This window comes from Vitis vinifera, chromosome 11 (genome assembly GCF_030704535.1).
Source record: "Vitis vinifera cultivar Pinot Noir 40024 chromosome 11, ASM3070453v1".
Classification (NCBI taxonomy): Eukaryota; Viridiplantae; Streptophyta; class Magnoliopsida; order Vitales; family Vitaceae; genus Vitis; species Vitis vinifera.
Window position 1 is genome coordinate 10,202,753 of NC_081815.1, and position 64,657 is coordinate 10,267,409.

Sequence of the window (64,657 nt, forward strand, 5' to 3'; positions counted from 1 at the left end):
ATTAATAATAGGAACTTATGAACAAAAATTAGTTTAGAATTACTTTATTATTTCTTTTCTACGTAGAATCATTATTTTCTAATTTTTTTTTACTATGCAAATGAATTTCAAATTAAACAAAATTTAATGTGTTTGATTCATTAATAAGTTTAGTAATTTTGAAAATGGTTTAAAAACTCAAATAATGAACTAGTTAATACAAAAAATTTATGTATAAAAATTAGTCTAAAAAAACTTTATTGTTTATCTTCTACATAGAATAAATATTTTTCAATTTTTTAGGCAAATGAACCCCAAATAAAACAAGATTTAGCGAGTTGGATTCATTAATGGGTCTAATAATTTTTAAAAATAATATAAAACTCAAATAATGATATAATCAATACTAGAAATTTATGAACAAAAATTGATTTAGAATGACTCTATTATTTACATTCTACATAAATCATTATTTTCTATTTTTTTTCACTCGAAAAATGAACTTCAAATTAGAAGTTTAGTAACTTTTTAAAAATAATTTGAAATTCAAATAGTAAACTTATTAATACAAAAAATTTATGGATAGAAATTGATTTATAATTACTCTATTATTTTTTTTCTGTATGTAATTATATTTTTATAAAAATTTTCACTATAAAAATGAACTTCAAATCAAGTGACACTTTGTATTAAATTTATTAATGAGTTTAACAAAAGTTTAAAATAATTTAGAATAAAAAAAAATAAATCTAATCATAAAAAATGATCAAAATTGATACATTAAGAGTCATGAATTTATTATTTATTTTATACATACAATCATATATTTTTGAATTTAGGTAAATAAATTAAAAATTAAGTAAGATGTAATTAATAATTTAAATTCTTTAATATTTTTTTAATTTTTAAGAATAATTTTAAATTCAAAAATTGATCTAATTAATTAGAAATTAAATCAAAACATTTTAGAATATTATGTTTATAATTCAATACTAAATGTGTACATAAAATAAAAAACTTGACTCATATTAAAAAAAAAGTTAAACTTTATTCATCATTCATTTTAAGTAAAATATTATTAAAAATTATTATTATTCATTTTTAACAAAAAAAAAATGTATGAAAATGTCAATATCTTATCTTCCAACATATATTAAAATAGTATATTTTTTAGAAAAAAATATAATTTATTATTTTATTATAATATTATTATTCAAGTTTTACTAAGAATTATTTATTTATTTTAATTTATTTATAATTATAAAAGTATTTTCATTTCTAATAAAACCTAAATTAAATTAAATTTATATTTATAATGTTTTCATAAAATAAAAAAAAATTTTTTTAAAAACAACTTTTCCAAATAAATGTTCTATTTTTATTTTTAAAATAATTATTTATATAAATACTAAAAAACTTTTTTTTTTATTAATTTGAAATCAGTTTTTAAAAATAAGTTTTAGTAAACATGGTCAGAACGCGTTAAGTTTTAACTTTTAAGTTGAAGGAAGAAAGAAGAAATTATTGATCCACCGTAGTCAATGCAGCGAGCCGAAAGTGACGGTCAGATGGGCCCCCATATCAGTTTGTAGGGAGGAGATCTGTCCACAGCAGCATATACGGAATCTTGCATTTCAATGTGCCAACAAGGTTACTAAAAATGCGGAAGGGAAAAAAAAAAAAACTAAAAAAAGAAAAAGAAAAATGAGTGGGAGCAGCCGAGTGTTCTTGGGCGTACCCACACTCGCTTCATCTCAGCTCAGATTCAACTCTTTCCGTACGATAACAATAACATCAACCCCGAGTTCAAGGGTTTTTGGTATGGCTTCAGAAGCTTCTTCTTCTGCCAATGGGGATGGAGTCTCTGCTTCTTCTGCAATCGATTTTCTCACTCTCTGCCACCGCCTCAAGGTACTTTATTCTACTTTCTCTCGTTTGGTTGTTTTTTTCCCCTCTTTGGATTCGTCTTTGGGTTGTGTTTTTTAATTGTAAGTGTTGATTAGACGACGAAGAGAGCTGGATGGGTGAAACGAGAGGTGAATAATCCGGAGTCTGTGGCTGATCACATGTTCCGAATGGGATTGATGGCTCTCATTGCTTCGGATATGACTGGTGTTGATCGAAACAAGTTAGGGTTTATTTTTATTTATTTTTAATTTTTAAGCTTCTTGTGTTCTATTGAAGTGCGTAGCTAGCTGGGTATTGAGATTTTTTTTTTTGAATTTTTAGGTGCGTAAAAATGGCGATTGTTCATGATATTGCAGAAGGTGAGAAATTTTTGTTTTAATTTCTTGTTGTTATTCCTTCTATTTTATTGGAAAATGCTATGTTATTGTGAAACGAGCTGATATTGTAGTGACATTCTAGAATTAGCGGGAAACTGATGGCTATTGGATTTGAAATGAAGCGTTGATCCATGTCATGGGAGTTTTTCAAAATGGAGATTTTCATGCACAATTGGCTTTGCTTTATATAAGTTTTGCCTCAGCTGTGGATTTGGCTATTGTGATTTTCGTGGCATTTTTAATAATTCCATTGATTTAAAGTTTAGTATTTGTCTTTTGATAATGCCATTACTAATAAAGGTAATAAGCTAATTTTCCCCGCAAACATGTGTGCCTTGCCTACTTGTATGGTAAAAAGGAACTGAATTTGTGCACCTCTTTTTGGAGGCCCAGATGCTAAAAACCCAATAAAATCACAATTCACAAAGATGTTTATAGTGCTTTTCTTACAGATTAATGTTGAGAAGGATGAAACAAAAATTTAAGATGTTGATACCAGTGACTAGTAGACGCTATATGAAGCAACTATATGATCTAGCTATGGACCAGACCATCCACCTCCTAGTCACACCCTCCATAACCACATTTGCTATGAATTAGTGACGGGTGGTATCATCTACCTCCTAGTCATACCCTCTATAATCACACATCCACCTTAGTATCGTGCCCTCTTTAACCATGATTGCTACAAATTAGTGATGGTCGACGTCCTAGTCATACCCTTTATAACCACACTTACACTAAAGACTGGTGCAACTCTTGAAGCCAACCATACCGCCACCTAAAGGCACTTCAAACTAGCGATTGCTTATACCATCCACATTCTAGTCATGCCATGTATCATCACACTTAAACTAAAGATTATAGAGTAGCTTACTTTTTGAGGGGAAAACGAATCAAAGCCTGCAAAAAGGTACTAATCCAACCAAACTTGTTGGTAAGTGTTTCAAATTCCTATTTGATCTATATTCCTTTTGGTAAAAGAATATTTTGTAAATAAGGATATAAAGAAAGTTGCTAGGACTTTAAATATTTTAGGTTATGAGGAGGAAAGAGTTTTGGGATTGAGATGGACATTTAAAGACTATACGTGGTAAATAGAGATATAAGGAAGAGTGAAAAGCACCCGATGGAGTGAGACCTCACAGTTCAAGATGTAGATACAAGAAGCAAGGAAATAAGGGATGATTTGGTGTTAAATAGTTTTATCTGTTTTATTGTTTCTCTTCTATAATTTTCTTTATCATACAATGGAATGATTCTCCCAGATTCATAGATGTAAATATGGTTGGCCAAACCACATTAAAGCATCATGTTTTTCTTTTAATGATTTTGCTTTATCTTCACATTTTGCATTAACCCATGGTATTGAAGCTTTCTCTAGCACAAGTGGTATCAGAGCTTTTTCCAACACAACAAAACTTAAATACATAGCTTCGATTTGTAAGAACTAAATCTCTCCAACATTTTATCTCAATACTTAATTTGATTCTATCCTACCTATGGTGGGAAATTTTCAATTTCTAATCGAGGAGCAGCATATGTATTCTAATGCAAGCTCACTAGTTCACGCATCAACCAACCTCTTAAAGTTGGATGATGGACTTGAAAATTTACATACCATATTACCATATTACCATATGATAAATGAATACATTATTTTTAGATCTGCTACTTAATCTACATGAATTCAATCATGATGAATTTCAAAAGTTATCTCACAAGATTCAAAAAAGAAAATTCTCAAAAGATCAAATGCATTGATTAGTTTACTGTATCCTTATTTTTTTAAACTTTACCTTCAAATAACCAACCTTGAAATATGTTATCTCATTCACATTTTTAGGTTGCCAATATAAATTTTAGGAAATAAGAAAATGAGAAAATCACATCTCCGTATAACTCGTTATCTACAATTTATATAATTTCTATATAGTGAAACCTAAGGACAAAACATGTCATTTGACATAATATCAATCTCCCTATAAATAAAAAAAAAAGAAGAGAAAATCACATCTCCCTATAAATCGTTAACCATAATAGCATGGATGTAGGAAGAAAACCAATTTTATAAAAAATGTACCATGATCCATTAGTTTTGTAGGATATAAAATTTCTATGACAATCAACCTACCTAAGTTAAAATTATTGAGCTTTGTTCTTTGACCCTAGGGTATGAATATTGAGGTTATAGGACCCGAAGTCATGAACTAAAGACCATACATAGTAGCAGGTCTTTGGGATGTACTTTATTCTTCATTTCATCATTGGAAGACAATGAACTAGAGGATTCGCTATTACTTCAATGTCTCCAACTCCTTTACCAACTATCTAATCAGCTTCTAGTATCAACAGTTAAATCCTTTTGAATTCAAGGAGCTAGTTAAAATTCCTTACGATGTGCAAAAAGCCCACAATGTTTCCCATATGCAGCCGTAAAACCCTCTCCAAAACCAGCTCCACTATCAAGCTTAGAATGTGAGAATTCTACCAAATTTTCCACTCCAATTTTCAAACTTGATCTTTGTTTATTTGTTTGTTGTTGTTGTCTTTTTCTTCCTAAAAATGAATTGTGCCAGACTAGGTTGAGGACAAAATTAACTTTAGAGGATCCTGATCTCACATATACTAATAAGCAGCAAATATGCAGATAAATTTTTGGCAATTGCACTCCCCATAATTGTAACATAAATAAAAGCAAGCAGAAAGCCCCAAATAATTTTGAATTTAAAAACCCTAGCTACAATAATTGCTGCAGTGTCTATGAAACGGTACTTGCTACTAGAATGATAAGTAGTAATGCATTCTCTTTTGATGTTGTGGCGTGGAATTTGTAGATGACCATGTCTTGTCTGTAATTAATCCTCAATGGATTGATAGATGATTTTCACAAAATCAATTCAGAATGATTTGACAGTGCACTTTTCTGCAATCTATGAGGCCAGAGTATTCCCTATGCATGTTATTGTCCCCTTGTGCTTTTAGAGTTTGAGTTGTTTTCTCACCTTCACATTTGCTTGAATGGAATAGCCATTGTTGGGGACATAACCCCTTCAGATGGGATTCCAAAGATGGAGAAGAGCCGACGAGAGCGGGAAGCATTAGACCACATGTGCAACTTACTTGGTGAAGGATCAAGAGGTACTTCATGCACACCAACATGCATATTCTCTCTCTCTGCCACCCTCTCTCTATCTCTCTATTTTAGTGATTAGAGACTGAATGTTAATGTTAAGAGAGAGAGAAGAAAACCTTGATTCTCATTCATGTAGTGTCTACTTACAATTGAGAAAATATATATATACAAGGCTAGGAGTCCTAACTACCATACATGTGACCTATATTAAAAAAAGGAAAGATTGTACACTATAAATTCATTATATTCAACACTCTCCCTCAAGCTGGAGCATATACGTCATATGCACCAAGCTTGTTACAAATGTATTTAATCCTAGGACCTCTGAGAGATTTAGTGAAGATGTCTGCTAGTTGATCATTTGAATTAACAAAACTTGTAGCAACACATCCTGATGCGATCTTCTCTCTAATGAAGTGACAGTCAACTTCAATATGTTTGGTCCTTTCATGAAAGATTGGATTGAATGCAATATGTAATGCGGCCTGGTTATCACAGATGAGTTTCATCTGTTCATCCTTTCCAAATCTCAACTCTCGAAGAAGATGTCTCAACCATATGAGTTCACATGTTGCCAAAGCCATAGCTCGATACTCAGCTTCAGCACTAGATCTGGCCACTACATCTTGTTTCTTACTTTTCCAAGATATTAGATTACCTCCAATAAAAACACAGTACCCTGAAGTGGAACGTCTATTTGTGGGTGAGCCAACCCAATCTGCATCTATGTAACCAACAACCTGAGTATGACCTCTGTTCTCGTACAACACACCTTGGCCTGGTGTACTTTTGATATATCGAAGAATGCGGATTACGACATCCCAATGGCTATCACATGGTGACTGTAGGAATTGACTAACAACACTCACAGGAAAAGAAATGTCTGGACGAGTAATGGTGAGATAGTTCAATTTACCTACGAGCCGTCGATATCTCCCAGGGTCTCCTAAAGGCTCCCCCTGTCCTGGTACAAGTTTGACATTCGGATCCATAGGTGTGTGTCTATCGGTTTACAGTCTAACATACCAGTTTCTTTCAGGATGTCTAAAGCATACTTCCTTTGGGAAAAGACCACACCGGAACTGGATTGAGCTATCTCAATTCCCAAGAAATACTTGAGTTTCCCCAAGTCTTTGGTCTGAAAGTGGGTAAAAAGATGTTGCTTTAGTTTCTGAATACCATCCTGATCACTGCCTGTAATGACAATGTCGTCCACATAAACAACCAGATAAATACACTGCCCCAAGGAGTTGTGATGATAGAAAACTGAATGGTCTGCTGTATTGTGAAGCATGCCAAACTCTTGAACAACAGAACTAAAATGGCCAAATCATGCTCGAGGAGATTGTTTCAAGCCATATAGAGAACGGCATAACCTGCACACTAAACCAGACTCCCCTTGAGCAACAAAACCAGGAGGTTGCTCCATATAAACTTCCTCGGCAAGATCACCATGAAGGAAGACATTTTTAATATCCAATTGATAAAGAGGCCAAGAACACATAACAGCCATGGAGAGAAGCAATCTTGGCAACAGGGGAGAATGTGTCACCATAATCAGAACCATAAACCTGAGTATAGCCTTTAGCAACTAAGCGGGCCTTAAGGCGATCAACCTGACTATCAGGACCAACCTTAACTGCATAGACCCAACGACAGCTAACTGTAGATTTACCAGAGGGTAAACAACAAGATCCCAAGTGCCATTAGAGTGCAGAGGAGCCATTTCATCCACCATTGCTTGTCGCCAGCCTAGATGGGAAAGAGCTTCATGGGTGCTCTTTGGAAGAGAAACAGAGGATATAACAGAAACAAAAGCAGAATAGGGTGAAGATAATCGATGATAACTCAAAAAATTGTAAATTGGATGAGGATTACGAGTAGAGCGAGTACTTTTCCGAATGGCAATGGGTAAATCATCAGGAGAAGGCAGAGCCGGGGCAAGAGAAGCCGAAGGGATAGGAAGTGAGTCAGCAGGTGCCTCAGCAAAAGGGAGAGGAGCAGCTACACGAGGGTGACGATGATAAACCTGAAATGGTCGAGGAGGCACAACATCAGATGGGGAGACAATGGGAAGGGGCAAGACTTCAGAAACAGGAAGAGACTCAGAAGTGGTGGAAAAGAATGGTGAGTCCTCAAAGAAAGTGACATCAGCGGAGATAAAGTATCGATGAGTTTCAAGAGAATAACAACGATAACCCTTCTGAAGTCTGGAATATCCCAAGAAGAGGCACTTCATGGCTTTGGCGGAAAGCTTGTCCTGTCTAGGAGTGAGAATATGAATAAAGCAAGTACAACCAAAGACACGAGGAGGAAGGAAATAAAGTGGTTGGTCAGGGAAGAGAAGGAAATGAGGAATCTGATCATGTAAAACAGAGGAGGGCATACGATTAATCAAATAACAAGTGGTAAGAATAACGTCCCCCCAAAAACGAAAAGGAACATTACTATGGAGGAAGATAGTATGAGCTGTCTCAACAAGATGTCGATTCTTGCGTTCAGCTACCCCATTTTGTTGAGGAGTATGAGCACAAGAAGACTGATGAAGAATCCCATGACGAGACATAAATGAAGTAAATGGGGCTGAAAAATATTCCCGGGCATTATCATTGTGTAACACACGAATAGAAATATTGATCTGGGTTTGGATTTCAGCATAAAATTTCTGGAAAATAGAGAATAACTCAGCTCAATTTTTCATTAAAAATAACCAAGTACATCGAGAATAGTCATCAATGAAAGTGACAAAATATTGAAATCCTAAAGTAGACGCAGTCCGACAAGGACCCCAAACATCAGTGTGAATAAGCTCAAAAGGAGATTTTGCCCGATTATTCAAACGCTTTGGGAACGAGACACGAGTATGTTTCCCAAGCTGACATGACTCACACGAAAGCGGGGACAAAGTGGAAAAACGAGGGACCATCTTCTGGAACTTGGAGAGACTAGGGTGGCCCAAACGACTGTGAATGAGGAGAGGAGCATCGGTGGAAGTGCAAACTGCAGGAGATGAATCCGAGGTGAGGTGATAGAGGCCTTGAGACTCACGTCCTATGCCAATCGTCTTCCCCTTACTCCGGTCCTGCAAGGTCACAAATTTATCAGAAAAGGTAATAGAGCAATTAAAAGTACGAGTGATTTTGCTGATGGAAATAAGATTAAAAGGACATTTAGGAGTATAAAGGACAGAAGTGAGAGGTAGAGAAGGAAGAGGAAGGGCCAAACCAATACCTTTAGCTATAGTTTGAGAACTATTAGCTAAGGTAACAGTAGGTAAAGCAGAGGTAGTAGTAATAGAGGAGAAAAGATCCTTATTACCAGGTATGTGATCAGAAGCTCCAGAATCTAGAATCCAGGGTCCAAGAGAAGATGTGTGGGTAAGGCAGGCAGAAGTATTACTAGGCTGGGCAGTAGAGGCAACAGAAGCCTGAGATGCCTGAGATGCGGAGGAGCTCGGAGGTTGAGGCAGCTGAGAATCAAAGGACTGAGCCACATGGGCAGTGCGAGGAGGCCGTCCATGTAACTGATAGCAACGATCGCAAGTGTGACCAAGTTTATTGCAATAGGTGCAATGAGGACGTTGACCTCTACCTCGGTTACCACTGCGTCCTCCTCGAGAGGTAGTGTGAGAAACTAACACAGAAGAATCTGAAATGCTATCAGATGGCAAAGTCTGAGTGGACGAGATAAGAAGGAGGCGAGCAAACACATCATCCAAGGATGGAACTGATGAACTACCAAGAATTTGATCGCGGACAGGCTCAAGATCTGGACGGAGGCCAATAAGAGTAAGGACCATGAAGAATTTATCAAGCTATGTTTGTTGAGCCCCAACATCAGGAGTAAGAGGCATCACAGTCAAGAACTCCTCCTTAAGAGAGGCAATCTGGCCAATATAAGTAGATAGATCCAAGTCCTGTTGGCTGATATGGACAATAGCAGAAACCACCTTATAAAGACGCTGGATATCATTCGTGTATAATCCTTTGGCCTGAGTCCAAAATTTAAAACAAGTTTTGTAGGCCCGAAGATGAAGAAGGATCTTGGGATCAACTGATTGCCATAATACACTACATAACTGGGCATCTATCTTTCTCCACTGTACGCGCTCAACCTCAAGGATATCTGCCTCCTGTGTAACCTAGTAATCCTCATATCCTTATCCCATAAACCAAAGTTCAACAGGGGCAGACCAAGAAAGATAATTTTCACTGCCAACTAATTTCTCCGAAGTAATCATAGGAGATCCAGATATGACAGAGGAAAAAATGGAAGTTTTAGTAGCCATATTCACTTATCTGGAGAATGAAGTATATTTGGATCGAAGAGAGCCCTAATACAGCTTCAGATGCGGCTGAAGAAGGAAAAACTGAAGAATCGCTCGTGTGAGAGACCAAATAGAAAAGAAAAACAACCGTGGCTCCACCGGAAAGGTAGAAGAACACTTCCCAAGGCATGTGCAGGGATTGGGGTTGAGAAAAAATAGCCGGAGGATGCCAGAAAAACTGTTTGGAGGGCCGACGGAGGCAAAAGAACCCCAAAAGAGGCACGTGCAGGTCACGGATGGCAGAAACAGGTATGAAGGGTGGCTAGTCGGCGTCAGGCGAGGCTAGAGGAGGAAGCGCGTCGCCGGAAAGTGGCTCACGCGCCCTCACGCGCCGGCGCGTGAGATGCAGTCGTCGGCTGGAAAAACGCGCGTGGCCGGCGCATGGGTGGTTTTCTGGCTCCGGTGCTTTGGGAAAAATTGGAGATCTCCTCCAAGCGCTCCTTGTGGTGTTAGAAAAAGACGTCGTCGGAAAAGTTCGCCAGAAAAGTCGTCGGCGGTGAATGTTTTCTGACGACGATTCGACCGACCGGAAAGCTTTGGGGGCTGGGGAAGGTGACCGGAATGAAACACGGTCATAGGAAGGTTTCTCGGAATTGATGACACGGGGAAACTGGAAAGAATTAGGTTTTCTCCCTTGGCTCTAATACCATGTTAAGAGAGAGAGAAGAAAACCTTGATTCTCATTCATCTAGTGTCTACTTACAATTGAGAAAATATATATATACAAGGCTAGGAGTCCTAACTACCATACATGCGACCTATATTAAAAAAAGGAAAGATTGTACACTATAAATTCATTATATTCAACAGTTAAAATTGTTTTTCATTTCTTAATTTTAGCTTTTTAATCCAAGTTATCTTGCAGCCAAGGAAATAGCTGAGTTGTGGACAGAGTACGAGGAGAATTCTTCATTAGAGGCAAAGGTTGTGAAGGATTTTGACAAGGTATAGAGTGTTTAAAGCCTATCAAAATTTTGAAAAAAAATAAAATGGTATAGTGTGCGTGAAGATATCTATTTGAGTATAGTGAATATATTATGCATGTTTACATTTTCTACCTCCAAATTTCATTAATTATTACAAGAAATTTTTTTTCATTTATACTATCATAGTTGTCAAATACTTACAATACCAGTGCATTTTTCATGTAAAATTGATTTACTAGTACCATCACATTTGATGGTATCTTATAGTACATATATGGCACATGATACATTTTACAAAAAAACACATTATTTAATGATTTACAATAAGTTTAAGAATGTCAAATTAAATTTTTTTTTTTAAAAAGATTATTATACTATTAGTTAAAAGGTACTTAAGATTAAGAATAGATGGCAAAAAGGAAAGGAGGAGAGAGAATGTTTCTACACAAAACATTGCCCCCTTGTTGTTCAAGGCTCACATAGGAGATTGGAGTTTGGTTGTTTTCTTTTCCTCTTTTGGCCGTTTTGATGGTGGGTGTATAGGTATTGTATACCTTTGGCGCTTCTTTTTAATAGATCTTTTTCTTTACCTGTCAAAAAAAAAAAAAAAAAAAGGTTCTGATGAAAATGCATAAAGTTAAGTTCAAATAGTACCTTTATTATTCAAATTATTGGAATATCATCTTGAGGATAATGTTAGTTTTTTTTTTCTTCCCTTTATTGTGTCTATCTTAGGACTGCAACGCAACAAGCCACAAATCTTATTACAACTTGAATTAAAAAACTCTCAACCCAAACCCAATTGAACCTAAACAGAATCCATCTTTCTAGAGAAATGAAATAGTGCATCATTTTTTTTTTTATATATGCAAAGAGAATGAATATGATTTTAGAAGTGCCTAGCAAAGAAAGGGGGCACAGCCGAGTACACCAAGAGTATAAAGAGCGTCAAAGGTAAACAAAAACAGTCTTGATCAAAAAAAGAAAAAAAAAAGAAAAAAAAAAGGAAAAGAAAACAACAAAGAACTAAACCCTTAGCATTGACCTAAAATCATCTATAAATCCAATAAAGAAAACAAAAAACAAAATCCAATGATCCTAGACCAGTTATAAATCGATCTTAGCAAAAATGCTTTGAGCACTTAATCTAAGTCTTTTTTTTTCTTTCAAATCCTGCTATTGTATTCCATCTATAAGTATCAACACAAACAAATGAAGACCATCCTCTCTTCTTTGTCATCTTCTCACTTCCTTATGATGCCAACAAATGAAACCGAACTAACCAACTAGAAGGTTCCAAAGCATATACAGGCTTTGGCACACTAAATTATGATATGATTTGTTGAGTCCTTAGCATTATACAAAGAAGATCTATTCAGTAAAGTGTAGTCCCTCTTCCCACTTCATAAGTTGATTGATCATTAATATCTTCTCCTAAGTAGCTTCCCAATTGAATAAACACACCTTAAGAGGGGCCTTCAATACTGGAACATCTTTGGGATGGAACTTCATAAAAACAACTGAAGCTAATGATGAACAAAAGGACTTGACAGAAAGTCTTCTATTCTTCCCAACTTTCCCCACTAAGCTATCCTCTTCATTGCTTGCTATGGGTACTGTATGAATTGTGCTCGAGGAACCTGTTCACCATCTCCATTTCCCAATGATGGCCTTCAGGAACCAGGACTCCAATGAGCTGCCCCTTTACCCTAACCAGAACTCGCCAGTTTTCACCATTTTGTTATAGGCAATGCAGAACAAGGTAGTAATCTTTCAGCAGATACTCTCTACACTATTTGCCTACTCATAATTGAGATACCAATCTAAGGCCAAAACTCACTCTAACCACATCTAATGGTCTTCTAAAGGCCCACATTACTAGCTTCTCGTACCTATTTGGAAGTCCAACCATCATCAATTTCCCTAACTTGCAATCTCCCTAAAATGTAATATTACATAATCTACTTATAATTTGATGTCCATTTGTTTAAAATTATTTGCAATCATACAAACGGAATATAATTACATATGATCATATAAATTATAAATATTTTAGAAATATTAAATTGTTTTCAAGTTAGGCTTGGGTTTGCCCAAACCCGTTTCCTAAGTCCAACCCTGATTTGAGTTTAGGTTAAAAAAATTCAACCCAAGTCCAACTCAAGAAAATAATTGTCGAAGCCCACCTAAGGGTTGGGTTAGGCCAATCCATTTCTATTCCCTTTTAGGGGGATGAAGATGAACTTAGAAAGTGAATGCTTCAAAAAAAGTACATAGACACATATTCATTTATTGTCTATACTAGTGTGTAATTGTACTTGTCTATGATAATAGGTTTTTTCTGTTTTAGTATATTGGTTGAGAACTTGTGAAGCTAGGAACTTTTGGAATAATAACATTTGTTGGGGGTCAGAATTGGGAACCCTTTTTTTTTTTTTTTTTTTGTTGAGGTTATGCAGAATCTATACATTAAAATGCCAGATTTTTAAAACTTGATTCTACCAAAAGTCTACTATTGGATTTTTTGTATATTTGTGACTTTAATGGGTGTGTGTTTCTACCTCTTTTAATCACATTCTTTTTGTGTGTGCATGTGTGCACATTATTACTTTATGCTTTATTCTTGCAATATATATGTTTTTCATTCATATATTGGTATTTTTTCTACTTTTCTTTCAATTCAGAAAAACTTACATTTGGTACAAATCCTAGATGCATACCATTGGAAAATCTTCCTTTGACCAACTAGGTTGGTCAAGAAAAGCAATATAACCTGCTATAGGAGCTGAATATGCAACAGCAGTTCAATGAGCATACAGGACAACCCTAAAGATGAGCCTTCCTTCCATCTTCCAAAAGTGCCATAACATCTGCCTATATAACTTGCAATCCCCTTCAGCTGGGGGGAGACCCAAGCGATGCTCCTGTATGACCCTAATGATGCTCCCTAAGATTAATGATGGAGCTTGCATGAGAATGGAATTTGAACTTTCTGATGTTGCAAGGGCAGAATTGTGAAGCACAAGAGCACCTTTTTGCAGCTATGGAAAAATTAAAGATTTTGAATCATTAATGATGATACTTAGAGGCACCCATTCAAACATTTTGGTTACAATGACCTAAAAAGGTATATAAGGAAGTCCTATCCATAAAGATGGCACTGGAGAATCCTATTCCAGGTCAGGCTGGTCAGATTTTCCGTTTCTTGCTGAAATTTACCTAACAAGCAAAAAGGCATGTATGGGCAAGTAGTGAGTAACATAATATTTAACATTGCTTCTAATGGTTACTGCAATTGAAGAGCTGTTGGCCAGTTTCTGTAATGATTGTTTACAAATCATTTTTTATGCATTAAGTTGCATCTTACTTCCATCTAAGTTTTTGCTTCTAAAGGTTGGTTTATACTCTGGATAAGCTGATATTGATAATTCTCAGTTCAATTCAGGTGGAAATGATACTTCAAGCCTTAGAATATGAAAATGGTAAGACTTAGTGCTCGTACTTTTCCTAATTTGTCCTGTTCTGTGCAGGAATGCATGAAATAAACTATTTGCTTTTAACATGTTATATTGGTCTTTATGTTGGAATAATTATGGTATGAGGTGATGATTAGACGTTTTGAGGCATAACTTCTGAATGAATGAAATGAACTATTAGTTGTTAACATGTTCATATTGGTCTTTATGTTGGAATAATTATGGTATGGTGTGATTAGACATTTTGAGCTATAACTTCTTAAAATAACAGAAAAAGAGTAAGGTAAGTAATATGTGGGATAGCCATAACCAAAAAAGATTTATTTCACTTTAATGCATGCAACTGAACAAAATCAAAACAGAATGTAAAATCAAGAAAAGTGATTTATTGTAAGGCTTTCTGTAATTGCATGCATATAACATATGGAGGTCCTCAGGTGTACAAGTAAAAGAGGGTTGGATTGTTTTTCATTGTCCATACAGTAGCTCCTTAGTCATGATTTCTCTGGTTTTCCCAGGCCTTTGTTTTTTTTTTTTTTTTTTTTTTAATCTTTTCTTTTGGTGGGGAATCTCTGTGGGGACCTATGCTTTTTGTGGGTGCCTTTTTAAACAGATGCACACATACACACAAATGACACACATACACTTCGAACAAACTTAACTGCGTCTTGCTCTATTTTCCAGTGATGATAATTTGTCATGGAAAGTGAAGTTGTTTTTGGTTTTATGCAGAGCAAGGGAAGGATTTGGATGAGTTTTTCACCTCAACTGCTGGTATGAACTTTAGACCCATCTAATTGACTTATGCTTGTCTTTTCAGTTTGTGGATGACATAAAACATCTTCTAGGAACTAAAATAAAAATATGCAGAACATAATTCCTCAATATTTGGGAGTTCAGGCTCTTTGGTTTCAATAAAATAACAGAAGTTTTCTGTAATGATCAAATGAGAAGATTGTTGTCTTTTATCATCACTCAGTGTATAAACAGCCTAATAAAAATATGAATTTGTGAAAAAATATCTGAAAAACTGATCCATTCATATTACATGACTCTATAGAGTATAATGGTTGACCTAAAGAGCTCTAAACTAGGAAAATATCCTAACCTCCCATACATAGAATAATTGACTATTCTAACACTTCCCCTCAAGTTGATGCAAAGACATTTGCATCCAAAGCTTGCTAATTATTTGTTGAAAGCTTGCATTAGATAATTTTTTTTTTTTTTTTTGATAAGTTTGCATTAAATAATCCTTTTCTGAGCACATCTGCTAGTTGGTTGGCGGATGAAAAATATGGAGTGCAAACTTGTTCAAAGTCCCAACTTTTCTTTTATAAAATGTCTACCAAACTCCACATGCTTGGTTTGATCATGTTGAACTAGATTGGTGATATGTATTTATTGTCACAATAAAGCATTATTGGACTTTTTACTGTCACTTTCGAATTTGAGAGTATTATCTTCTAGAGTGGTTTGCATATCCCTTTTGCCTTTGTCTTAAAGTCTGCCTCTACCCTAGAATGAGCAACATATTGTTTCTTATTTCTCCAAGTAATCAAATTCTCTCTTAAGAAAGTGCAATACCCGGTAGTTGATCTTCTGTCTGTCATGGAGTTAGTTTAGTTAGCATTTGTATAAGCTTCTAACTTAAGCTCCCTACCTTTTTGAATCAAGTGGCCTTTCCTTGGAGTTCCTTTAAAGTATCTAGTAATTGTGTAGAAAACTTTGAGATGTGGTCTAAGAGGAGGTAGCATGAATTGACTCACTATACTTGTAGCATAAGCTATATATTGTCTTGTGTGTGATTAGTGGATAAGCTTCCCAACCATTCTCTGATACATTCCTTGATCAATTGATTCTTCCTCTTGTTTTCCTCTTAGCTGATGATTGACCTCTATTAGAGTGTCAATGAGTTTGCGATTAGCCATACCCATTTCTTAAAGGAGATCTTGAGTGTATTTTTGTTAGGAGATAAAAAAATCCCTATCGAGATTTGGCCATTTCAATTCCCAGAAAGTGTCTTAGACTTCCAAGGTCTTGATTTCAAATTCTTTTACCAGAGCCTTAATCCTAACATCTGCTCCTTATCATCACCAACAACAATAATATCATCTAAATACACAATGAGGGTAGTAACTCTCCTAATTGAAGATAGTTTTATGAATAAGGTGTGATCTCATTGACTTTAAAATTAGCCTTTATCAAGCATAAAATTAGTAAACCTCCCAAACCATACTTGTGATTGTTTCGATCCATGGAGAGATTTTTTAGTCTATATACCTTGTTCTTTTGTACTCTCTCCATTCTTTTTGTACTAGCTTATTTGGTGTATGACATATGAGAAAGGATTCCATCACTTAAACAACTCTATTTGGTATGCCCTTTAGCATATCCTGATGGTATGTCCATATAAACCTCTTCTTCTAAATATTTGGTGGTATGTCCTAAACCGTTTTGCAAAGAAGAATCTGGTCCAAACTGGTTTTGTGGGCTGAAACTAAGCATTGAAACTCTTCTCCACTTTTCCAATCGGTCTCCAATTAATAAAATCTATTTTCCAACTTACCATGCCCAATCATATTCCTCAAATGATCTTGAAAATAATAACTAATAGGGGTGAACTCATTAGAATAATTCAAAGCATTTGTGATTTTTCCAATAGACAATAGATTATAATTTAAATTTGAGACATGAGTGGATGACAAAAGTATTGGCCAATAGGCTGAAGAAAGTAATGGGAAGGGTGATTTCTGGCTTTCAAAATGCCTTTGTGGAGGGAATACAAAATTTGGATGCAGTGTTGATAGCAAATGAGGCAATTGATTCAGTGCTAAAGAAGAAAGGTAGTGGTTTAATATGCAAACTTGACATTGAAAAGACTTACGACCATGTAAATTGGGATTTCTTGGTAGCAATCCTTGCTAAAATGGGGTTTGGGCACAAATGGATAAAGTGGATAAAGTGGTGTATTTCTTCTCCATGCTTTTCTATTCTAATAAATGGAACCCCCTCCGGTTTTTGTCAAAGCTCTAGGGGTTTGAGATTAGGGGACCCAATTTCTCTCTACTTGTTTGTGATCACTATAGAAGCCCTTAGTAGGTTGCTTTTGAAAGCTCAAGAGGGTGGTTTCATTTCGGAATTTACGGTTGGGGGAAGAGGGGGTGATGGAGAGGAAATCTCTCATCTCCTTTTTGCGGATGATACTATTATTTTTTGTAAGGCCTCTCAAGAGCAAGTTAGCCACTTGTGTTGGTTGCTTATGTCGTTCGAAGCCATGTCGGGGTTGAAAATCAATTTGGAGAAGAGTGAGGTGATCCCAGTAGGGGAGGTGGACCTGTTGGAAGAGTTAGCCTATGAAATTGGATGTAAGGTGGGTAAGCTACCCTCTTCTTACTAGGGCTCCCCTTGGGGGCCTCTCATAAGTCTATGGGTGTGGGATGGTGTGGAAGAACATTTTCAGACGAGGCTTTCGTTATGGAAGAGACACTATCTTTCAAAAGGGGGAGGACTCACTCTACTTTAGAGCACTCTAGCCAACTTGCAAATCTATTTTATGTCCTTGTTCACTATTCTTAGATTGGTAAAATTAAGATTGGAGAAGATTTAGAGGGATTTTCTTATGGGAAGGAGGGGTTTTAGAGAAGAAAGTACACCTAATCAAGTGGTCAACTGTTTGTAAGGCAAAGTTGTTGAAATAATGCCAAAGTTAGGACTTTAATTTAGGAATAAAAAAAAGGAGAGATCATTTAGGATATTTCCTTATGATTTAGTTTCCTAATTTTAGGAGAGAATTAAGCTAGATTGATTGTTTCTTATTCAGTCATTTGTGTATATATATGTGTATGGTGTGTACCGATTCATTATCAATAAAGGAGTTCAGAAATTCTTCATGGTATCAGAGCCAGTTTTCTGAAACCCTAATCCCTTCTGGCCACCTCTTATTCAGGCCATCACTCATTCCGGCCAAATCTTTCTGGCCATATCTCAATCCGATCATCTCTCTCTCTCTCTCTCTCTCTCTCATTCCGGCCATCAGTCCCTGTTCTCAGAGCCAAGGGAGAAAACACTTTCCAGTCAGTCGAATAGTCGTCAGAAAACACTCACCGCCGGCAACTTTTCCGGCGAACTTTTCCGGCGAACTTTTCCGGCGAACTTTCCGGCGACGGTTTTTTTCTACACCGCAAGGAGCGCCTGGAGGAGATCTCCAATTTGTCCCAAAGCACCGGAACCAGAAACCCATCCACGCGCCGCCCACGCGCGTTTTTCCGGCCGGCGACTGCATCTCACGCGCCGGCGCGTGAGGGCGCGTGAGCCACTTTCCGGCGACGCGCTTCCTCCTCCAGGCTCGCCTGACGCCGACCAGCCACCCTTCCTACCTGTTTGTGCAATCCGAGCCCTGCACGTGCCTCTTTTGGGGTTCTTTTGCTTCCGCGGGCCCTCTGATCAGATTTTCCGGCGTCCTTCGGCTATTTTTTCTCAACTCCAGTCCCTGCACGTGCCTTGAAAAGTGTTCTTCTACCTTTCCGGTCCATGACAAAATACGGAATGGCATCATCACAAGTATCCAGCGTCACGTCACCAGAATCAGGGGGCAGATCTGAAATTCCAAACCTTGGTGGCAATGATTCCTCTCCTATTCTCATCACAGGACACAAATTAAATGGCCATAACTATTTACAGTGGTCACAATCTGTGTTGCTGTTCATTTGCGGTAAAGGAAAGGATGAGTACCTCACTGGAGAAGCAGTCATGCCAGAAACTACAGAACCGGGTTTCAGGAAGTGGAAGATTGAAAACAGCATGATCATGTCATGGCTTATCAATTCCATGAACAATGACATAGGCGAAAATTTTTTGCTGTTTGGGACTGCAAAGGACATATGGGATGCAGCCAAAGAAACTTACTCAAGTTCTGAAAATACTTCAGAACTGTTTCAGGTTGAATCAGCTCTACATGACTTCCGCCAAGGAGAGCAGTCAGTTACTCAGTATTACAACACACTCACAAGGTATTGGCAGCAACTTGACTTATTTGAGACTCACTCATGGAAATGTTCGGATGATGCAGCAACATACAGGCAAATTGTGGAACAAAAGAGACTGTTCAAGTTCTTCCTAGGACTAAACAGGGAATTGGATGATGTTAGAGGCCGAATCATGGGCATTAAACCCCTGCCAAGTCTCAGGGAGGCTTTTTCAGAGGTTAGACGTGAAGAAAGTAGAAAGAAAGTGATGATGGGATCAAAAGAGCAACCTGCCCCAACTTTGGATGCCTCTGCCCTTGCGGCTCGGTCATTTAATAGTAGTGGTGGAGATCGTCAGAAACGGGATAGGCCTTGGTGTGATTATTGTAAGAAACCAGGCCATTATAAGGAGACTTGCTGGAAGCTTCATGGCAAACCTGCTGATTGGAAACCAAAGCCACGGTTTGACAGAGATGGCAGAGCACACGTGGCTGCCAACTCTGAGAGCACCTCTGTTCCCGAGCCGAGTCCATTCAACAAAGAGCAGATGGAGATGCTACAGAAATTATTAAGCCAAGTTGGCAGTGGCAGTACTACCGGTGTAGCCTTCACTGCTAATCGAGGAGGAATGAGGCCGTGGATAGTAGACACAGGTGCTTCTGATCACATGACAGGAGATGCTGCCATTCTTCAAAATTACAAGCCAAGTAATGGTCATTCATCCGTCCATATTGCTGATGGTTCAAAGTCAAAAATTGCCGGGATAGGTTCTATAAAACTTACTAAAGACTTATATCTTGACTCTGTCCTCCATGTTCCAAACTTGGATTGCAATCTTTTGTCCATTAGCAAATTGGCTCATGATCTCCAATGTGTTACTAAATTCTATCCAAACTTGTGTGTTTTTCAGGACTTGAAATCGGGGAAGATGATTGGCAGTGCTGAACTGTGTTCCGGGCTCTACCTCCTTTCATGTGGCCAATTCTCCAACCAAGTCTCTCAAGCAAGTTGCGTACAGTCTCAGAGTATGTCAGAGTCTTTCAATTCTGTGTCAAATTCTAAGGTCAATAAAGATAGTGAGATTATAATGTTACACTATCGCCTTGGTCATCCTAGCTTTGTTTACCTTGCAAAATTGTTTCCCAGATTATTTATCAATAAAAATCCGGCATCTTATCACTGTGAAATTTGTCAGTTTGCAAAGCATACTCGAACAGTATATCCTCAAATCCCATACAAACCTTCGACTGTTTTCTCTCTAGTACATAGTGATGTGTGGGGTCCCTCCCGGATAAAAAATATTTCTGGCACTCGATGGTTTGTGACATTCGTTGATGATCATACTCGGGTAACATGGGTTTTCCTTATGAAAGAAAAGTCAGAGGTCGGGCACATTTTTCAAACCTTCAATCGTATGGTTCAAAATCAATTCAATTCCAAAATACAAGTCCTCAAGTCAGATAATGCAAAGGAATACTTTACTAGTAGTCTCAGTACTTATCTTCAAAATCATGGCATTATCCACATAAGTTCTTGCGTTGACACCCCACAACAAAATGGGGTGGCCGAACGCAAGAATAGACATCTCTTGGAGGTTGCCCGGTGCCTTATGTTTTCCTCTAATGTTCCAAACTATTTCTGGGGGGAAGCTATTCTCACAGCTACCTATTTGATTAACCGTATGCCATCCAGAGTGCTTACCTTTCAATCCCCACGTCAACTTTTCTTAAAACAGTTTCCTCACACCCATGCCGCCTCTTTTGATTTACCACTCAAAGTATTTGGTTGTACGGCATTCGTTCATGTGTATCCTCAAAATCGTAGCAAATTTGCTCCTCGAGCAAATAAGTGCATTTTTCTAGGGTATTCTCCAACCCAAAAAGGGTACAAATGCTATTCTCCAACCAACAAAAGATTTTACACCACCATGGACGTCTCTTTCTTTGAACATGTCTTCTTCTATCCCAAATCTCATGTTCAGGGGGAGAGCATGAATGAACATCAAGTTTGGGAGTCTTTTCTTGATGGTGTACCTTCTTTTCACTCAGAGTCACCAAATCCTTCCCAATTCGCGCCCACTGAGTTGTCCACACCCATGCCGCCATCAGTTCAGCCAGCCCAGCACACAAATGTTCCTTCTCCCGTGACCATCCAGTCTCCCATGCCTATTCAACCTATAGCCCCACAACTTGCTAATGAGAACTTACAAGTTTACATCAGGAGGAGGAAAAGACAGGAATTAGAGCACGGATCACAGTCAACATGTGGCCAATATATTGACTCCAATTCAAGTCTTCCTGAAGAGAACATAGGTGAGGATAGGGCTGGAGAGGTGTTAATTCCCAGCATTGATGATTCTACTTTGCCAATTGCATTGAGGAAGGGTGTTAGGAGATGTACAGATCATCCAATTGGGAATTATGTTACGTATGAAGGGTTATCACCATCTTACAGAGCATTTGCTACTTCTCTTGATGATACTCAGGTTCCCAACACAATACAAGAGGCATTAAAAATTTCAGAATGGAAGAAGGCAGTACAAGATGAGATTGATGCACTTGAGAAGAATGGGACGTGGACTATCACAGATTTGCCGGTTGGGAAGAGGCCTGTGGGGTGCAAGTGGATTTTCACCATAAAATACAAAGCAGATGGATCAGTCGAAAGATTCAAGGCTCGTTTGGTAGCTAGAGGGTTTACACAATCCTATGGGATAGACTATCAGGAGACTTTTGCTCCTGTTGCAAAACTGAACACTATCAGGATCCTTCTCTCATTGGCTGTCAATCAAGATTGGTGCTTGCAACAACTGGACATAAAAAATGCGTTTCTAAATGGGGACCTAGAAGAGGAAGTCTACATGGAAATACCACCTGGTTTCGAAGAAAGTATGTCAAAGAATCAGGTTTGCAAACTCCAAAAATCATTGTACGACCTTAAACAATCTCCTCGAGCCTGGTTTGATAGATTCACAAAAGCAGTCCTGAAGCTGGGCTACAAACAAGGTCAGGCTGATCATACTCTATTTGTCAAGAAATCTCATGCCGGGAAATTGGCCATATTGATAGTCTATGTCGATGATATTATTCTATCTGGAAATGATATGGGGGAGTTACAGAATTTGAAGAAGTATTTGTCAGAAGAGTTTGAAGTTAAAGACCTTGGAAATTTGAAATATTTCCTTGGTATGGAAGTGGCTAGATCAAGGAAAGGAATCGTAGTCTCTCAAAGAAAATACATACTCGATCTTCTTAAGGAGACCGGTATGCTTGGATGCAAACCAATTGATACTCCTATGGATAGTCAGAAGAAACTTGGTATCGAGAAAGAAAGTACACCGGTAGACAGGGGGAGATATCAGCGGCTTGTCGGGCGCTTGATTTATCTCTCACACACTCGGCCAGATATTGGCTTTGCAGTGAGTGCTGTAAGTCAATTCATGCACAGCCCCACTGAGGAACACATGGAAGCAGTCTACAGGATTCTTAGATATTTAAAAATGACACCAGGGAAAGGCCTATTCTTCAGAAAGACAGAGAACCGTGACACTGAAGTATACTCAGATGCGGATTGGGCAGGAAACATCATTGACAGGCGGTCCACTTCCGGATATTGTTCTTTTGTCTGGGGAAATCTTGTTACCTGGAGGAGTAAGAAGCAATCAGTTGTAGCCAGAAGTAGTGCAGAAGCTGAGTATAGAGCTCTTGCACAGGGAATCTGTGAAGGGATTTGGATAAAAAGGGTTCTTAGTGAACTGGGACAAACGAGTTCATCTCCAATTCTGATGATGTGTGATAATCAGGCAGCTATAAGCATAGCAAAGAACCCCGTGCATCATGACAGGACCAAGCATGTTGAGATTGACAGACACTTTATCACAGAGAAGGTGACTAGTGAGACGGTCAAATTAAACTATGTTCCTACCAAGCACCAAACCGCAGACATCCTCACCAAAGCTTTACCTAGGCCTAACTTCGAAGACTTAACTTGCAAGCTGGGATTATATGATATATATTCTCCAGCTTGAGGGGGAGTGTTGAAATAATGCCAAAGTTAGGACTTTAATTTAGGAATAAAAAAAAGGAGAGATCATTTAGGATATTTCCTTATGATTTAGTTTCCTAATTTTAGGAGAGAATTAAGCTAGATTGATTGTTTCTTATTCAGTCATTTGTGTATATATATGTGTATGGTGTGTACCGATTCATTATCAATAAAGGAGTTCAGAAATTCTTCAAAAGTCAAAAGGAGGACTTGGGGTTTGGTCTCTTTTGTTGTTCAACAAGGCTCTCCTTTGTAAGTGGTGTTGGCATTTTGCAAGTGAAGGGGATTCTTTATGGAAGAAAATCATAAAGGGAAAGTTTGGGGAGGAGAAAGGCAGGTGGAGGTCAGGAGTGGTGAGAGATTCCTTTGGTGTTGGGGTATGGAAAGAGATTGAGAAGCATTGGGAGCTTTTTAAGTCTATGATTTCCTTTGCAATGGGTAATAGGAAGAGGGTAAAGTTTTGGAAAGATAGGTGGTGTAGTGAGGAACCTTTATGTGAGATTTTTCCATCCTTGTTTGCCTTATTTGATTCCAAAGAAGCTTGGGTAATTGATCTATGGGAGCATAGAGGAGAAGGTGGCAATTGGAATTTCCGTTTTGTTAGGAACCTAAATGATTGGGAGTTGGGTGCCATGGAGCGTTTTCTTTCTTTACTTCAAGGACATTTAGTGAAAAGGGAACAAAAGGATAGAGTGGGTTGGAAGGGTGGGAACAAAGGGTTTTTCTCTGTTAAGGGGCTTTATTTTGTGTTAGAGGCTGATGGTACAACCCCTTTCCCTTTAAAAATAGTGTGGAACCCTTGGATTCCTTGAAAGGTGAGTTTCTTCACTTAGGAGGCTTGTTGGGGAAAGGTTTTGACTTTGGATTAGCTTCAAAGAAGGGGGTGGACCTTGGTCAACAGATGTGCTTTATACAAAGTGGAGTTAGAGACCATAGATCATTTCCTTCTTCATTGTGTCAAGGCGAGATTATTTTGGCAGCTGGTGTTCTCCATTTTAGGTGTTTGGTGGGTTATTTATGAGACAGTTAGGGAAACCCTCCTAAGGTGGAATGTGACTTTTATTGAAAAAAGGCGCATTAAGGCTTGGAGAGCAGCCCCTACTTGCATTTTCTGGACACTTTGGAAGGAAAGAAATAGGAGATTTTTTGATAGTGAGAAATTGTCGGATCAAAGGCTAAAAAGTTTATTCCTAAACAATTTCTCTATGTGGTTTAGGCACCATACAAGGATGAAAATATCGGTAATCACGGATATATTGGTACTTCGATTTTATGGATATATCGGAGATATATCGCGGATATTTTGGAAAAAAAAATCGATAAGCTTAAAATTGATCAAAATTTATAAAAATATAAGAAAAATTTGATAAAAATGTAATTAGAAGTATAATGATATTTTTGAGTTGTTTTATTAAATAATTTGATATATGTATAATATGATTTATCATATTTGATAATAATATCGTATGCAGCGATAAAAATATGAATTTTATAAGTGTACATTTATTATTAAATTACATCTAATATTCTGATATTTGATTGTAATATGTCTAATTTTAAAATATATATTAATATTAAAATTATGATCCATTTAATTCAATTGTATTAAAGAAGAGAAAAGAGTTGGATGAATGTGATGTTGGGCAAGAAGGGACCTGGAGTTGCTATTGAAGGTTCAACCTTGGTTACCACGGGTGGAGGCTATAGTAAAGCTACTGCGTTTCAGAGCAAATCAGATGAAAGACCACGGGTTTGGTGTGATTTTTGCAACAAACCTCGCCATACTCGTGAGAATTGTTGGAAAATCCATGAGAAACCTGCAAATTGGAAAGGAAAAACAGGTGACAAACCAAGTCAAGCCATTATTCCTACTGCTAATGAAGATAATTGTGAGAATTTTCTTCTATATAATTTACACTACAGAAATTACATTTATAGGGAAATAGGAGATTACCAACAGCCTGGTAATTCCTTAAAAAGCTCTATCAGATCCCACAATAGAGGAAACTATCTCCTATCTATAGAAAATAATCTACAACTATTTACAGCTAGCAAATCTCTAATTACAGCCTGTAATATCTTCTAATTTCATCCTACAATCATCCATAAATCCGGAATTCCACACTCCCCCTCAAGCTGGGCAATGAATATTAATCATTCCCAGCTTGGAGAGAAGTATGTCAAATTGGGTTCTAGGAACAACCTTTGTCATTATATCTGCAATCTGTTGCCGTGTAGGGATGTAGTCCACTTCTATGATCTTTTGCTCTATCTTCTCTTTGATGAAGTGACGATCAATCTCAACATGTTTGGTTCGATCGTGATGGACTGGATTTTTTGCGATGCTGATTGCTGCTTGATTGTCACACATCAACTTCATAGGTCCGTGAGGAGCGAGCTGGAGTTCTTCAAGCAGCCTTTTTAACCATATCCCTTCACAAATTCCATGGGCCATGGCACGAACTTCCGCTTCTGCACTGCTGCGTGCCACAACCGATTGCTTCTTACTCCTCCAAGTAACTAGATTGCCCCAGACATAGGTACAATAACCTGAAGTAGACCTTCTATCTGTTAAGGAACCAGCCCAGTCTGCATCTGAGAAGATCTCCACGTCACGGCTTGCCACTCTTTTGAAGAATAATCCTTTACTTGGAGTCATCTTTAAGTAGCGTAGTATCCTATATACGGCTTCTTGATGTTCTTCGGTGGGATTGTTCATAAATTGACTAACCATACTCACTGCAAAGCTGATGTCAGGTCTTGTGTGTGATAAGTAGATTAACCTTCCAACTAGTCTTTGATATCTTCCCTTGTCAACAGCAACCATATCTTCTTTTGAGCCTATCTTGTTGAATGGATCCATAGGAGTATTAGAGGGTTTGCATCCAAGCATTCCTGTTTCCTTTAACAAGTCTAGAGTATACTTTCGTTGTGATACAAAGATACCCTTGCTTGACCTTGCTACCTCCATGCCAAGAAAATACCTCAAAGTTCCTAGATCTTTAATCTCAAATTCTTTACTTAGAATTGTTTTAAGTCGGGAAATTTCCTCTTCATCATTCCCAGTAACAATTATATCATCAACATAGACTATAAGAACTGTAATCTTACCACCAGGCGATCTCTTAATGAAAAGAGTGTGATCAGATTGCCCTTGTGAAAATTCCTCTCCTTTAATCACCTTAGTAAACCTCTCAAACCAAGCTCTTGGGGATTGCTTAAGCCCATAGAGTGATTTCTGAAGTTTGCAGACTAGGTCATTGCTATTGGAGTGTTTTAGACCTGGAGGAATCTCCATGTAGACTTCTTCTTCAAGATCGCCATTGAGAAATGCATTTTTGACGTCTAGTTGATGCAAATTCCAATCAAGGTTGGCTGCCAAGGATAGCAAGACTCGGATTGTATTTAACTTTGCAACTGGTGCAAAAGTTTCTTGAAAATCAATCCCATAGGTTTGTGTAAATCCTTTGGCCACCAACCTTGCCTTGTACCGGTCTATCCTCCCATCTGCCTTGTATTTGACATTGAAGACCCACTTACAACCCACAGGGCGTTTTCCTTGTGGTAATTTCATAATCTTCCAAGTGTCATTCTTCTGCAGTGCTTGTATTTCTTCATTCACTGCCTTTCTCCACTCAGGATGCTGTAAGGCCTCTTGTATGCAGTTTGGGAGAGCAATACTCTCCAAATTTGTGATGAGAGCTCGAAGATTAGGAGATAGCTTCTCATAGGACACAAATTTTGAGATGGGATGCTGAGTACAAGATCTTACTCCCTTTCTATGGGCCACGGGCCTATTGAGATCATCCATAGAGTCAATGTCATCAGTAATAACAGGAGAATCAATATTACCTTGAATGATTCCGGTGGGATTTGATTTCGGGTCATCAGTTTGACAAGGCACAGGAGGAAGCTCAGGATGTAGGTCCACCGGTTTAGGGTTCGTCTGACGCCTTGAGTAAACTTGAAGTTCTTTGCCAATGGACTCCTTGTCTCCTTGAATCTGATGTGACTCTGATGGTGGTCCATCCGGTGCCATAGATGGTTCACTGGAAAAATTAGGTTCTGGCACCCCAAAGTCAGGCACGGGCACATCCCAAAACTGATATTCTACTTGTTGATTGATTGGATTCTCCCCCTGAATATGAGTTTTGGTGTAAAAAGGTACATTCTCAAGAAAGGTCACATCCATAGTGTTATAGGTTTTCCGAGTGGAAGGACAATAGCACTTATACCCCTTTTGATAAGAGGAATAACCGATAAAGATACACTTGACAGACTTGGGATCATGTTTACTTCGCTGATGAGGAGGGAGATGAACATATGCAGAACATCCAAAGACCTTGAGAGGTATATCAGTTATAATCCGATTTAGAGGAAAGTTTTTGGAAAGGGTTTGGCATGGAGTATCAAATTTCAAGACTCTAGAAGGCATCCTATTTATTAGGTATGTAGCATTTAAAACAGCCTCTCCCCAGAATTGTTTTGGGACATGAGTGGTAAACCTAATAGATCGGGCTACCTCTAGAAGGTGTCGATTTTTTCTCTCGGCTATCCCATTCTGTTGTGGGGTATCAATGCAGGAACTTTGGTGAATAATCCCATTTTCTAGAAGATAATTTCCGAGTATAACATTGAAGTACTCCCTGGCATTGTCTGTTCTAAACACTTGGATCTTAGCTTGAAATTGTGTTTGAATCATGGAATGAAAGAATTTGAAGATAGAACCTACCTCTGATTTTTCCTTCATGAGAAATACCCACGTAACTCGAGTATGGTCATCAACAAAGCTAACAAACCATCTAGCCCCAGAGATATTGTGAACACGAGAGGGTCCCCAAATGTCGCTATGAATAATGGAAAAAGGTTTTGATGGTTTGTAATTTTGGGATGGATAAGAGTTACGACAATGCTTAGAAAATTGGCAAATCTCACATTGGAAAAGTTTGGGATTTTTGTTTTTAAATAGTGCTGGAAACATCTTTGATAAGTACATAAAATTTGGGTGTCCTAGGCGATAATGCAGTAACATGATGGTACTTTCTTTATTTGAATCTAAAGACAGGTTTAACCTAGGATCAGAGAAAGATACATGATGTGCTTGAGAGTCTTGTTTTCCAGCTGCCCTAAACCAGTAGAGTCCTTTGCTTTCCTTAGCATTGCCAATCATCATCCCCGAAGCCAAATCCTGAAACAAACAATGAGAGGAAGAGAATTTAGCCACACAATTTAGGTCTCGGGTAAGCTTGCTGATTGATAGTAAATTGCATGAGAGCTTGGGAACCAAAAGAACTTGATTAAGAGTTAGGGTCTCGGAAATAATCACTCTTCCAATACCAGTCACGGTGGAAAGAGAGCCATCAGCAATTCTTACTTTGTAATTCTCATGGCAGGGGCTACAATCATGGAGTACTGATATATCACCTGTCATGTGGTCGGAGGCACCCGAATCGATGATCCAACCTGATGAATCTTCAGTTTTTGTGTGTAAAGCAATTAGGAAGTTACCTCTCTGAGCAGCGGATCCGGTTGAGATAACGGGGTTAGTGGATGATCTTTGGCTAAACATCTTTTGCAGCCAATCCACTTGTTCTTTGCTAAAGAGAGTAGAATCATTGGTACTTCTTTCTTTCCCTTCAGGATCTGCCACAAATGCTCGTGACTCCTTCTCCTTGTTTGACTTCCAGTCAGTGGGCTTCTCGTGTATTTTCCAACATGTTTCTTTGGTGTGACCTGGTCTGCGGCAATGATCACACCATGGTCTTCCTTTCTTCTGCCTTGCATCATAGCCTCGGGAAACAAGGGCAGTTCCTTCTTGAATGTTTGTGGAGCCTTGGGAGATGAGTGCTGATCCTTCCTGAACATTGGAGAATGGCCTTGTTCCCATCATCAGCTTCTTCCTGCTTTCTTCTCTTCTAACCTCTGAGAAAGCTTCTCGAATAGTAGGGAGAGGCTTGGTTCCAAGGATTCTCCCTCTTACTTCATCTAGGGATTTGTCTAATCCCAATAGGAACTTAAAGACCCTTTCTTTTTCAATAATCCTTTTGTATCGACTAGCATCTCCTGGGCACTCCCAATCCATAGTCTCAAACACATCTAATTGTTGCCAAAAACGACTAAGAGTGTTATAGTAGTGAGTCACAGTCATCTCACCTTGCCTTAGATCATGTAGGGCTCCCTTGATGTCAAATAGATCAGCAGTATTGTCACTATCAGAGTATGTTTCCTTTGCTGCCATCCAGATTTCATGTGCAGTATCATAAAACAAAAAGTTTTGACCTATTTCTGTGTCCATTGCATTGATCAGCCAAGACATAACCAGATTGTTTTCGGTGTTCCAAACCTTGAATCTTTTATCATCCTTCTTAGGCGGTTCAGTAGTGCTGAAAAGGTATTCATCCTTACCTCTACCTGTGATAAACATCAGAATTGCCTTCGCCCATTGATGGTAATTGTGGCCAGTTAACTTGTGCCGAGTGATGAGGAATGATGAACCTTCTGCACCACCATTGCTCACGAGTTCCTGGCCAAACATGGTTCCCGTAATGCTGCTACTGGTTTCCGAGGCCATAGGGAAAAGTAATACCTATGAGAGACTAGGCTCAAACACAAAAAACTTAAAGAAGTAATGAGTTGGGATGAAGAAGAAGATTGGTTTGCACCCAGAAAAATTGGTTCTGGATTAAAACCGAGAAAAAAGTGATAGGTCCAGGCGGAATTGCTCTGATACCATGAAGATAATTGTGAGAATTTTCTTCTATATAATTTACACTGCAGAAATTACATTTATAGGGAAATAGGAGATTACCAACAGCCTGGTAATTCCTTAAAAAGCTCTATCAGATCCCACAATAGAGGAAACTATCTCCTATCTATAGAAAATAATCTACAACTATTTACAGCTAGCAAATCTCTAATTACAGCCTGTAATATCTTCTAATTTCATCCTACAATCATCCATAAATCCGGAATTCCACAGCTAATGAGGATGAGACCAGCCCCTTCACCACTGAGCAAATGGAGCATCTTCTTGCACTGTTGAAATCCAACTTAACATCCGGTACTATAAAATAAATTATGATATATGTATAATTTTTTAATATTTGATTAATTATTAATGATATTAAAAACATTATAAAGAAAATTATATAATTTTTATATTTTTGGTAATCAATTAAAAGAAAATTTTGCATTTAATTATAAAATAATTATAATTAATTTGCTCTTTAAAATATTCTTTTAATATTTTCTTTATATAATGAGTTTAAGTATATATATGTTTAGTGCATAATATATAACAAAGGTGAGTGTGCCCGGATGGTAAGTGGGTTGAACCTCAAACCTTTTGGTTTGGGGTTCAAATCCCCTCAACAACAAAAGGATTTTTCAGGCACTATAGCGCATTGACTTCATTGTAGCGCGTTTGACCGCCGTTGACCATGTGATATATCGGGAAAAATCGGCGATTTATCGCCAAAATCGCCGATATATCACGAGATATCGCCGATTTTTGGAGATTTCTCCTGATATTTCGCCGGACCGATATTTCTCCATGAAATATCGTATTGATACCCTCTGATACACGATATATTGGCGATATGTTGCCGACATATCGTGATATTTTCCTCCTTGGGTGTATATAGGTGGGGGATATACGAATTTGATTGATTTCATAGAGTGGTTGGGCATTGGGTGAGGGAGGGAGTATTTTTTTGTACCCTCCTACTTTTTGCTTGTATTACTTGGATACTCTTGTGCTCTTTTTGCGTTTTTTTAAATACAATTTCTTACTTATAAAAAAAAAAAATTAAATTTGAGACATGAATTATATAGAGTAAGGTTAAGTGGGTGAGATGTGTATAAATCCTTGGCCAACAACCAAGGAGAATGATCCATCAGTTGTTTGATTTTTTGTTTTCCTGAATGTAGTAGGTAATTGGAAAAAAAATTTAGACTTACTAGTCATATGGTTTGAAGCACCTGAATCAATGATCCAAGTGTTGGAGTTATTTTGAAGGGGATTGAAGCCTTTGTACTAGATTGAGCCATGGGACCTCTTTTTTTTAGAGAGGGGTTATTTTGTACAAGAACCGTTTTTTTTTGATAGGTAAAAGATAGAATATATTAAAAAGTGCAAATGGCGCTGCCACGTACACAACGAAGTATAGAACCCATGCCAGAAGGCTAGCAAGAGAGGGAGAGAAGAAGAAAATACTAATCATTGCAAACCATAAAAACCTAAAAAACAATTGGACTTTCCTTTACAGGAAAGAACAGCATTGAACACACACCCGTGAGGTCCACCATCCTCCCATCTTGTAGCATCAATCTAAGTGACTCAGACTGGAAGCCGGAGACCCCAAGGAAGGTCCTGCCCTTGCAAAATGCTCCACTTTGAGAAAGGGACAACTAGATGGAGGAGGAGGAGAGAGGGAGGAGAACCTGCCTATCAAACCAGTCGCTTCTGCCACAAAAACCTCGTCGATTCCCAACTCCCACTCCTTCAAACCTAGTGACTTCTCTTGAACAAGGGGATTTGCCTGTGTCTCCATGGGAATACCAGAAGTCCTAGTGATGAAGGGGCTTAATACCCCCTCCTGGCACAACACATGCCCACTCCTAATGGGTTGCTTCACCAATAGAGACGGCCCAAAAGTAGAAGGCCCAGCTTGGCTTTCAACTGAGGCCTTAGAAGAGATGACTAAGGCCCAGCCCAAAGAGGAGCCCAAGCTCCCTTCATTCCCCATGTTGTCTTTAAAAGGCCTCAGGCCTGCCTCCACAGAAGGCCTAAAAATCTCTCTGTTGACCAAATTTGAACAACTCCCCCTTGAATTGACCTGTATAGATGGCGATAACATGTGAATTTGTGAAAGAAATCTGAAAAAATGATTCATTCCTTAGGGAAGATGTACGTGACCATATAGATTAGAATGGTTGCCTTATAAAACTCTAAACTAGGAAAATATCCTAAAATCCTTTACATAGAAGATACAATCAATGGTAATAACACAGCCAGAAATGTACAGCCTGTTTACTGAAAATAATTGACTATTCTAACAAAAAAAAAGTAACAAAAGCTTATGAGATTCTGGAAATCAGATATAAATATATGGAGTTGGAGAGTGCCAAGTCCTTTGAAAGAAGACCTGCAAAGTGAGAATATCTCAAGCTTATCTAATGAGAATTGAGGTATTCTCTGTATCCTGCCTAATACATTGGCTCACACTCTATTACTTCACTTTTTAATTCCAAAATTTCATGGTTTTGTCATCAAATATTTGAGCCAGTTAGAGTAAGTCTGCCCATTTTCCAGATTTCTGCTCTGGATTGGGCGGTCAGCAAACAGTGATGTTATTAGGGAAATTATCCTTAACCTGCTGTTTAGCCCTTCTTTTTTTTTTTTTTTTTAATAACAGTAGACAATTAATTTTAACTTGGAATTAAGATATGACCCAAAATGAATTTGCAAATATTGACAAAATAATTCTCTTAAAATGCTAGAATGGACATGAATTTAAACATATCAATTTCATGCTAACAAAATGCATTTTCATTTGTCCTAACTTCATTTAACTGCTGCTATCCTTACTTTTATTGAAGAGGATGAAGCGGGCTTCAGAATGATTTAAGTTGTGTTACAAATTTTAAGCTTTTTTCAGCCTTACTTTGTGCTCATGGCTTTAGCCCCACCAAGGGTGGAATCAACTGAGTTGATTGTTGACTTGGTGGATGTATCAACTGAGTTCACAGGATTAGAATTTTACTGTTGATCATTCCTTCATGTCTTTAGCATATGAAACTTTTCTGAATTCCTCCAAAATTAAATAATTAAAAATTATTGATGTACTAGTCATATATGCTTAAATTTTAAGAAGGATTTACATTAATTTTCTTTGAATGAGGTTTTAGGAGATTCATGCATTTGATGATTGACACACCTCTTAGTTATATCATTGAATATGAGAGAAAAGACTTTCCTATCAAAAAATGAGAAAGAAGACTTGATAACGATAACAATCATTAAGGGAGAGGCTTGTATTGTTATGATTATCTTCATATTGACACATCTGGATGTAATGACTGCCGCATAGATATGTAAGTGTTTAAATATTAGAGATAAGATTGATAACAATGATGATCATTCAAGGGAGAGGATATGCCATGATTGTCATGATTGATAACAATAATAATCATTGCCATGATTATCTTCTTACTGCATCATCTTCTGGATGTGGGAATGCTGCATTGATTTGTGAGTAGGAACTGTCTTTCCATGAAGGAGATATCTTTGAGGAGGGGTGATTGTTCTCCTGACTTGCTCCTATCATTTTTGTTATTGGGGCTTACCTTTTTCATGAGGGATTCTCTTCTGTTTTACTTCTCTCTAGGAAAGAGAGATATTTTCTTCTGTACTAAAGATCACCTCCTAACTCTGGCATATTCCCCTCTAAAATGGCTGACATCTTTGTAGATATTATAGGTGTTTTTTAGCTTGTTTAGCTTTGTGTTGGCATCTAGATGTACTCTAGGCTTCTTATTAAGTGGTGGAACTTTAGCTTATAAAAGCATTATTGGATGTCTACCCAAAAAGTAGGTCTCAAGTGGCTCTCATTTTTTTGATAGGTAAATTAAGAGAATATATTAAAAGCGCTTGGAAAATGGTGCATCAAAGTACCATGAAGTATACAATTATGGCCAAAAGGCAAGCAAGAGAGAGAAGGGAAAAGCAAATACCAACCATCCAAACAAAAACCAACCCCTTAGACCCCTAGAAAGCTAGATTGTCCCTGGTGGGTACTCCCAAACCAGAGAACACCCCGAACTCGAACCAACCTTAAGACCTGGAAAGAGCACAAGTTGCCCCCTGAGCAAGTTTGCAAACACAAATCTCTTAACCAAACTGAGATTGAAAAGCAACCTCACGTAATGAGCGCTGAATCCCCACTGCTCCTCCCCCTTCCCCTGACTATCAGAGGAGAACTATTGTAATTAGCTGAGCATTCTAGTGGTAAGATTTCCCTCTTGGAGTGGGATGACAAGAAAGGTTCTCTCTTTCCTCCTGAGGCCTTAACACCACACCCTTTTCTTGTCTCCATTCTCCTCAGAAGTGAGCCAATCTTCTTTTTAAAACCCGTAATTGGCATCCCCATAAAGCTACTAAAATTGGCAAACTTATTGAACAGGCCGTCAATAAATAGGCTCTTCCCCCATCGAATCGCAACTTAACTCCATGGCCTCAGGGGGCTCCATCTCCTTAGCCTTGATCATTATCTCCTTACGCGGAGGATCCTTTACATCATTCCTTGGACTGCCATCTTGAAGCATCATCCTTAGCGATTGAAATCTAGATCCCAAAAGCTTAAAGGAAGGCCCCGCCTTTGATTGATTCGTTGGCCCACTGTTGAGAATGGGCGACCCAATTGAAGAAAAAGGGGGAGATGATAGCTTACCTTTGAAACTTATTGCTTTGACCAAAAAGGCATCATCAACTCTCGAAACCAACTTCGTTAGCCAACATGTGTCCTTTAGAAAGGGTTTGGTGAAGGTTGCTGTGGAGTTGACAAAATCTCCATCGATAGTGGAACTCTAAAGATCCTCTTGGGCTTTCTTACCCATAGCTCCTGTTGAGAGAGAGAGAAAGGAGAAAAACCTTAATTCTCATTCATGTAAAAATGTGCACTTACAATTGAGAGATATATATATATATATAGAAGGCTAGGAGTCCTAACTACCATACATGTGACCTATATTAACAAGGAAAGATAATATACTATAAATACATTATATTCAACACTCCCCTTCAAGCTGGAGCATATACGTCATATGCACCAAGCTTGTTACAAATATATTTAATCCTAGGACTTCTGAGAGATTTAGTGAAGATGTCTGCTAGTTGATCATTTGAATTAACAAAACTTGTAGCAACACATCCTGATGCGATCTTCTCTCTAATGAAATGATAGTCAACTTCAATATGCTTGGTCCTTTCATGAAAGACTGGATTGGATGCAATATGTAATGCGGCTGGTTATCACAGATGAGTTTCATCTGTTTATCCTTTCCAAATCTCAACTCCCGAAGAAGATGTCTCAACCATATGAGTTCACATGTTGCCAAAGCCATAGCTCAATACTCGGCTTCAGCGCTAGATCTGGCCACTACATCTTGTTTCTTACTCTTCCAAGATATTAGATTACCTCCAATAAAAACACAGTACCCTGAAGTGGAACGTCTATCTGTGGGTGAGCCAGCCCAATCTGCATCCGTGTAACCAACAACTTGAGTATGACCTCTGTTCTCGTACAATACACCTTGGCCTGGTGTACTTTTGATATATCGAAGAATGCGGATTACGGCATCCCAATGGCTATCACATGGTGACTGTAGGAATTGACTAACAACACTCACAGGAAAAGAAATGTCTGGACGAGTAATGGTGAGATAGTTCAATTTACCTACGAGTCGTCGATATCTCCCAGGGTCTCCTAAAGGCTCCCCCTGTCCTGGTACAAGTTTGACATTCGGATCCATAGGTGTGTCTACCGATTTACAGTCTAACATACCGGTTTCTTCTAGGATGTCTAAAGCATACTTCCTTTGGGAAAGGACCACACCAGAACTGGATTGAGCTATCTCAATTCCCAAGAAATACTTGAGTTTTCCCAAGTCTTTGGTCTGAAAGTGGGTAAAAAGATGTTGCTTTAGTTTCTGAATACCATCCTGATCACTGCCTGTAATGATGATGTCGTCCACATAAACAACCAGATAAATACACTGCCCCAAGGAGTTATGATGATAAAAAACTGAATGGTCTGCTGTACTGCGAAGCATGCCAAACTCTTGAACAACAGAACTAAAACGGCTAAACCATGCTCGAGGAGATTGTTTCAAGCCATATAGAGAACGGCGTAACCCCTGGAGAGGTGTCGGAAGTGGTCGGAAAGTGAGCACTCGCCGGCGCGTGGGTGACAGTCCGGAGGAGAAGAGCGGTGCGTGGGGGCGCGTGAGATGCCGGTTTCCGGTGGGGTTTCCACTGGCGTGTAGATCAGCCTCCAGCGTTTCGGAATATGTGGTCATTTCCCGGAAAATAGGTCGTCGGAAAATTTCGCCGGAAAAGGTTGCCGGCGTGGTGGAGATCCGACGGCGATGAGGTTGTCCGGAGTGGTTCGGGAAGAGAATGAGGGGACCGGAGTGAAACACGGTCACTGGACGGTTTGCCGGAATTGATTACACGACTAAACCGAAAAAAAGATTAGGTTTTTTCCTTTGGCTCTGATACCATGTTGAGAGAGAGAGAAAGGAGAAAAACCTTAATTCTCATTCATGTAAAAATGTGCACTTACAATTGAGAGATATATATATATATATACAAGGCTAGGAGTCCTAACTACCATACATGTGACCTATATTGACAAGGAAAGATAATATACTATAAATACATTATATTCAACAGCTCCATTGTTGGGTTTTGAAAAAGACCTTTGGGCTGATCGTCTGAAGGGTAAGAGACCATTGAACTGAAACTCAAAAGGCATGTCCTAGTCCTAACTAGCTCATCATGGCTCCCTCCAAATGAGCTTAAATTTTCTTCTATAGGCTGGCCTAATAAGGACTTGCAAGAGCTCCCTTCATCCACATCTGTCTTTAGGAGACTTGAGGCTCAGTGGCCCACAAGGAGACCTAAAATGCTCAATGACTATATTATTGTCTATTCTAGAAAAAGCTGCCAACATTGTTGCGTGCACTATGAAACTTGGCTTTGGATCCAATGCCTGTAAGTCTTCATTAACGTGTTTCTCTTCGTCCCATTCCACTCTCCCTACTGTGCTTTCACTTCCCGCCCTTTCATCCTTGACCTCTGGATTTCTGTAACTCCCCTTAAAGACCACTCTCGTCAACCATGGTGGAACTTCCGACCATAGTTGGACAGCAAAGACAACTTCCTTATCCACAACAAGCAACTAGCAAAACGCCTTGCTCCCATTAGATTTGACAAGGATTCTAGCTCATTTCAGGTGACATCTTTTCGTTGTCTCCTCATCCACTACCACAAAACCTCCTCAGGCATCACCAGGCCTCTTAACAAATCTCTTTTCCCCACAAATGCACTGGTGATCCTAACACCCTCACCCAAACTTCACTGATGCAAATGGCTTCTCTGAAGAAGCCAACATCTGGCCTCCACCAATCCAACTGCAATTTTCTCCTCTCAAACAGACTGGGCCCTAAATGCCAAACCCTTTCAGCTCGAGAAATAGTTTCAAACTCAAATAAAATGGGAGGGCCTCCTAACAAAGACAATTGTAAATCACCTTTCAATCCCCAAGAATGCATAGCCCAAGATTTTTGTGAGTCCATCACTCGCATTTGGTCTTAAGAAACATCCCACCTCCCCACCAAACACTTCTTGAGGAACACCGAATTGCTCATAACCTTTTCTATCTTGCTCTCAATCCAAACTGCCTCGCCCACCTCCCTCTTGCCTTTGTTCAACACCTCTACAAAGGAATCATGATCTAAAGGGGCTCTCCCTTTTCCTCCAATTCCCGGATAAACTCCTTAGAAGCCTCTAAAAGCCTAGGCTCAGGGACAGCTCCGATGCTCCTCAGTTTGGTGGCAAGGATCTTCCAACCCCTTAGAAATACCTTATCCTCTGGGAAAACCAAGGAGAAGCTTTTCTCCTCTATAGACAAAGCTGAACAAAGCAGGAATCTTCCAGCTTTGGTGCTGTGCAGCTCCAGCTTGTAGCCCCTTCCACCTTCATTCCACACCCTTCTGAAGAACACCCTAAACTTTCCTTTGTAGCAAGCTTCCAGCCCCACTAGCAACCAAGCAAGACCCCTCTCCCCAAATCTGATCCAAGAGGAAAATCCCTGACCCCTCTCCACGATCTTCTCGACTGCTTTACCTTGTACTGACTCCTTTGAAATTTTAAAGGATTTCGATTCCACTCCAAACTAGCATTTTCCTCCATGAGAATCCAAACCAGCATTTTCCTCCATATCATCCTGCATCTCAAAACATGGTTATGCAAGTATATGATTTCAGGCTTCTCCTGGCCTTTCCCCCTTTCTCTGGCCAGCTGGGTCTACCTGTGCTTTGAGCACTTTTTAGGCTTTTACTCAGCTTATTTCCCTGGCAAGGCCCACCAGGCCTTATTGAAGAATTTCTGAACTCCTTTATTGATTAAATTATCGGTACACACCATACACATATATATACACAAATGACTGAATAAGAAAGAATCAATCTAGCTTAATTCTCTCCTAAAATTAGGAAACTAAATCATAAGGAAATATCCTAAATGATCTCTCCTTTTTTATTCCTAAATTAAAGTCCTAACTTTGGCATTATTTCAACACTCCCCCTCAAGCTGGAGAATATATATCATATAATCCCAGCTTGCAAGTTAAGTCTTCGAAGTTAGGCCTAGGTAAAGCTTTGGTGAGGATGTCTGCGGTTTGGTGCTTGGTAGGAACATAGTTCAATTTGACCGTCTCACTAGTCACCTTCTCTGTGATAAAGTGTCTGTCAATCTCAACATGCTTGGTCCTGTCATGATGCACGGGGTTCTTTGCTATGCTTATAGCTGCCTGATTATCACACATCATCAGAATTGGAGATGAACTCGTTTGTCCCAGTTCACTAAGAACCCTTTTTATCCAAATCCCTTCACAGATTCCCTGTGCAAGAGCTCTGTACTTAGCTTCTGCACTACTTCTGGCTACAACTGATTGCTTCTTACTCCTCCAGGTAACAAGATTTCCCCAGACAAAAGAACAATATCCGGAAGTGGACCGCCTGTCAATGATGTTTCCTGCCCAATCCGCATCTGAGTATACTTCAGTGTCACGGTTCTCTGTCTTTCTGAAGAATAGGCCTTTCCCTGGTGTCATTTTTAAATATCTAAGAATCCTGTAGACTGCTTCCATGTGTTCCTCAGTGGGGCTGTGCATGAATTGACTTACAGCACTCACTGCAAAGCCAATATCTGGCCGAGTGTGTGAGAGATAAATCAAGCGCCCGACAAGCCGCTGATATCTCCCCCTGTCTACAGGTGTACTTTCTTTCTCGATACCAAGTTTCTTCTGACTATCCATAGGAGTATCAATTGGTTTGCATCCAAGCATACCGGTCTCCTTAAGAAGATCGAGTATGTATTTTCTTTGAGAGACTACGATTCCCTTCCTTGATCTAGCCACTTCCATACCAAGGAAATATTTCAAATTTCCAAGGTCTTTAACTTCAAACTCTTCTGACAAATATTTCTTCAACTTCTGTAACTCCCCCATATCATTCCCAGATATAATAATATCATCGACATAGACTATCAATATGGCCAATTTCCCGGCATGAGACTTCTTGACAAATAGAGTATGATCAGCCTGACCTTGTTTGTAGCCCAGCTTCAGGACTGCTTTTGTGAATCTATCAAACCAGGCTCGAGGAGATTGTTTAAGGCCGTACAAGGATTTTTGGAGTTTGCAAACCTGATTCTTTGCCATACTTTCTTCGAAACCAGGTGGTATTTCCATGTAGACTTCCTCTTCCAGGTCCCCATTTAGAAACGCATTTTTTATGTCCAGTTGTTGCAAGCACCAATCTTGATTGACAGCCAATGAGAGAAGGATCCTGATAGTGTTCAGTTTTGCAACAGGAGCAAAAGTTTCCTGATAGTCTATCCCATAGGATTGTGTAAACCCTCTAGCTACCAAACGAGCCTTGAATCTTTCGACTGATCCATCTGCTTTGTATTTTATGGTGAAAATCCACTTGCACCCCACAGGCCTCTTCCCAACCGGCAAATCTGTGATAGTCCACGTCCCATTCTTCTCAAGTGCATCAATCTCATCTTGTACTGCCTTCTTCCATTCTGAAATTTTTAATGCCTCTTGTATTGTGTTGGGAACCTGAGTATCATCAAGAGAAGTAGCAAATGCTCTGTAAGATGGTGATAACCCTTCATACGTAACATAATTCCCAATTGGATGATCTGTACATCTCCTAACACCCTTCCTCAATGCAATTGGCAAAGTAGAATCATCAATGCTGGGAATTAACACCTCTCCATCCCTATCCTCACCTATGTTCTCTTCAGGAAGACTTGAATTGGAGTCAATATATTGGCCACATGTTGACTGTGATCCGTGCTCTAATTCCTGTCTTTTCCTCCTCCTGATGTAAACTTGTAAGTTCTCATTAGCAAGTTGTGTGGCTATAGGTTGAATAGGCATGGGAGACTGGATGGTCACGGGAGAAGGAACATTTGTGTGCTGGGGTGGCTGAACTGATGGCGGCATGGGTGTGGACAACTCAGTGGGCGCGAATTGGGAAGGATTTGGTGACTCTGAGTGAAAAGAAGGTACACCCTCAAGAAAAGACTCCCAAACTTGATGTTCATTCATGCTCTCCCCCTGAACATGAGATTTGGGATAGAAGAAGACATGTTCAAAGAAAGAGACGTCCATGGTGGTGTAAAATCTTTTGTTGGTTGGAGAATAGCATTTGTACCCTTTTTTGGTTGGAGAATACCCTAGAAAAATGCACTTATTTGCTCGAGGAGCAAATTTGCTACGATTTTGAGGATACACATGAACGAATGCTGTGCAACCAAATACTTTGAGTGGTAAATCAGAAGAGGCGGCATGGGTGTGAGGAAACTGTTTTAAGAAAAGTTGACGTGGGGATTGAAAGGTAAGCACTCTGGATGGCATACGGTTAATCAAATAGGTAGCTGTGAGAATAGCTTCCCCCCAGAAATAGTTTGGAACATTAGAGGAAAACATAAGGCACCGGGCAACCTCCAAGAGATGTCTATTCTTGCGTTCAGCCACCCCATTTTGTTGTGGGGTGTCAACGCAAGAACTTATGTGGATAATGCCATGATTTTGAAGATAAGTACTGAGACTACTAGTAAAGTATTCCTTTGCATTATCTGACTTGAGGACTTGTATTTTGGAATTAAATTGATTTTGAACCATAAGATTGAAGGTTTGAAAAATGTGCCCGACCTCTGACTTTTCTTTCATAAGGAAAACCCATGTTACCCGAGTATGATCATCAACGAATGTCACAAACCATCGAGTGCCAGAAATATTTTTTATCCGGGAGGGACCCCACACATCACTATGTACTAGAGAGAAAACAGTTGAAGGTTTGTATGGGATTTGAGGATATACTGTTCGAGTATGCTTTGCAAATTGACAAATTTCACAGTGATAAGATGTTGGATTTTTATTGATAAATAATTTGGGAAACAATTTCGCAAGGTAAACAAAGCTAGGATGACCAAGGCGATAGTGTAACATTATAATCTCACTATCTTTATTGACCTTAGAATTTGACACAGAATTGAAAGACTCTGACATACTCTGAGACTGTACGCAACTTGCTTGAGAGACTTGGTTTGAGAATTGGCCACATGAAAGGAGGTAGAGCCCGGAACACAGTTCAGCACTGCCAATCATCTTCCCCGATTTCAAGTCCTGAAAAACACACAAGTTTGGATAGAATTTAGTAACACATTGGAGATCACGAGCCAATTTGCTAATGGACAAAAGATTACAATCCAAGTTTGGAACATGGAGGACAGAGTCAAGATATAAGTCTTTAGTAAGTTTTATAGAACCTGTCCCGGCAATTTTTGACTTTGAACCATCAGCAATATGGACGGATGAATGACCATTACTTGGCTTGTAATTTTGAAGAATGGCAGCATCTCCTGTCATGTGATCAGAAGCACCTGTGTCTACTATCCACGGCCTCATTCCTCCTCGATTAGTAGTGAAGGCTACACCGGTAGTACTGCCACTGCCAACTTGGCTTAATAATTTCTGTAGCATCTCCATTTGCTCTTTGTTGAATGGACTCGGCTCGGGAACAGATGTGCTCTCAGAGTTGGCAGCCACGTGTGCTCTGCCATCTCTGTCAACCCGTGGCTTTGGTTTCCAATCAGCCGGTTTGCCATGAAGCTTCCAGCAAGTCTCCTTATAATGGCCTGGTTTCTTACAATAATCACACCAAGGCCTATCCCGTTTCTGACGATCTCCACCACTACTATTAAATGACCGAGCAGCAAGGGCAGAGGCATCCAATGTTGGGGCAGGTTGCTCTTTTGATCCCATCATCACTTTCTTTCTACTTTCTTCACGCCTAACCTCTGAAAAAACCTCCCTGAGACTTGGCAGGGGTTTAATGCCCATGATTCGGCCTCTAACATCATCCAATTCCCTGTTTAGTCCTAGGAAGAACTTGAACAGTCTCTTTTGTTCCACAATTTGCCTGTATGTTGCTGCATCATCCGAACATTTCCATGAGTGAGTCTCAAATAAGTCAAGTTGCTGCCAATACCTTGTGAGTGTGTTGTAATACTGAGTAACTGACTGCTCTCCTTGGCGGAAGTCATGTAGAGCTGATTCAACCTGAAACAGTTCTGAAGTATTTTCAGAACTTGAGTAAGTTTCTTTGGCTGCATCCCATATGTCCTTTGCAGTCCCAAACAGCAAGAAATTTTCGCCTATGTCATTGTTCATGGAATTGATAAGCCATGACATGATCATGCTGTTTTCAATCTTCCACTTCCTGAAACCCGGTTCTGTAGTTCCTGGCATGACTGCTTCTCCAGTGAGGTACTCATCCTTTCCTTTACCGCAAATGAACAGCAACACAGATTGTGACCACTGTAAATAGTTATGGCCATTTAATTTGTGTCCTGTGATGAGAATAGGAGAGGAATCATTGCCACCAAGGTTTGGAATTTCAGATCTGCCCCCTGATTCTGGTGACGTGACGCTGGATACTTGTGATGATGCCATTCCGTATTTTGTCATGGACCGGAAAGGTAGAAGAACACTTCCCAAGGCACGTGCAGGGACTGGAGTTGAGAGAAAATAGCCGGAGGACGCCGGAAAATCTGATCAGAGGGCCCGCGGAAGCAAAAGAACCCCAAAAGAGGCACGTGCAGGGCTTGGATTGCACAAACAGGTAGGAAGGGTGGCTGGTCGGCGTCAGGCGAGCCTGGAGGAGGAAGCGCGTCGCCGGAAAGTGGCTCACGCGCCCTCACGCGCCGGCGCGTGAGATGCAGTCGCCGGACGGAAAAACGCGCGTGGGCGGCGCGTGGATGGGTTTCTGGTTCCGGTGCTTTGGGACAAATTGAAGATCTCCTCCAGGCGCTCCTTGCGGTGTAGAAAAAACCGTCGCCGGAAAGTTCGCCGGAAAAGTTCGCCGGAAAATTTTGCCGGCGGTGAGTGTTTTCTGACGACGATTCGACTGATCGGAAAGCGTTTTCTCCCTTGGCTCTGAGAACAGGGACTGATGACCGGAATGAGAGAGAGAGATGATCGGATTGAGATATGGCCAGAGAGATTTGGCCGGAATGAGTGATGGCCTGAATAAGAGGTGGCCAGAAGGGATTAGGGTTTCAGAAAACTGGCTCTGATACCATGAAGAATTTCTGAACTCCTTTATTGATTAAATTATCGGTACACACCATACACATATATATACACAAATGACTGAATAAGAAAGAATCAATCTAGCTTAATTCTCTCCTAAAATTAGGAAACTAAATCATAAGGAAATATCCTAAATGATCTCTCCTTTTTTATTCCTAAATTAAAGTCCTAACTTTGGCATTATTTCAACACTTATGAATGCCTTTTGTGTTCCCATCTGAGTTGTTTAGTACCTAGGAGGACTCGTGGGACCAGCACAACCAGCCAAGGCAAGAGAGCTAAAGAATCCCTGAAAATAGAACAGATAGTTTTTCATAGAAGCTAATATTTCAGAGCAAACTCTTAAATGTCAATGTGGGAGGTAAAGTTTGCTGGGTTTGAATTTTGGTGAGACTACTAACCTTCAAAATTATCAAGTCCAGACCCAATGATGGATGTAGATTATGGTTTTTGTTTTGTGAAGACAAAACAAGTGTTTATGAATGAATCATAAGAGTTATCTGTTTGTAGTCTGTAAAAGTGAAAAGTTGATATTGAATTAATATTTAATAGTAGGTTGGTGGCTTTACTGAGGTAAAAACTAGCCTTTGATCTTAGGTTGGAGGTGTTTTTGAGTTCCTAATATCAGTTGGTGGTTGTCTTGATACTCCAGATGGAATACTTGAAATTTTTTCCCTCGTTGAGGTTACAGGTCACTAGATTGGATATTTATTTATTTTTGATAGACTACTATTTTTTTTCCTTTCTGGATCACTAGGTCGCCTAGCCTATTCTTTGATTTTGTATACCTTTTAATGGATGAATTCTACCTATTTCCACACCTTGATTGTTCATATCTTCACTTGAGGTTATTGTTGATGTCGATAAGCTACACCTTGAAAAGTTATAGATTTTTATTTTGTAGTTGCTTTTTGTTTGTTTCTATTGTAAATGTAGCTTTGAAACTTTTGTCCAAATATGATAAATTTGTGTGGGTGAATGTAGTATTCATTTTGAATCAAGATAAGAAGCTAAAAAGATGGTTAGACTAAGTTGATGCAGTCCTTAAAAGTGCTTGTGAAACTCTCTGCAGGCAAGTTCCAGACTGAAGTGGGCAAAGCTTGGGCCTCAGAAATCGCATCAAGAAGGAAAGAACGCTAGTTCATCCTGGAAACCTGTTGTTGCATCTTTTAGTTGTTGTCACACTACCAGTTCTTGTTCTTGAAGAGCCAATTCATGGCATGAAGGTTCGCTGATCAAATGCTTAGGTTTTAAGGCAATCTTAGTATTTTAGTTCTAATGCCAACTGCCGTCGCCCAGCAAACAAGCTAGAAATTATTTGATGAGAGGCTGAATTTTAATGCAAACTAAAAGTCTTGCCATTTTTAAGGATGTGAGGCAGAAGTTACTTTTGAAGCTCATTCGTATGAGAAAGCCTCGTTCCTTTTTGTTATTTGGGACTGAAAGAAACGAAAAGAAAAGAAAAGAAAAGGCCTTCCCTCTGAAAAGAGGACCACTTTATTTTCCCTAAAATTTAATCAGTTATTATTTATACTTTTTAATTGATTTATTAGAAACTTAATATAAAATAAAAATCTTTTCGCTTGATGAAATTTTGAAGCAATTTTAAATTATATTGCTTTGAAAAATTCTAGGTGAAAAGCAAGATTCCACCCTCATATCAACTCAACACTAACAGCAGTCCAACAAGAAGAGCAATATAATCCAAAGACATTCACAACAAGATATCAGTGACAAACGGCTTGGTATAATGTGAAAAAACTCCCCTAAATAAGTTAAGAGACTACGCGGAAAAGAGTTTCTATTATCATGAAAACTAGGATGCAAACCATTCACTTTTTTTCTGTGTGGTAGAGCTGGTGGAAGTGCATCATTCATTAGATGGAAACCATCTTCTCAAGAGGATTCTGAAAAAATATTGTTATTTCAAAAAATATGTTTTAAAATGTGACATGCTAAAAATTATGTCCAATTCTATGATGTTTTTTGTAGTGTCAATTGAAAGTTGTCTTTTAAAGAGGCAAATTTAATTTAAGTATTAAATTCATTTTTTTTTTCAAATTTCTTTCAATTTCCATAGATTTGGAAATGCTTTTTGATATTATAATTTTAAAAATATTTTCTAGAAGTGCTATATTGTTTTTCAAATCCCTTTTCTCAAGATACAAACAAGAGAGAGGAGATTTTACAACATGAATCTTCCCAAAACGAAATAAAAGTGAAGAATGCTTTTCCCATGCAAGATTGAGGAAAACCCACCAATGCTCACCTTTAATCTTATTTTACTTATTTTCTACTATTGAGACATATGATAATGCCTAGAAAACATTTCCATTTTTTTTTTCCATTTTTTGTTCCCTTATGTTTTTGTTATATAAAGGACTTCTTGTTGCAAGGCTCATTTATATGGGCCATCAAAATCGGAAAGCAAAATAACCCACTTAGTTTCAAAAGCCTAATATTGTATGCTTATTTATCAGCCTAACTTGTTAAAAAATTAGCACAAGCAATGGGCATAAAGAGCCTTCAATCCTCATGGGCTAGACTATGGGCTCTCCCCTCTAAAACATACTACAGGAACATCTGCTTGGAATTCCATCACATAGAGGTCTAGCCTATCTTAACATGTTTGAGGTTTTCCTTTTAGTGTGAATTGTCTTTAGTTATCTTTCTTTAACTGCATCTCTTAACTAATGATATCTTATACCAATGTGTTTGGTATAGGAATGATACATGTGCTCTTAAATCCATAGCACTCTAACTATCAGAATACACCACTTACTCATCTTGCTTCAGATCCAATTCTCGAACAAAACCCTTCAACCACAATATTTCTTTGATAGCTTCAATAGCAACTATGTACTCGCTTATATTGTTATGACACAACTTAGCCTCTTTTCATGTTGAACCTCTCAAGTAACTTTTAAATATATATTTACTAATAGAACTATAACTTCTTAGAGTTCTTATCATTTGTGATTTGCATTTCCTAAGATATGCCGAGCTACTTCTAAATCTTTCATGTTAAAAGTAGTTGCCAACTCATTTTTCTTCTTGCAAATCAACTTCGCATTTGCCAATGATGACTGATGACGATTGATATAATAGAGTTCTTAAAAGCATGTAATGATTTAGCAAAGTGAGATTTCATTAATATATATTATGATTTTTGTTTCCACTATTCTATCTATATTTGTATTAAGATTTACTTGATTCAGACCTGCATCATTTGCATTATACATGACTTTGGTGCATTAAGAGTTGTATAAAATATTCAAGTCATGAGTTACTTGTAAATTGATTAGTTGTTCACAACGTGGTTCATGAACTTAGGAAATTTATTTAAGGTTGTAATATAGTACCTCTTAATTGGATTAGATGACTTGTTTTGGTCATTAGGATAGTTTCCCATGGTGAGTGCAATGGTGTATATGGTTACACATTAGATAGGATTTATGGTGAGTCATGACATTGGCTAAAGAGTAGTCATTAATTCACTAAGGTACTATATTGCATGAGATTTTAATCTTGAAAAAATATTAAATTAGTGTTAAGGTCTTCAATAGCTTTGACCCACAGGTAAGGTGGTCATACATTCTTTAAGGATTCGATCACTATTGATAAAGATAGATGACAATAGGTAATTTTAATAAAGATAACATGATATCTTATGAAATTGAGATAATATGTCTTATTGGGTGATCTTAATAATTTGTGATTATAAAATCTATAAGCTCGTAGTAATTCATTTAGTGGAATTTAATATATCTTCTTAGTGAGTTAGAGTATATCAAATGATCATATAATACGAGGATCTGAGATTCAAGGATGGTAGAGATAGTCTTGAGAGGTTGATAACATCTACCTCATTAGTTTATAGTCACTAATTCATGAGGAGCTTGCATATAGTGATTAATAGGTCACAAACTCGAACTTTATATCTCAATTTAATATTATAGGATATTAGAGTATAGTTGATTCTCTATAGTGGGTTGTTGAGTCAACTTCAAAATTTGATTACGAGGGAGCCAATATTTCCTATGGGTTCTACTGATCCCCCCTTAAGTTCACCTTCCTTGGTGATATATTATTTTAAAGGATATTAAGGTTCTTTATGCATATATGTGCCTAAAGGAATTTTGCTAAATATGCAAGGTTGCATAAGAGCTTATGAATAATCTTTCTCCACAAAGAACTAGTAGTTTATTTTAGAAATTAACATGGATTCATATAGATCTGGTCAATGTTAACCAGTTTTATTAATAATGAATCAAATTAATTTAAAAAAATGGATTGTATTGTAGAGGACAAGATGAAAGTAGAGTATAAAATGGATAATACTAAAATTAATGAAGAAAATGAAATGAAATCATAAAAGGAAGAAGAACATCTTTAGATCATATCAAGTTGGGTTTCTTTTTTCTTGGCTTTGATATGAGGTTATCTTTTAGAAAACAAAAAATGTCACATTTCTAAGATTAGATCCATTCTTATTCTAATTCCTATTCAAATTTAATTTGGATACCACAAAGGATGTATCCATTTACAAATTCTTCTTTCCTTAACCCCTTCATCGGGTATTGAAATGCACAACTCCATTTTGATATATCCTTTATTCTTGCCAAAACCTTCTTGCAATGCTTCATTCTCCTTCCTTAATCATTTCTTTACTTGTTCAATTCATCTAGAATATATTTTCAATCCCTATTTTGCCACATAAAACACATAAAATTCTCGTTAGTAACCACAATAAGACTTCAACAATAACACGAGTAAAAAGAAATTAATTTATGCTTTCTTTTATACCAAAATAATATGTTTTATCAATAAAAATTTATATATATATGTAAGACTTTTTTTAAGAGTGTCAAGCCGCTTTTCACTTATACTTAAGGTCAAATCACTTTTCACTTAAGGTTCTCACAATAGTTGACTCTTGGCTATGTACTCAATATGGATGAGGCGGTGGTTGGGCAAAATGCCCTTGTGAAGTGTATGGACTAGATGAGGATGGACCCGTTTACAATGGCAAAGCTAGGATTTTAGTTTAGGGGGAAAACTTTTAAGACATAAATTTTGCCATTTATGAACAATGTGGGCCTTAACCTAACCTTGACATTTTTCAAGGGGGGGGGGAGTGGGGGGCATATGTTGGGTCTTGGGTTTGATTCTATCGCAAGAATAGAAATGAAGATTTATTTTTTTAACATTTTCAGGTGTCCTCCTGAGTCTTAGCTGCCACTGCCCATTTAGAGTTCCAAACCCACTTATATTAAGTTAGCATGCAAGGATAAGTTAAACTAGTGACGAAAATGTCATATGAAAAAGAAATTAAAATTAAAACTTAATAAAATAATTAATTTATTTTAATTTTAATAAAATTTCATTTATCATACATATATTAATTTATTTAATAAAACAATCTTAATATTTGTATTATTGTTTGTTATTATTTCTTAAATTTTTTTTCGATATTTCGCAAAGTTTTGATCAATTTTCATCTCATTGAATTTTTTTTAAAAAAATTTCATTGATATTTCTCAATATATTATGATATATCACACTACTACAAAAAGTGAAGATAATGACTTTTTTTTTAAAAAAAAAAAAAATTGTCATTAAATATCCATACTACCCAATATTTTTATCCTTGAAATTGGTTGTCCATGAATTGAGTTAGGCCGGTCCACTAGGTACTGGCTAGGTCATGCGTCTTTAAACATGCATTGGTATGTTGATTGCTCTAGAGGCTCTCCAACACATGGAATTATATGCTCTTTGCATACAAAAATAAGTGTACGCATCTTAGCTATAAGTACTCGAAAGGAGTTGATTAAGATTTTTAATTGGCAAATTTAATGAAATAGCATTGTCGCTTATTTCATGTTCTCTCCTCGAGAACTACATATTATGGGTTTTCTCTCTAATTATTATCTTCATTTTTTCCTTTTTACCCCAACAATGCCCTTGTATTATGTAGCTGTTTTTTATGATCCTACTTCATTAATAACGAGGGAGAGCATGATGAGCGAAGAAGCCGTAACTCTTCAATAAATAAAACATTTGAAATATTAAAGTCTATTGGTTGTTTCATTCAATTAATGTACCAAATACAATATGAAAACAATGAAACTCATCGCATTATTTAGCATTAAATTTGAACTATACAATAATGAAATTAAAAAAAAAAAACATTTAGTTCAAATGAAACGGAAGAAAATTAAATCTAGGAACAAGACATAATTCCCAACTCTCCCACCCATATTTATATCAAGCACTTGTTCCCACCATCTACCTCAAGAAAATACAGCTATCCCTCCCATCTGTACCGCCAGCTAGAGAGAATAATATAACCGCGTAAAGCATCATGGCAAGCTTTGGCAATGTCTATACCATGGGGTTAATCCTCCTAGCTAGTGTGGCAGTCATGGCCTTGGGGGATGTGCTATACGATGATATTGGTTCTATACCCACAGCCTCCCCCGGCCCTTCTAATATTGATTACGACGCCCCAGATACCGACCCAGGTACCGAGTCTATACTACCATATTATCAATATTTAAAAGAGTGCGTACGGAAGGTGCCCACAGGATGCGGGCCACAGATCTTCGTTTATTTATTCAAAGATGGCCCGGCGATCGCTAGTCATTGTTGTGAACAACTGGGGTCGGTTGGAATCGATTGCCACAAATCATTGACAGCCTATCTTGTGGCCATACCCGAGTTCAGTGGCAAAGAAGACCAAATTATTTCAAAGGCTACGGAGCTGATTGAGAAGTGTCCACCACCAAAAAACCGGTCTGCTCCTCCTCCATCTATATGAGAATATCTGTCTGGTTTAATTTTATTTTTGGTCTACCATGTAATCCAATAACTGTAAGATGGAGTAACATATTACTTATGTCTTTATAATGTTATATGAAAAGCAGGCCCCTAAAGTGCCATAGTTGGTGTATCTGGTATTTGGTTTTTCTTAATTTCTTTCCTTTTCGAAGCACAAGCAAAGCATCGAATATTAATAATATTATCTACATTATTATGGGAAGCCAATGCATTTATGAATGAAGCCATTCTTTTGAGGCCGTTCCAATACATGACTTTCTGCCAAGTCATGTTGTAGGACTATTGACCAACTAATTTTTTAAAAAGTTTAACATAGTAGGATTTGGATTTACAATGTATATTATATATATATATATATATATATATATTCACAATATCATCCATTGTGAAATATTTATGTTATTATGTTTGATTCAAAAAAAAAATACTAAGCAAAGGAACTTATTATTAAAAAAAAATAATGATTTTTTTATATTTGGTTTATAGAAAATAGTAAAAAAAAAATCAAATATGGTTAAAATTAATTACAAACTTATACATTTTTTATTTATTTAATATTTATATAAAAGAGAAAAACAACAATTGAAATATTAAGAAAAATGATTCCTCATGTTTGGTTTTGCTATTGTTAGAATTTAAATTTTTTGTTTTTAAAGTGACCGTCCACATGTGGGTTAAAAGAAAAGAATGATAAATAAGTAAATAAGATTCCATTAAATTCTTTTTTCTTTTTTCTTTTTTCTTTTTAATTATATTGGTCAAAAACAGAATGAAGATGACTATCCATTCCATTTGGAATCCTCATCTTTTACCAATAAGGTTGCCTATAAATAGTAGACTCGTTGGTGAGTCTATCAATCCTTTCCTCCATGAGGTTTGAGTCTCTTTATCTCTCTTCTATTTTTCTTCTTATCAAGTTCTTGGTGTCCATCTATACCTAGGATATGAAGGGGGAGTAATAAGAAACTTTGAAGAGAGAAGTTACCAATATTAGAGACTGTAACTCAAGCTACAAAGATCTTCCTCATGTATTTATTTGGACTATAGTTATAACATTAATCTTTTAGCTATGAAAAATATAAATGAAAATCAAATATTATTATAATTAAAAATTTATGTATTTCAAAATTATTTAATCCTCAAATAATGAAGGAAAATAAGTGAAATGAGTTTGAAGGAACATATAAAAATAATTTATTGATTTTAAATCTATTTTGTATTTTTCTTTATATTTTTTCATTTTTTTTCTCTCTATTTTTTTTGCCTCATATTTTCCCTCAATTTTTTTAGAATCAAACAAAACCTAAATTTTATAAAAACCAAGTCGTGGTTTGTTCTCCTTTGAATTCTCTACACCAATAACAAAAGCTATTGCCCACCATTCAACTAAAAAATGATTGTAATAAAAAAATCATCACAATTAGTTAATATAATTCATTGCCTACCAATATATGGAATTGATACTAAGACAAAAATAGTTGTTATATATATATATATAGATGAATGTTTATTTTGTATAACCTTAAGTTAGTAGAGTGACCTTCTTGAAAGAGTCAATTATTATATTATATTTATACATTATAGTTGATATAAATTGGGAAAAGTATGTTTTGGACTATTAATGTGAAAATATTGGGATTTTCAAGACCCAACTTTGGGAAAAGCAAGAAACGTGAATAGAGGGCTAAAATATTTGCAATTTCATGCACTTTGGGCTGAGGTGTGATTTCATACCCAAATTACCCTTCTCATTCGACCAGCTTAGCCTCCACATTAGAAACCTTAAAAAAACCAAAAAACTAAAAAGCGAAAAAAAAAAAAAATCTAAAAAGTCCTAACCTATTGCTCTAATTCTAGAAAGGGGAAAATCTTGTTATGAGGCAACCTTCGTCATTTCTACTCTGGTTTCCACCAACGCCAATAATGGTTCCTACCTTACCCTCTGAAAACTTGGAACCTAAGGTAAGCACTCTCTCTCTCTCTCTTGGGTTCTTTGTTTGGTGACCTAGAAAATGGAGGAGGCTCACCTACTATCTATGCCCTCACCCTCCTTTTTTAGTCTTTCTTTTTGCCATTTCTCTTCTTTCAATCTTCACTCATCTCCCAACTCTTTTCTATAATGGAGCTTTAGGGTTTTTCTAGAGCATTGTTGTTCAAGTTTCTTTTGCTTTTCTTTGGGACTTGTTGTATATTTGGGCACTTGAATTTTTCATTAACATTTTGGGAAGTTACTAGGGTTTAAGGTTAGGTTTGGTTATGCATTTATGCTTTTATTTCTCAAAATATATATTTTTCTACAAAAAAGTTTTAAAATTGTAGTATGGGTTTGGGTTCTGTCACTATTGTCGACTGAAGAGGTTTTTAATGATCATACCCTCCTATAGTATGCAACCTCTTACATGCCTCTAAAGAGATAGAGTGTTTCCATGCAAGGTGATCATCATCTCCACACATACACTACTTCACTTACTAAGGGGTTTCCTAATGATGAAGACTCTCACATTTCTCTACACTAAGGAGTAATCTAAAGTGCCCAATGAAGGATGTGAGTGCATCTAAAAAACTTATGATCTAAAGTGGGATCAACTGTGGACTTGTATTTTTCATGTGTGTCCCCACTTGATCGATGAGTCTCGCTTTTGATGGTGAAAAATTAGTTTTAGTAAAATCAGAGTTGCTACTAATTTTATTTTAGTTTAAAAAGATAAAATAAAACAATAAAGAAAACTTTAAAAAAAATGACTCCATGGTTTTGGAAAAACATGTCTTCGAAAAGCCTGAGTCGTGGTCTAGGGATCAAGTTACCTATTGGGAAGGTACCTCAAAGATATAACACTTCTTTAGGCCTTAAGAGGTCTCTACTAGCCAAGTTGAAGGAAATATGACAATTAATCAGTTGCTTATGGATACCTAGATAAGTTAAGGTAATCTCAAAATTCTATTAGCTCTAGCATGTCAATTCAAAACACAATCATAAAGAAAGGATGGTATACGTACTTGAATCCACAACTTAAGTGCTTTCACAAAACATCAAGGTTAGTTTAGATATTATATAACTCAACATACATTTTATTAGAGAAAATCAAACAAACATCAAGACTATCAAACATGGATATAGTTCTCAATGACATACATATTCATAGAATTTTGAAATGAGAGGATAGAGAGTGTACTTGTGAAGTAAGTTGATCGCTTCAATGGAAAACTAGGTTAGCTCAACAACAGATATAAAACAATCTCATATATCACAAGATGAATCAACGTCAATCAAATATCAAACAATCATCTGACTTGAATCATTATCAAAGAAATATCATGAATTTTGGGTTTCCACGAAGGCTTAGTTTATTTTTTACATGAATTAATGCTATGAATTCCATTGTTCTAATGACTATAGAGGAGGGATCATGAGAATTTAGGTGAATTTCATTATTTTTAGAATTATCGAATTTTATTCATATATATTGAAAAAAATAAGGAGAACCCGAAATTCATATAAAATTAGAGAAAATAAGAAAGTGTATGTCAGAATGAAATGTGGCAACAAAATTTATTAAAACTCAATTTCAGAGACATAAAACTTCTAAGAAAGAAAAATAATTAAGGAGTCAAAATTATTGGATTTTTTAAGGATCAATTCTTGAAAGTAATGATGAAGAATGCAAGATGAGCCACGTGTCTTAACATAATGCATGGAGGGGAAAACGAGGAAAAAGGCCACATGCACCTTAAAATAAAATAGCTATGAAAGGTGACCATGCAAGTTAAAGTCAAGCAAGTGGGGCCTAAGGGTGGAATGGTGGTGAATAGTGCACCTTGGAAGGCTAGAAAGAAGTTGGCCACATATACTTGGGTGGCCATGCATGACATCTAAAATCTTTGACCTCTCAAAGAAAGAAACAAGATTGTAATCTGGAAGCTACCTAAGATTGAAGTTTTTTAGTCTTCATGTCATAAGGAAATATTGTTTTCTCATTGTGAATCACCATAGTATCATTGTTAGCAAACACCACTTATGGCTACTTGTAGGAACCAACCCCAAGAGTTGAAGGGTTTAAGGTGATGAGCCTTTTATGCACCCATATTGTCACAACTCGAATTTCGGGCGAGCCAGAATATGGCCCATGACTGTAGGTCAAAGGTTTGACCCTAAGAGTTCCTCCTAATCCAAGTTGGCAGTCAACCAAAATGCCCTGAAATTATTATTATTTTTTAAAACATAAATCACACTAAAGCTCTCTCCAACTAACATTCCAATTCATCAATATACAAACAACTACTCAAGAACAACAAGAAAATTCAATAACAATAAGATCTCTAACCCAAGTTTAAAATCAAAGTCCACAATATGAGCAAGTTTAATCCAAAATAAGCCCATATAAGATTACATAATTTAACAATCCACTATAACATGTTTTCAAATAACCAAACACAACAAAATATGACAAAGTCCTCTAATCTACTCCAAAATCCCCTTGAAACCCTCCTTGTCCCATATGCTGATACTCAGGAGCCACACCTGCATCTAAAAATATTTAAAAATGGAGTGAACATTCCAAATTGCTCAATAGGGTGCCTCACACCCAAGGAGATTAATTAGGATTACTAAGGTTCAAGTGTACACAAAATAAACATTCCACTATAAATAAATTAACCCAAACATTTTAATTTCTATAATTATAACAATTCAACAATTAAATAAAATGCATGTGGATATGTGACACACAGTCATACAATGCACTGTCGTTCTCGGGCTTTCACTGAAAGATACATGTTTGTACCCAAACACACTCCCCATTTGGAGTCTTCCTAGGGTATATTTTTTGGGTCTTTCACTCTAGAGATCTCACTCCCTTCTTAATCCACCTCTCACGGGCCTTTACTTTTCATCATTATTTTATTATTTTTTATTTTTCCCATTTCATTCAACCTTTCAACAATTTTTATTTTCCTCAACACAACCATGATGCATATGAAATGCAATGAAATTGCATATCATCATCCACAATATCAAAGAAAAATACATTAAATAAAAGTTTTAGGGTTAAGCTTTCCTACCTCAGATCTAGGAATCTGACCATTAAAAATGAAATCCGACATTGTACAAATGTTCCTCATGTTGAGTAGAATGCTCCCTTAAAATTTCACGCGAAACAGAGCTTGTTTAGCCATCAAAATCGCCGAACAAAGAGTAACGACGCTCTTTTCCCTAGAAATTCGCAAGCTCCCTGCCACTTTCATTCCCTTTTCTCTTTCTCTTTCCTTTCTTCCTTTTATTTTTCTTTTAAACTAAGCCACTTAAAGTGGCCAGCTACCCAAGACCCCAAAATTCTTATTTTTTAAAATTATTATTTTGATTTTTTTTTTGTTTTTATTTCCCCAATTTAATTTCCATTCATTTCTTAATTCATTTTCATTTTCATTTTTTTAACACCTCACAAAATAAATTATTTAATACCAACACAAATATTTTAATTTTATTAAATTTATTAATAAGTAATTTAATTTGATTTTTAATTAATCTTTTTTTCGAAAATTTTTTATTTCTACAATCCTAAGAAATTTCCGACTAAAGGTTAATGTGGTATAAAATTCAACTCGCTTAATTGACCAATAAAATCTTTCAAATTTCATCAACCCAAAATTGACATGTGTTCTCTAATTACCCTTTTGACTTTTCAACCATTGCAAAAAAGAAGAATTTTCAAACTTGAAATTCCAACATGACCTAAAATACCCTGTCATTATACATGTCCTAACCTTACTATGCATTTCCATGGTGTTTGAGTGGACAATAGACAACATATGCACAATTACAATCTAACCATGCATGGAACTTCCCTTGCTTCACTCATAAGGCCCCTTTCATGAGGACGTTGATAAGTCACTTTCAGTAAAGTAGTAATCTGTCTCTCATTCAACCTCTTGGAATATCTTTGACCTTCAACAATCTTGCAAACCTCCATAGGTGAATAGTTTAGTCTCTATTGATTTCTTATTTGTAGGCAATGTTGGCAAAATGGTGACCTATACCCTTGATGGAAGTGAAGAAAAGCATGATCTTCTATTTACCATCGACATTGGTGTTGAGCACATGAAGAATGTACTAAAAATCCGTGTTTGTGCATACTACCCATGTTGTCGTGGGGTAGGATCATAGGCGCCACCTTTTTGGGGTGACTACTATTGCTTTTTCTAAAAATCAAATGAAAGCCATGGTCATAGTAGGAATGTTCAAGGTCCACCTGTTGAGCATTATCTTCATCTGGACTACACAGATCCCCATATAAGCAATGGCGTTCATGTTAGGAAGTCACTTCTACCAAATTGTCTTTTTCGGACATTTGAATTGGTGTAAATGTATCATGGCAAACAATGTCTCTGTGTCCTCTTATGTTTCTAGAATTAGTTATCCTAGACAGCATGATGTATGGAAGCTCCAGAAAAGGAGTCATGCCATGTTGGATGTCTCCTCAGACGTTGCTAATTTAGTGGGAGAAGAACCATAACCATCAAAGTTAGATGGATCCATTTTCCGGTTTGAGAGATTTATAGAAATGGGTTTTTTTCCAGCAGAATTGGAGTATATATCAAGAAGACAACAAACCCAAAGCTTCTGAAGCTCCCAACTAATCTTGATAACCAAAGAATGCACAACCTAGGCTTTTCTTGAATTTTTCAAGTTTGCCAAAACCTTAGAGACAGTGGACAAAGTGAACTTGTTGAACTTAAGTTTTGATTCCCTGACAAAACAGTTTCAAAACTTCTTTTCCATCACCCACTGGAGCATATTCATTAAGTAATGCATTACATGATACAACATTCTAATTGGACATGCATGATGAGACACTGGAATTAATGATAGTGCGTTTTGCATAGGGGTCACAAGTTATTAAACATTTCTTGCCATTCCATTCTATTTCACATTTACGTTTAACACTAAATGATTTGACCTCAAATCCCACAACAATCCCCACTAAGTTAGTTTGCAAATCTTTAGGAAACTTGACGATATTCTTTTGTACATGGTGCAGTCATCTAGTGTGTCAATAATATTGTTGAAATCCTCATATGCAGTTTCCAACTTTGTTTGAATCAGCTTTAGCTTTCCTATAATAAATGATTCTTACAATTGTCCGTTGAGTTAAGTTATCCAAGGACCTATCACTGCCACTCCTCTGTTTCAGTACATGTTAAGGTATGAAAAAAATCTAGGGAGTATTGAGAAACATTGTGCTTTCAACAATAGCTCCAATTCTTCCAAGTCCTCTAACCTTAGAGTTAATGTCCCATCCATAATTGCTACTTCATTAAGCATTGTAGCCATGAGAATATCACAACTAGGGCAATCCACAAAAGGTAGGGTCACAACAGCTTCGTCCTAATATAGGATGTGTCTTGATGCTAGATTCAACTGAAACAGAGGAAATTTCAGAGATGGTAGTTGTTCCAGAGCTTTGAACACGACTAAAGTTTTTAGCTGTATCTCTGTATATAAAATCATTCCGAAGATAAACTGTTCCAAGATCTTTTGCCACTAATTTTGTTTAAGCCTTCACTTGGAGATATTAGGGCCTTCATAATAATTTATGGTGCCAACAGAATCAATCTTGAACTTGGAATCCAAGCCTCTCTTCTTGACAACATCAATGTAGGCACCTTCAGTAGTTGGGCTTCTATAGATATTGTTAAGGCATAAAAAGAGAACAGAGAAAGGCTTTCTAATCTTTCTGAATAATGCAACTGATACATGGTTGAGTTCCTTCATGTTCGACCATTAATTATTCTGACTTCCCTAAGGCAATAGAGGCTTCTCCATCGGGAATGATCAAACTTGAGTTAAACGATAGAGGGAAGTTATAAGTTTCTATCTTATCATTAATGCTCCAATCAATACTATCACTCTCTTCTTTAGAAGTATTCCCATCCATTTATTGGATACGAAATCACATATTTCACCAAAATCATGCAATAAGACAAATGAACTGAGGGGGAGTATTCAACAATCTCCTTATTTCAAAGGATGCAGTCCCAAATACACTAACTGGAACAACAATAACTTACAAGTCAAATGGAAAATCCATCCAGAAGTCATTCCCAGCATCATCAACTAATGATGCACATACTTATGCACATCGAAAAAATACACTAGGAATAGAGGAAAACTATAAGGCAACGAAAAAAACAGAGAATAAAAACAAATCATTAGACCTACATATAAAACTTCACTTCATAAAGTATTAGTGAGCTTACAAGCCAAACGAGAGAGACCATGAATTTTAAGACAAAATAATAGGAAAATGTTTTTTAAATATGCTCTTTAAACAACACACAACAAAATTGGACCCGATTTGTATCATTTCTCAATCATGAACTAAGAAACAATAGTTGGATATAGTAGCAACAAATCTTAAAGCATCTCAGACATCAATAAAGAACATATAGACATCTGCTACCCACACCTCAAATTAATAAATGAATATCTAGAGACAGTATGAAATGACTAAAGAGTGGGGTAATAACAAAGATGAAAAAGTAATCTGTAATAGCCATTCCTCAAGGCGTTCCTCTGATTTTGCTTCTCCTCTATTTTACTTTCCTTCTACTCCTCTCCCACAGCCTAGAATCTTCTCTCGAACTCTTTTCTTCCCCAGAACTCCTTATTCTCGTTTTTTTTTTCTACTTTCTTCCTCTGCCCTTCTTCCTGCCCTTTCAAACATGCTTAATTTTCCTCCCTCTCCCTTCTAATGCCTCTTCTCTTGGAGAAATATCTCTTATGATCTCCTACCTTACCAAAAAAATCAATCCCTCTTCCCATGTGCTATGGAGATGCTTCTAAAATGATCCAATGTGTGCCTTTTTTTGGTGCATGATCTCAATATGGAATTTCCTTGTTATTGTGCCCCTAATTAGAGAGTAATAAGATCTTTTTTTTCTTCCCATACGTCAGTTTGTCCATGGAGATTGCATCCCCTAAAAATTCCTCTCTATATGGAAGCTTCCATACATTTTTCAATGGGCAGCAACTTCCTCTCCTTCCTTGTAGTCTTGTCTTCCTTATATGTGTGGTGAAGATATATTTATTTTAAAAAAAAAATGCAGCTATCACTTCCCTTTCTCAAAAATTCTAGTGATCCTCCTTCTAAATAGTTGGCAGCCCATTTCCAATGTAAAAATAAATAAATATAAGGGTTATAAATCATGCAATAATAAATAATAAATAAAATTAGAAATAAAATTAGAAATCGTGTAATTTAAAAATGAAAATAAATAAGATAAATCACATGTACATATAGGAGGATCAAAGTATTAATTCATGCAAAATAAAAATAGATGAATCAACCTCATGCAAATTTAAATAAATAAATAAACAAAAATATAAATATGAGTACTAAATGTATGCAATCAAAAGGAATGAAATGTCAATCTAATGTAATTAATAAAAATGAAAATTGAAACATTGAACTCATATAACTAGGTATTGAAAGACCATCTCATGCAATTAAAAGTCGAAAACAAGCCAATACTCATCAAAATCTAAATAAAATAAATAAATAAATAAATAAACAATCAAGGATTCAAACCTAAAGAAGTGTCCAAGTGACCTATACTAAAAATGGTACTTAAATGACTTAGGGTGACTAGAAAAGTGCCAACATTACCTAGGGTGAGTTTGAGTAAGTCGGAAGGTGCCTAGGCATAGTTTTAAAAGGCTCAAGGCGCACCAAGGCGCAAAGTAGTCCTGGAACCTAAGGCGCAAGGCGCACCTAAGATGCGAGCTTTAGTGAAGTGAGGCGCACCCTAATTTACATATATATTTTTATATAATATAATCAAATTTAACAATCATTTATTTGTATTAAACACATAAATCATCAAATATCATCCAAAACTTCAATTTAATAAAAAAAAACATAAAAATAAAGAACTCCAAGCATAAAAACAAATCCAAATCCATATTGCTAATAGCCTAATACATATCCAAATCCAAAGTTTCCAAACCAAAAGGTCCAAAACATGAAATTTGTCCACAATTCAAAAACATCATTAAAAAACACTTAAATAACAACTTTGTCCACAACAAGCAATCATCACCCCTCCTCTAAATCAACAAAATCATCATCATCATTTGAATCACCATATTTGTAGCCTTCCCCATCTTCTTCATCTACTGAATCAACAATGTCTCCATCTTCATATTCCTCTATTAGTGAATGAGAAGGCAAAGTTCTAAAACTTGAAGCTATCTCCCTCGTTGGTGGTATTATGCTTGAGCTTGCTCTAGCTCTAGCAACATCACCTCATGTCAAATTATCATCATCAAATACAAAATCATTTTGTACACCTCCATGAGAATCTTCATCTTCCATTCTTCCTATCAACCATTCATTGATATCATCTATATCTTTCAAAGAAATTGGGTCAATGGTGTTACGTTCATTGTATCTTCTCTTCAAGGCTCGATTATACTTAATGTATACCAAATCATTCAAGCGTTGTTGATCTAACCTATTTCTCCTCTTGCTATGAATTTGCAAAAATTCATAAGCTCATAAATATATTTTAAAGTTTTAACTTTTAAGTTACATTCAAAACTCTATTAGACTATTACTTGCAATTATTTTGGTCACTTACATTTTCAAAGATGCTCCAATTCCTTTCACAACCTGATGCATTGCATGTTAAGTTGAGGACTTTCATTGCAAACCTTTGCAAATTTGGAGCTGAAGTTCCATATGCAGCCTACCATTTAGTTGTAGTATATATATTAATAATTTAGTGAAACAATTCACCTATTTTAGAAAAAATACAATCTAATCATTTAAATAAACAAAACTAAATAACTAACCTAGTGCTTTAGTTTTCCTTGTCCTAACAGCTAACTCATTCCCGAATAATCCTTAGGCATTTGTGTATGAACTCACTTCGGCCACAACTTTTTCTTGCTTATCAGGGTCTCTTGTTAGCCTTAAGATGCATTTATACAAATCACTCATAATCTCTGCATCATGCTCTATTTTTGGTTTATGATAGAAGAATTTCGGGTTCAAAAAGTATCATGTTGCATGCAAAGGTCGATGAAATTGAATCTCCCACCTCTTATCAATGATGTTGAAGATTTCTTTGTACTTCTCTTCATTTCCATTAAAACTTCTCACAATTGTATCCTTAGCTCTATTCATGGCCTCATAAATGTATCCCATAAGAGCTTTTTTTTCACCATCAACCAAATGAAGCACACGAGCTAAGGGACCTGAAACCTTTAAGCAAAACACAATAGTGTTCCAAAATGAAAGCATTAGAACTATGTTGGCTTTAGTTTTCCCTTTCTGCTCTTTTGCCCATTTATATCTGACCAATTTGAGCTTGTAAACATCGTCCTCAAGTTTTTTTTTGTTCATGCAATCGTGATAATGTGATGAAAGTAGTTGCAAACCGAGTCTTAGCAGGCCTAAGCAATTCCCTTTGTCCAGTAAACCACCTCATCATGTTGAGTATCCCTAAGCGATTATAAATATACCCATTTAGTGATATAGCCCTCTCCAATGTCCTCTTGATGTTTGGTAGCTTTCCAATATCTTTCAACATCAAGTTAAGGCAATGTGCAGCACATGGTGTCCAATAAAAATGTGGGTGCTTTAATTCTAACAACCTCCCTATGTGACATTGTAGATAATAAATTTACATAAGTTCTCAAGATAAATAATTCAAATTTTAAAAGTAAATAAAAATTCAAGAAATAATATTTATTACCTATCATCACATAACTTGAGTGATTATCTTTTATAACTTGAATAACATTCTCCTCACCAACTTGCTCTACCCATTTGTCAAGTAACTCAAACATCTTTTTTCTCATCTTAATCATTGAAGAAACATCAATGGATTGCATGACCACGGTTCCCTTTGAACAATTAACTAAAAAGTTCACCAAAATTCTCTCTTTCCTATTAGTCCATCCATCCGACATAATTGAACATCCATTTTTCCCCATTCCACCATATGATATTTTATTAAATCTTTTGTCAGAGCCAATTCTTTCTTAAGGTTAGTAACTTTTACCTCATGAAGAGTTGGTTCCTTCATACCCACACCATATTGGCCAATAGCCTCAATCATTGGTTGGAAACTTGGATATGTGACTGCATTAAATGGAATAGTAGCCTCATACATCCACCTTGTGATAAGCATACAAGCTCTTTCTCTTGCTTTCTTTTTGTGGGCATCAATGATGGTAGTTTGATTCATTTTCCCACTCCTTTGATTTTGAACAACTATCTCTGCATTAGGAGTGAAAAAATGATCCATAGGACCTTTTTGACTTGGTTTTTTTTGAAGAAAACATCCTACCACCACTTCCTCCTCGGTTACCACCTCCACTAGAAATGTTGGTGACATTCATTGTACTATTAATCTCCTCACCAAAATCTTCATTTTCTAAATCAAACAAATTTTCATTAACGTCTTCGCTCCCCATATTCATTTGCTCTTTCTGATTTTTCTTGGAACTCATATACTCTTTCATTTATTCTCTAACATATTCCAAACATTTTCTACACTTTTTAGCATTTCTATATCCACCAATAAGATGTTGTTTGTGTCTATATATGCCTCATTTGATTACTTTATCACAAAAAATGCATATGATGGTGTTCAAATCTTTTTCATTAATCAAAGGAGCATATTTCCATCTGGGATCTCTTCTTCCACTTGCACTAGAGTCCACTTGAGTTTCACTCTCATTATCCATCTTGCAAACAAATTATCTATACTATAATAAAATAATTATAATTAAATTAAGAAAAAAAATTGAAAAAAAAATGCATATCACATTAAAAAAAATATGCATATGAGTGTTTTTTGTTAATCTATTTTTATTTTGTAAAATTTTCATGTCAAAATACAATACTTATATTTAAAAAAAATAAAATTACCAATGAGAGTTATAAGATAAGAATGGAAAAAAATGCAAAAAAGTGAAGAAAAGAGAAAAATATCAAGGTTCCGGAAGGTACGTGACTATTTTCCCTCTATTTTTCTCCTATTTTCCCCCTATTTTTCCTCTTCTTCTTCTTCTTCTTCTTCTTCTTCTTCACTTCTCCACTACACAGCTGGGGCTAGGGCACGATTGGGAGTGGTGTTGGGTTGAAAAATACCAGAAAAAGGGGTTGAAAAGGAAAACAAGGCCAAAACAGAGTCGTTTTGGCCTCTTTTTTTTTTTTTAATGAACAGGCTCTAAAACAACGTTGTTTTGGCCTTTGCAACCTGACAGATTGAAGAAGAAAAAGAAGAAGAATGAGAAGAAGGAGGGGTCGGAGGGCGTACCTGGCTAGAGGCGAGTCAAGCGACCAACCATCCTTTCTTTGAAAAAATAGATGTGGGGAAAAAAAATGTTCAATGATAAAAAAAATAAAATAAAATAAAAAAAGAAGGAAAAAGGATGTTAAGAGAGAAAGTGACATGGAGAATTCTAATTCTTTGATTTTTTTTTAATTAAAAATATGGTACTTTTTTAATGTTGTCTATCAAAACTTTAAAGAAGAACAATTATGAAACTTTTATTATGAATAGTACTATTCTAGTGCATATTGAAAAAATAACTTTTCCTGTTCTAAGCTTATACGAAAGTTGATTAAAAACCTCTTTTTTTTTTTTTTTTTTTTTTGTTGGTATATGAAAGCTTGATTTTCCTAAAATGATATATTAAATAAAAATGTATATAGATTTGTGGGATTTTTTTTTTTTTAAATTTCATTTGAAGAAAAGGATAAGTTCATTGGGTTTGCCATGAAGACATGTGGGAAAAGTCGGTTTTTGACCAACCATCCTTTTTTTTAAAAAAAAAATTATCATATTTGTAAAGATATTTTGAATTATTTTTCAAATACTTTTTAGTGTAAGAATAAATTTATTAGGATGTTTGATGATTTTTAAAATTTTTAATTTAATTGCAAAAGTCTTCAAAATAGGAAATTTCATCCATAAAAAAATATAGTACATTATCATCAAGGAGAATTTTGATATTTTAAGAAAGACGAGAGTGTTTTTAAAATTTATTAGGAGGAAATCTTATTTTGGTAACTTTTTAAAATAAAGTTTTTGTTATAAAATATGAGAATTTGTAGCACTATGAGAATTTGTAGAAGATCATTTGTAATGATGCATGTCTTTTTATGACTTTTTATAAAAGGGGAGACCTCTAATGAAAATTCATTCAGTT

General features: G+C 36.9%; 2 protein-coding genes across 2 annotated transcripts; both read left to right on the top strand.

Annotated features, from left to right (window-relative positions):
- Window positions 1–1,601: 1,601 nt before the first annotated feature.
- LOC100260381 (uncharacterized) lies at window positions 1,602–45,105 on the top strand. The gene is made up of 8 exons (XM_002272341.5): window positions 1,602–1,890; window positions 1,983–2,107; window positions 2,209–2,246; window positions 5,295–5,405; window positions 10,593–10,672; window positions 14,099–14,135; window positions 14,862–14,903; window positions 44,666–45,105. Exons 1-8 carry the CDS (start codon window positions 1,684–1,686, stop codon window positions 44,731–44,733), a joined length of 708 nt encoding a protein of 235 aa, XP_002272377.2. The 5' UTR covers window positions 1,602–1,683; the 3' UTR covers window positions 44,734–45,105.
- A 4,855-nt stretch (window positions 45,106–49,960) lies between these two features.
- Window positions 49,961–50,416, top strand: LOC104880721 (protein DOWN-REGULATED IN DIF1 11-like). Its single transcript, XM_010658359.1, has one exon. The coding sequence runs from the start codon at window positions 49,961–49,963 to the stop codon at window positions 50,414–50,416; it is 456 nt and encodes a 151-aa protein (XP_010656661.1).
- Window positions 50,417–64,657: the final 14,241 nt, after the last annotated feature.

What these genes read in the sequence shown, in the direction of transcription:
- LOC100260381 (XM_002272341.5), top strand. Translation starts at nt 1,684, where the DNA reads ATGAGTGGGAGCAGCCGAGTGTTCTTGGGCGTACCCACACTCGCTTCA. An exon ending in ACTGGTGTTGATCGAAACAA is followed by an intron (nt 2,108 to 2,208) that starts GTTAGGGTTTAT and finishes TTGAATTTTTAG; the next exon opens with GTGCGTAAAAATGGCGATTG. An exon ending in TGTTCATGATATTGCAGAAG is followed by an intron (nt 2,247 to 5,294) that starts GTGAGAAATTTT and finishes TGAATGGAATAG; the next exon opens with CCATTGTTGGGGACATAACC.
- LOC104880721 (XM_010658359.1), top strand. Translation starts at nt 49,961, where the DNA reads ATGGCAAGCTTTGGCAATGTCTATACCATGGGGTTAATCCTCCTAGCT.